Genomic DNA, 70,944 nt, shown 5'->3' on the forward strand with positions numbered 1-70,944 from the left:
CAAAAGGTATGAGTGAAACCAACTCCCACTGACCTCCCAGTGCAATTCGTTTTCTTCCGCACCCGCCATATCTGCCGCTCGTCGCCAACATCGACCTCCTGCTCCACGTGTAGCGCGGCATTGAAACACCGTCTTTCACTCGCTCTGTCTCAAATTCCTGTCTTATTGTATTCAGCTCAGCATTTTTCAGTTGGCCCGTCTTCCAAAGCCTTTACTCCACTCCTTTTTCTTTTTTTCGTTTTATCTCGACATGTTTTCTTCTCTGCTCGTCCGCGTCTAAACCAACTAGACCAGGATGAGTCAGAGAGGCCACGTGACCGGAGGGCAGGAAGGTCAAGGCTAAGGGATGTACAGGCACAGCTGACGATGTGTGCGTGTATCGCAGTGAGAGTGTGTGGCACTAAAATATCAGAGGAAAACGCTGAGTGTCGCCTCTTCTCCGGTTACTAGCCCAGTATAGGTTGCACTCATTGTTGGACTCAACCAGTTTGTAAATGCTAAACTTGAATACAAGTTGAAAACTCAACTCTGGTGGTTTGCAGCAGCCGCACAAACAAAAACACTTTGAAAACATGAATGCGCACGCACCTCTGATTGCAAAGGTGTGTTTACTGTATTGCTTATTGAACAGTACATTAAAAGCCTCTATATGTCTGTTCAAAGTTGCATATTATCCTGCGTGTCTCCCTCGGTCAGACTCACAGAGGTGAACCAATTACAGGCTGTACCCAGCTCCCTGCTGTGGCTGTGCTTTGGTCTTTAATGACAGGTCGCACGTTGCAGGTAGTCTCCAGGTAGAGAGGCCTGCAGACTGCTGCTGTGTGGCAAGTGCTACCATTATCATTCCACTCTCCATTACATATAGGAACTTGAAAAGGCAGCGATAGGTATGCGAGGATTTATGGTTCTTTTTTTGGTCAAATTTGTTTTGAAGAATTGGTTTCTGAGTGGAAGAGACTTTAAAGCTGCACTATAGGGTTTGGTTATAAAAAAGGAAAATGGATAAAGTCACGCTACGAAATGTGAAAGGTCTCCCTCATTATCAGACAACTCTGCCCCCCTTAGCTTTTTAGCCTCCTTTAGCTCATTGTTTTGTTCTGCTGCTCATGTTCCCAATGGGCAAACATTTTTTCGGGTTTAATAGTTCAATGGTTAGACTATTAGACTATTAATGGTTTAATAGTCTAGCTGGTGAAGAAAGTCAAACACTTAGGAAATAAGGAGCCAGAGAAGTCTCTGATGAGTTGGTTGAAACCAAAACAGAGCAGGAGTGCTTATACTGGAAGTACAGTTTTCAGGTGGCACTCATGTATCACTGAAAATAATTGTTCCATACATTTACTTGACTAAAATTTAGAATTCCTGGTTTTCTTGGAAGCTTAATCAATTATAACAAGAGTTAACACCCAATGAGAAGCGAAACCCATCTCTCCACCAGGTTTCTCCTCTGTGAAGAGTCATGGGTGGTCTGTTATGTTTCCTCTTTTAAACAGTGTTACCTCATTGCGAGAGAGGCTCTGAAGCTCCAAGTGTAAACCTTGCACGCCCTGCGTTGCCAGCAGCACAGACTGTCATGGTAACCACGCGGGACCTGAGAAGGAAAGGTGAGCGGTACGGTCAAAGTGCCATCTTACACATGAGGGCATGTAAACGTCTGTGACCAAAAAAACTGAGACGTGTTTACACTTAAGGCTGAAACACGTCTGCAAAGAAAGAAAGAAAGAAAGAAAGAAAGAAAGATTCCTTCTCTTGCGTCATCTGGCTCACTGAATGTTGCACCATTAAAAAATTCACCTCTTCCATTTTCTCTCTTCCCCCCCATTATTTTCTCTCTTCCAGTGAAAGCTGAAAATAATAATAGTTGAAGTCTTCGGGGCCGAAGTAGGTCAGTGGAGCCAACTGTCAGAAGAAGGAAGAGGGAGATGCGGAGCAGCCAGTTACAGTAGGTCCCCTCAGGTCACAGCTATTCCAACACATGGCGGCCACTGACGCACCAAACTGCAGTACCACGCTGTCTGTATGTTGTACCACTGTGGACAGAGACGACATCTGTGGTCAGACAGTGGAGCTGGATGCGTGGGCGGACCGTCAGTGTATTAATGCTCAAAATGCAAGACAATTGTGTCTATGTGTGTGTGTGTGTGTGTGTGTGTGTGTGTGTGTGTGTGTGTGTGAGGTTTAAAAGGGACGGGTCATTGCATGTGTTTATATCTGTGTTTCATAGTAGGGTAAATAGGTTAAGTCAGTTTTAGATCCTTCTCCCACCTCTAGCGATGACCTCTTTGGCTCTAACCCTGCCCATCCTATCCCACACGTCCACTGCGGCTCTGACAGCAGAAGTTCACTTCCGCTGAAAGACATTATCTCCCACAAAATTAGTAAGATGACTGACGAGCCAGTTTTGGTTTGACAAGAGAGGGGATGGGTGTGCTACTGTACTTGTGTCGCATTAAAGTTGAGCTCAAGTTGACAGACAGCAATAAACATCGGCTAAATTGTTGCCTGGCAAGACCAGCACATTGCTGAAATGAACCCGCCGTCTCGCTGCAGGGAGAGCTCTTTGTAGGTTTGATATAATCATAGCATGTATTTAAATTGCAGCCCATATATAACACTACTGAAAAAAAGGAGTCGTGTGCTGCGATAAAACACATTTTCACCTGGAAAATACCCTTGGATGAGACAGAACTGTGTTAAACTTCGATGTAGGTTGATGTTGAAGGATTTCTTCAGGAGAAGGAAAAATATTAAACCAAGAGAGAGGTTTGATTCAAACTCTCTGAGCTTTGTGTCTGAGCAAATGAGATTGGTGGCTAAAAACCCAATAAACAATACTTATGCCACTATCAAAACTATACTTTATTTCCAGAAAATTATCCTAAACTCAAGTTGACCTATTCAAACTTCGGAATGTCTCAGCCAGCAAAGGTTTCAGTTGTGTAAACCTGGCTAACTGCTAACAGCACTATCTAATCAGAACCAATCACCTATGTAGACAGAAAGTCACTGTGGCATCACACATACACACACACACACACACACACACACACACACGCACACACACACACACACACACTGTGAGAGGACTTCCAGTAGAGGGCAAGATATATCAAACCTAAATGCAAAAATACTTAACAATCATGGGCATTATTATTATTGGTACAAATGATCATATATGGTGTTTTGACCCGTTTCACAGCCATTACTATGGCAAATGCTTCAAAACTCAGTTTAAGATACCTTCTTGAGTAGGTCGGCTCAGATGGGGATACTGTTTCCTGGGGTTTACCGTACAAGACATGTACAGACTAGAGACTGAGAGAGAAATTGAGACTGAGAGGATTTGTGAAATCTGACCTGGCATCTAATCTTGCAGCCTTTTCCTTGAGCTCTCTGTGTATCATGCTAATGCCCTGTGTGTGTGTGTGTGTGTGTGTGTGTGTGTGTGTGTGTGTGTGTGTGTGTGGTGGGGGTGTGTCCCTGTTTCACCCTCTAGGCGAAGAGTTGAAAGCTTGTGCTGAAGAACTGAGACAGACATCAGCATGATAATGTAATGGGATCTCCTCAGAGCTCATCTTTGACTGTGTGATTACAACACACTCAAAATGAAATACAGATGTAAGTGTGTCTCCTGCGCACAAACCTCTGACTTCAATATACACCTGAATTAATCATTTCATTTTAATCATGAGCATTTTAGCATAAGACTTTTGTGTTAATTGGATTATGCACCATCCTGTCAGATGTTAGTGAAGTTCCCAATACAGTTGAAAAAGGTTAAAATAATATAGGTTATTGGTCACGAAGCAGATAATTACTGAAATGTATAAACAGCTCCATGTACTGTATGTATGAAATGCAAAACTGGATGGGTTATCCCAATTACCTTTAATAACTTTAACATGTATAATGTCACTCAAAGATTAAAACATTGTAAACAAAGACCAGGTGACTATAGCCTGGCAATGAGCCACAGGTTAACAAAACTAACTTTCAGATGCAAAAGCATGTAGCATGGTTTTAGCCCAGATACATTTTCTTGATGTCTCTGTTGACATTTCTGTTTTTCCTATGCAACCACTTGTTGCAAGAAAAGTTCCTGCACTTAAATGTAGCATTTGTCACATCTCACCTAACAAGCCTATTACGTGCTGTGTCAAGTCGTATGTCTTATGTTCTGGTTTATTTGCTCACTCTTTCAATTCCGGGGTGCTGTTAAGCCGAGGACATTACGGAAAAGCTGTTTGGCAAAGCCTGGAATGAAGCCTTAAAAAAGCATTGAGGTGATAACATTAATTCAAAGCTTGAGGCCCAGTTGAGTTGTGTAGTGTAGTGAAACCACAATTACACAAGCCCCCCCCGACCCACCCAAGTGACTGACACAGTCATTGCATCACAGTAAGTTTTCCACAACAAACAATAGCTGTTGAGCCCAGCAATTAGTGGTTTTGTCATGTAATTGGGAGTCAGGGGAGGAGTGGAAATGCATCCTATTGCACAAGCGACAGGAACAATATGAAACATTCCTGCACGAGAGCAGGAAAAGTTTTTGAAAAACACAACAGACTCCGTCAGATGTCCGAGATTCAGCGCAGTTTGACACACAAAACAGCAAAGCAGCGACATACAACACGTCTAAAGGACTCTCTTTGCCGACGTGTCAAAGGGAGAGTTCTTTTTTTAAAGGTTTCTTAGTCCATATATAATTCAACGTGCTGCGAGGAATTCTGATAGTGTTAATGACCGGGGCATTTCCAGGAGCACCCCGCTTGTGAGTCAAAGCAGCTCTTTATGCTTTCTGACGTGACCCAGTTAGACAAACACTGGTTTATTTAGACACCAAACACCGACCCTTCGTTCTGACCACGGCACCATCGATCTCATACTCAACTGTATTTTGACTGTCATTAAAGCCTTTTTCTCCTGCAGCCCTCCTCCGAGGCACACTGCTCTCTTGTACTTTGCTTTGTACACCGCTTGCTAAATCTCTGCCGGCCACATATGTAAACTAGCAGACACAAATCTGGCTCTTTGAATCAATCATGGGGGGAGGAAGGAGTTAAAGAAGACATTGTGTTTATTTTTGGTCTCTTTAGCCATTTCTTTCGATGAAATTAATGTGGTAAAGTGTGATAACAAGGGAAAAGAAAGCTGAGTTTTGTTTCTGTTAATGTGTTTAAAACCACTTAAGGGGCTTTGACCATGCAGTAGTTTCTGTGAACTCTGAATTAAAATCATTGAATGAGGTGAATTGTGGTGTCCGGGCGAAGTTTGTTTTGCAGGCACTCATGGGTAATCATCAGGTGTGAGCTGAGACCGAGAATAACACCCTCTCAGTGTTGGAAGAAGATCGTTATTGTAGTTATTATTCCTGGGGGTGGGGAGGGGGATTCTTTGACACAGCACTATAAATCATTTTACAAACATATGGGCAAGTACAGCACAGCAGCAAATAACAGTTGCAGGTAAAACAGAGATGAATCTCAGCGACTCACCTATAGTTCAGGGCCGCTGTAGCTGTGAGACGTGACACCGCAGGACAGCATGAGCCACAAACTCTATAGAATCTACTGTCATTGTGAATGTCGAGCTGTCGGCTAATGAGTGTGATCCCCTCTGAGGTCATGGCCACATGTCGGTTATGTTTGTAGTTTTGGTAATATAAAGAGTGCCGCTTGCTTCAGGGCCTTTGGCTTTTATCGGAGCACACAATATTTTGATATTATATTATTTAGTTTCATTTAAATTTTCCATTTTGAATATTTAGTGTTTGACAAGAAATACTCAAAAAATAGAGAAAACTAACAAACTAATAAAGTGATCACCATGATTTTCTGTATTTTCTGAAGTCATCTCGTGACACCTTGTGCGGTCGAGACCCCCAAAGTGTGAACTACTGCAAAATCACACATTCCAAATTGGAACTGAGTTCATTCAACTCTAGATTCAAATGTTGTGTGTAGAAAAGCTCAAAGATTTGCAGATCCACTAATAATGATGATTTAGAGAAAAAAATAGGCCAGTAGTGGTAAATTTGCATTCGGCACCAAATGAGAATGAAACACAAAACACACAGTTGAATTTAATTTGACTAATCCAAAGAGCTAATTAGAACAGGAAATATAAGAGAGTCATATTCTGCAACCTTCAGCTGTGTCTATGAATACACACACTGATGCCTGCTGGCCAGCCTCTGTCGGCATGAAACCGTGTACTGTGATTGGCTGGTTTGCAGCAGAGAATCATCTGGTTTGCGTACCTCCTGGTTGTGTTGTTTCCAACATCACATCTCAGTCAGAAGTGGGTCAGTGGAGGCATTAACATACATTACACACCAAGTGATGCAATATCTGGGAATATCCTCCCGCTCACTGTCCACTTGTCATCCGAGATGCTGCTGCAGAGCTCTGAAAGTCTGCGTGGAGCTCAGATCAACTGTCTCACAGTGTATTAATACAGTGTATTAATACAGTGTATTAATACCATGGTGTTGTAATGTGTACAGTGCAAGCAGATGAAGTGCAATTAAACACTTCCCTGAGCAGCACAGCAGCACTAATGCAGTCCTGGACGTGTGTGTGTGTGTGTGTGTGTGTGTGTGTGTGTTTGTGTGTGTGTGTGTGTGTGTGTGTGTGTGTGTGTGTGTGTGTGTGTGTGTGTGTGTGTGTGTGTGTGTGTGTGTGTGTGTGTGTGTGTGTGTGTGTGTGTGTGTGTGTGTGTGTGTGTGTGTGTGTGTGTGTGTGTGTGTGTGTGTGTGTGTGTGTGTGTGTGTGTGTGTGTGTGTGTGTGTGTGTGTGTGTGAGTGTGACATTACACATTATAAAATTATAAGAAAACCTGCCTTTTCAGAAAGGCAGGTTGCACATTCTTAAAGCACGTTCCCTCTAAATAATCCCAAGTCAGGTCCTGCTGACTGATGGTTCGACTGCTCATCATTCTTCCCAGGTCCAACTGACCGCAGGTTAGGATTAGAGCTGGTTTTGAAATAACAAACACTCACACAAAGTACACGTTGAAAGGTTTTCTTGTGGTGCATAATGCTTGGTAAAAAAAATTTGCCTGTTATACAAGAACGCCCACACAACAGAGGGCACAGCTCCTCTCGGCTTGCTAAAAAGGGTAAAAGTTGAGAAAAAGATACGCAAAACCGCAAAAGGGGAACTGGAGACAAAAATCATTTCAGGGATTCATCACACTGACTGATTATTAAAATCACTGCTTAAAACTACTGCATGATGACTTCCACTTGTGGCATACACTTCAGTCTTTCTCCACAGAGAGAGAGAAAAAATCAAATACTGGTGAATTTTCTGTAGCATCAGTGAGAATCAGAGCCGAACAACCGTACAGCAAACAACCTCACCTACACAGCTGAGCACAGGTCCCTCTGGGCCACACCTCAGCCATCCCTTTTACTCACTTCTTCACCCCGATCGCAACCACGACTCGCTAACCAACTCAGTCTGACCGCGGTGTAATCCTGGGGCAGCTGTGTCTGCAAACCCACGCCTGCTCTCACACTCCTCGAACCGACCCTTGGCGAGCCTACCTTCTCCGTAGAAGACATCCTCCGCTTCTTCACGCATCCTCTCATCCAGGTCATCCTCTGCAATGTTGGTCACTGCCATCACTATTCCTCTCCTTCTGCTTCTCTCCCCCTCGTGTCCCTCAGCGGACTAATCGGAGATTCAGAGAGCGACTGGGCTGTAAAATCGGATCAAAACCGGTTTGGCCTCTTTACTTCAGGCGACAGTCCGATCACCAGCAGGCTCCCTGCTCAAGTCGGAGAGGACTGGGAGTGAGCGCAGCTTCAGCTCCCTGCACCAGGAGGCGTGTGAGTGCCTGAAGAAGTGTGTGTGTGTGTGTGTGTGTGTGTGTGTGTGTGTGTGTGTGTGCGTGTGTGGGTGGGTGAGAGAGGACTCCCATCCACTTTCATTAAGTTTCAGCAGCAGCGCAGATTTCATAACATCCTGTGTAAAGTTGAAGTGAGAGTGTGCTGTTTGGAGAGCACTTGTATGAGTAAGCCTTCATGTGTGTACACTACAGTATGGGGAGGGTCAGTAGTGTGCGCGTGTATGTGTGTGTCTGCATGTGTGTGTGTATGTCCATGATGCACAGTATGGCTCTCTGCAATGAGTCAGCTCGAGTGCCTGGTGATTCAAAGCAATAATTAGATTTTGTGTTTTGGACATGAAAAAAAAGGGTGTGAAAAGTGTGTGTTTTTGTGTGTGTGTGTGTGTGTGTGTGTGTGTATGTTTGTGGCATGAGAGATGTGACGTCGGCTCTACTTGACATTCCTTCACAGCTCCCTAGGAATCATGGGACCACACTGATTGCTCCCTCTATTTTTTCCACTCGGCCCACATCGCGGAGGCCTCGACGCTGCTGATAACGCCTGGTGTCGCCCGCTGCGGCTCAAAGTCTCCATGGCGCTGCGAATAAACACACCTGCTCCAATTCAGACACTGGAGGACAACAAGTAATCAGGGCTTTTGCATTTGAGACTTTTGCTTTGGAATACATTTTAGTCACACAGCTAAGAATCTGTGTTTCGCAAAAAAACAAACAAAAAAAGCTGAAATTGTTTTTATTTAATCCTCTTTACTGTGCAGAAGACGGGATATTGAACTTTTCAAATGAGCTGCAAAAATGTTTAAAGTCTTTAAAAAAAGGATTCTTGGCTCTGTGAATGGAACGCAATCATAACTGCAAAAGTCTAATATGTCAAAATGACGATTTAATGAGAGGCTGTTACTGCAGTGCTAAATACCTTATACGATATGTAGGACCAGAAGGGCCTCAACCTTAGTATTTTTAGCACGATCACTAACTTGAGAACAAAACCAAAAACTCCTTTCATGTCTACTGACAAACTCTCGAGCCAGGCATGTGCATGGGGACTCTGCTTTTTGATTTTGAGCTTTTTCAGAGGTTTGCACCAACCCCAGGAGGCCCCTTACCAGTCTCTCTCAAGCATTTCATGTCCAGTCCCAAATGACTGGTAACAAGACGGTCTTGTCTCTCTTTGACCCTAAATATATTCTCACACAAAAAAAAGTCAAAAAAGCATCCAGACACACTTTTTTTCTTCCTCTTTTTTCCCTCCATCCCTCTTCACTGTACAGTTTCCCTGACTCACATCCCATTTAGACAAACCAATTCCCAACCAAAATAGAAACTAGGCCTGGAGTCACTTCATTATCACTTTTCTTCAGATTTCCTCTCCCCTGCCACCGACTCCCTTTAAGGCTGCAGCTCAAGGGAACCAACCTGAAGACAAGCTCATTTTCACCGAGGCTAGTCCAGACAAAAAGAGATGCGTCACATCTAACAGGATGTCGGCCGTGGGTCTGAATGTGTGCGAAGAACATTTACTCTTCAAATCTGTTAACGTACAGAGGAAACAAACTCCAGCTCTATCTCATAAGAGGTACGGCAGCTTTGGACACACACGACAGAATCTAGGAGAATCATGTAAACTTAAAAGATTGGTCTCAGTTGACTGGTAGGAAACTGTCAACTATTTGTAACGCAAAAACAACCAAAATCAGCTGTTTTCAGGCTTTTAAACTCTCACTTTGCTGCTTTTCTTGGTGTACACGACTGAAGACTGAATATTTTGAGACTTTTCGACAGTTGGTCAGACGAAACAAGCAATCTAAAAATGCCACCTTTTTCCCGACGTTTATCTAAGTAATGATTGGATTAATCAGGAAATTTCATCAACAGATTCGACCCATAGGAGCGACTCCTGAAATAGTGCCCAAACGGTGGCAGGCATACACACCTTAGTCGTCTTGGTTACAAGCAGCATTCAAAACCTTCATCGAAGGAAATATTAGGACTAAATACACAGCTAAGCTTATGGAAAGGTCATGGTTTAGTTATGTTTAGGCACAAAACCACTTGTTTAGATTTTGTATGAAAATGGCTTGACACAAGTTCTTCCTTTAGATTATAGGATTACGTTTAGTTATAGCATTTGTTGTCATGGTTACACTGACATGGTTGAGGTTGTTAGGGATAAAAGAAACAACATCAACTATTTGTTTCACACGCGAAACTTGACGGTCCTCCTCCTAATGCAGACTCATTAAACTATGTCACCTGACTTGGTCTTTTGTACCTGTCATAATTACAATGGCCACTAGAGGTCCCCTAAAAATAAAATGTAACTCAAATCGTATAGTTCTCTGCAAACAGAGCTATAATAAAAACACGGGGAGGATTCCTATTCAAGCTGTTATAATTAACACTTAGAAGACCATCTGGTAGTTCACACCTGACAGTCTTGACTCAGTGCCCCGATCCTAGAAACATGATGCTGTTTGGGAGAATCACTGGCCATGCAGGCAAGTAAACACACAGGGAACACTGAGACGGGCAAAGCAAAGCCTACGTATGCAGATATATCCCACTCCCATCTGTTCACTGCCATCATTATCACATGTTCTGGTGACTGGATCATGATATATGTGCACAAACACTCCTGAGATTAAACCCAGAGTTACATTATTCACAGCAAAAAAATTGTGGAAGTAGTTATGAAAAGTCTCAAATACAAGTATTCACAGACAACTTTTTCCCCCCCCCCAAAGCAGCTTGTGACCATGAGTTTTTGACTTTACAGGCAGAAGTGCCAAAAAAACGGGGTCACGTTCGGGCCACATTTGCCTTCCTGCATTTCAGTGACTGGGTACATTGTTGTCGACGGCAGAGAAGAACGAAAACCCCCTGCTTTGGGAAATGCAAACGCATGCCGCTGGGATGCTCACACACAATGCCCCGCACACACATTCACAGACACTTACACGTCCGTATAATAAGACTGAACAGTCACACACAATGCCACCAAAGCACAGCACATGCAAACAGACAAGTACACACACACATTTGTTACTTGTGCACTGCAAACAGTGGCACAATCAGACCGGCTCAGTACAATGGTGTTGTTTGAATGGGGTCAAACAATGGGGCTCTTTGGCATCTGAATCGAGCCAGATGATGAGAGTCCCAGGAGCTTGAATAGGCGGCTTCAGCCTCCTACATACTCGCTCTTCTGGCCCTGACAATATGCATCAGTGTGCCGCCCGCTGCTGCGGACCAAAATATCAGTCATTAGCATGGGGGCGGCGACTCATTAGCATGCAGGCTAATTCTACGGTGCTGGCTAATTTGCAAGTATGCAGCATCTTGCACAGATGCTCCGGCCGCCGTGACGTGCTAGAGAACTAGCGGAAGTAATTAGCATCAGACAATGCATCAGAAACATACATTTGGGAACATTATTCATTGCCTCCTTTTTTTTTTTGAGGATTGGCTGGAAGACCCAATATACACACTCCTAAGTACACAGATCACCTACTCAAGTTAACTTTGTGCAACTGAAGTTTCACAGCTTATTCAGTCCTTATCTGATTTAACATCAAAAGTTTTGTGTTTCTAATGACTTGGTTTAGAAAAGGATTTGGACAAATTTTTGCAATTTTCTCCATTCAAGAGCTGAAGAGACCCTTGAGGTCACTGAGTTCAAGTCCTTGTTTGTTCAGGGCATTTGAGGCTTTCAGCCACACGGAGGATGTTTAAACCCTTTAAATAAAAAAAATATACTTGCTGGATATATTATAGACTCATTCAAGCATTCTTCCAACTCTGCATTTTCAAACAACAACAAAATAGATAGGTTTCAGATGAAAATAAATTAAAATTAGATTTGTCATGTTGAAAATCATTAAAAAAAACTCCACTTTCAAGAGGTCAGATTTCTAAGATTTTCAAAGTTTGTTTTTAAGCCAGTGCAAATCTGAAGCTTGTAGAATAATAAGATGATGAATCATTCTGTAAAGTTTTTAAAGAACCCTAGAAACAATGAGAAAAGTAAGCCTGAATAAATGAGAATAAACACGACACACATAAGTTATTTTTGCTACACAAAAAGTCAATTCATGAATCATGTGGTAACTGAATGAAGTATGGGGAACTTAAGGAAGTGCAACAGCATAACGCCCCCATGCCCAAACAGCTTTCAAATAAAGAAGACAGATGAGAAAACTCAAAAATGTCATTGATGTCATTGTGGCAAGCCATGACACACAGATATGGGTATGGAGGGAAGACAGACACATGGACTGCAAATTTTTTGCGTGGCCTTCTCGAGGCCAACTCGCTTTTGCTAATTCTCACAGTCGAATGTGTGTGAGAGTCAGAGAGGACGAAGGCTGAAAGACGTGACGGGTTCCCACTCTGCTCTCAGCTCCATCCAGGCCAATGCCCCCTTTTTCCCCTCCCTCTGAGAAGGATGACAAAATGGGAGGATTGTGAAGGGGCGCCTGGTTACCCTGGTAACAATAATGAGGGCATTGCGTGGTAAATCCAATTTGCCATGGCACTCTCTGACTCATTTGAGGTGCACACATGTGTTTGTGTGTGTGTGCACGCGCGCGATGCGCCGTGGCTTAATAATGTACCGTACAGTAGCCTACCTCACACATACTACACGCCGTACACACACGCGCATGCACAGTCCAGTTGCTCCTTATTCAACACCCTTTTGGTTAACTGGGACCTGGATAAATGAGAATCTCCACAGACAAGCAGGACAACCCTCTTATATATCCAAGGTCCTGAGAATAGAAGGAGTGAAACTATAAGTTACTGCATGAAACACAATGCAAACAGTGCAAATGCTGCTTGAATTTCTCTCACGAATACCCAGAGTGAGAGGTATTTAACCAGAAAGTGAGTCTGTTACATGTCCCCAGTTTCTCTGTAGCCTCCACTGTCACTTCATTCAAACAAACCACGTGAACCGAGCTCCACCTGGACAAACATGCAGCGTGTGGTTGTTTGAATATGGCTTAGTGTGCAGGAGAAAGGATGGTATGGAAGCCAAAGTTTCGTTAAAAAACAGCCAAAAGCTTGAGAAACAAATTGGTGGATATACCTACTGCAAGCATATCGATATCTTTTCATCTTTATATGGCTGTAAGTCCTGACTCTGCGGTGCATTGTGTCAAAGGATAATCCGAGTGGACGTCTCCTCGTCAGTGTGAAGCCTGCAACTCCCTCTGTGCTGCTACCAGTGTGTATCTTCAGTGCTCTCTCCCTGTCACTCCCTGCCGCTATTGTATTTTTGTCTTTTTCTGTTCCACAATTGGATCCTTTTCTCTTGCTCGTTCACTCTTTGACTCGCTGTCTCTGTCCCATTGTGCACAGAGGGCATCGTCAGACAATGGCAGCAATACAGCTGCTGCACACCAGCTGTGCAGACTGGCACCGCGGAGACGGGCAGTGCCCGTGTTGTGCCCCGCGGCCGCCGGGTTCACCTGGAGGGAGGAGATCACAGGGAGCGGAAAGCACTCGACCGAACGAACCGTCGGACCACAACCTCATCTGTTCGTTTGTCTCTGTAACCAGTGTCAAATTTACAATGATGTGCTGAAGACAATACGGTGGATGAGCTCATAGAACAGCTTCCTTCGTGGATTTTCTTGCAAATGCTCTGCCCCCAACAGATATTGTCGAACACAAGAGCAAAAGCAAAATGAATGGATCAAACGCAGCTGATCAAATTTGAACCGAGAGATCTGACATTGTTATTACTGCAAACTGCATTCGAGCCACTCAAGAAGATGCCACAGTAAGGGGAGGCAGGGCGAACTGCAACGTGGAAAACTCCACATGGCACATCCACTGAATCACCCTCATGACTGAGCTGATTTCAGATTTCTCTTAAATACTACAAAAATCTTGTGCTATTTTTGACACAGGGCTGTCTTCCTCTAGGGGATATCCAGAAAACCAGATAAGGACGATTGCAGCAGGGTGGGGCAACCGGGTGGCGAGAGCTGTGGAAACCACAGTTTCCTCTCCCACGCCACCCAGAACATCTCTGTGTCCTCTTTTGCTTACATTACAGCCAACACCTGCCGGCTGCAGAAATGGAGAAGTCAACTTTCCCAACCAGAAAAAAACATGGGGAACTGATGCAATGTGCTCTGGAGGATGGACAGAACCTTTAGGGTCATGGCCTGCGCTGTTAAGTGTTTTATGCTGTAAAACTCGTGGTCAACAGATACGTGTAGTCAAACACTTGGATTCAATAGATTCAATCAGCTGTGAGAGGTGGGGTTTCATTTATAGATTTAAACAAATTTGCCGAGTGCACAGGAAGGGAGGGTGTCACAATTTCTGAGAAATAGGGTGGGGACCTGGAGGAAAGGTTGGGCAACAGTGTGTAAAATTACATTCAGAGCATATTGCAGCTGCACTACTCTGAGAAGTACAACAGACTGCACATGTGCCCCAGCAGCCTCGAGGGGCGTGGCAGTCAAAGACAGACATCGGAGGGTTTATTATTCAGTGTTGGAGGATGATGGTTGACAGAACTGGTCACTATGTTACACATGTAGCCTTTCTGCCCGGATAGTCAGAGGAACAGGGGAAGCAGGAGAAGGGCTGGAAACTGTAGTGACAGCTCATCATTGCGCATGAGAGCATCTTAAAAGAAAATTGTAACTACAAATCATGTGCACATAAGTGTGCTCATTCTGGCTTTGCATCAAAAGTGATGACATCTGCCGTGACTACACATCTGTCCTTCTCCCTGCAGGACAGGAATGTAGCATCCTCATATGACCTACATACTTCTACGTTTTTATCAAAAAGCAGTTTGCAACTATTTCAGATATTTCATGCAAATCCTTACATAGATCAATGAGATATCATGCTCAGATAAAAACAGAGGAATATATATGCGATATGCTGATGATGGCTGTCGGTAATGCTGGGTACCATTAAAATGTTTTAAAACATACAGTGCGATTAAACAGAAAAAATGACCTATCTCAATGCACCTCACACTGATTAATGTAAAGATTAATTTTTTTTCAATGACATGGGACAATTAACTTTAGCAGCAGATAATGAGATGTCTTGACTTCTAGGGTTAAGCCTAAACATTTCTGGATCCAGTATAAATAAACACCACGTTCGCGGTCTGTATGCTCTGCTGATGCATGAATAAAATAAGGACATTTTGATCAGAAATTGAAAACAAATGAATCTGACCAAGCATTCAATGCAAGTGTTCAGTAGTTTTCGAATTATTCAAGTTTAAAAACTATTAAGGTTTGACAACTTGGCCTATTGGTCACAACAAATATGATTGTCATAATAAATGATAAAAAAGGAATATACTTTAGCTGAGTGAGAGAGAAACAGAGACGCTCCCACAACACCGGAGAGTTGAATCGAGGCCTTCATTCGGGTTCATCAGCATTTGAATGTTTCTTCTCATCAGTGGAGCCAGCATGGGTTTAACCGAGGCCACACACACACACACACACACGCACGCACGCACGCACGCACGCACGCACGCACGCACGCACGCACGCACGCACGCACGCACGCACGCACGCACGCACGCACGCACGCACACACACACACTCATCTTAGTCTGGCATCCTTCTGTGGGGAATCGACACTCAATAAAGGCACATCCTGCCCTCCATGAAAACCCAGGAGTTCTACTGAGAAGCACAAAGGAGGAACTGGCAGTCCGGTCCAAACCCAGTGACATGGGAACCATGAGCTCATGAGCCAGTGTTGCTTTATACTCAGAGGATGCCAAAAATCGCCCAGCTTTGGCCTCGAGACCCTGAAACTGGCATAAAGTTTGACCAGTCAGCTTTATACTATTCAGCAACAAACTTTTTTCTTTTTGTGTCCGACTGAAAAGATTTGTTGTTGTCTCTATGCAGTGAGTGTGGCGAGTCTTTGACAGCAGCATCTCTGAAAACCCATCAGAATCTAGCACCTAGACTATAAATCCTGAGAAGAGAGCCTGGGCCTCCTTTGAGAGAGGCATGAGACAATGCCAAAGGCTGTCGAGAAAAAGAATCAGGACAATGGATCAAATACTTTCACAGAATATCTGATTTTGTGACGTGGACTTTTCCTTAAACAGATTCATCCTGCTGCAGTGAGACATTTAACCCCCCCCCCCCCCCCCCAGCATTGACTATGTTGTGTCTTCCAATCACAAAGTAGCTTCTAATATGTTTTTTCTTTCAAACGTTGTACACTGAGTCATCGTGAGCGAGGCTTTCAGAACACGACAGGCGGTGGACAAGGTCACCCTTTACTTTCATTGCCTCTGAATAACAACATTTCATCAATTCTTTTGGTTTCATCGTACAGAGAGGTCAGAGTTCAGCCTCCGTCTTGGTGTTGTGAGGAATTTATTCCGAGCAGTCTCAATATTGAGTTGACTTTAGTTTAAAAAAGTGTATCAATAAAAACAAAAAACAATAACAGACTTTGTGCATAAATCATTTTCTATCGTTAGAGTTTGAACTGGTGCTCTGTTAATTATGCCTTGTCGTTGCCCCCTCTTCTTCTGCAGTGGTTTAATGGGACCTGACGTGACCATTGGCTCCGACAAATCAATTATCTTGACGCGCTTAATCTGCTTATCCTTGATTAGTTGCAGCCGTAACAGACGAGGATGGAAAATCAGATTAATACATTTATTTTTTCAGATTTTCCGGAACGTTTGGTTAAAATTTGCACAACATTTGGATGGAAATAGTGTTTGATCCAAGTTGTGTTGCTGCTCTGACATCTCATTGGAAAGCATCAAGTAGGCTCATTTTATTATTCTAAAATTGCTATTATCATTATTTTTGTGCGTGTGTTTATGTAATAGAATGCTTAACTATGTGTATGTGGAACGGGTCACCTGTATTGACAAACCTACAAGAGAATTATCATCAAACTCATCAAACTAACTTTATTGTATTGCTTGGGGAGCATAAATCTCAGCGTTTGAGCAAAAGACCCAATGGTCATGCTGAGACAAATGTAATTTGGATGAACTGACTACCTATACTATTTTCATACATAGAGTATATCACAATTGTAACAGGAGTTAGCATTTAGGTGTATAAGTATTGTGATCAATTACTGAAAGTACTGTACTGGCATATCTATGGAAGATGTGCTGTCAAACACAAATGGGAGCTACAGCAGTAATAAATACAAACAACGCGTGCCCTCCTTCTCTGGGAAATGCAGGCAGAAATGTATTTTGTTCTCTCTCCCATTCTCTCTCTTTCCATTAGTTGTTCTCTGTGTTCATAAGCTGCCCACGCAGCAGCCTTGCTTGTTGAATTTACAGCGTGAAATTACAGAGAAAGGGTTGACATGATTCTTCCATCACACGTGCCCTGAAAGCTTGTGAATTGAATTGTTTTCTGGCGAAGAGGGAGGGGATGTAGAAACGTGTAGGTAAGCAGCAGAGAAAGAAGAAGAAGAAGAGAAAAATAAGCGTGTGACAGAAATTAAAAGAAAGAGGGGAAGGTAGTATGGGCGAACGATGTGGGGGAAATCATTTCCAGCTAAAGCTGACGAATGGAAAAAATGAGCCGAGGCAATATGTAATCTCCTCTGATGTAGTTTTACATCCCAACACTGCCTCCTGCATCAGTGGCAGCAGAGGCTACAGTAGTGAGGAGGCGCGTTGCTATGGAGTGGGAAGATTAGCAGAGCGAGAGCACCATTACAAATCTGACTGGAGCAATGAAGAGGGGAGAAGAGAGGAGAGGAGGTGGGGAGCAAGGAGGGAAGTGGATAATGAAGATCTGAAGGGAGGGAGGGGAGAAATAATAAGGGGAGTGGGAGAGAGGGGGGAGGTCACAGGGCGGAAAGACGATAAGTGAGGAAAGAGGCCCGAGTAGACACGAGAAAGAGAGAATGCAATAAAGCAAATGCGAGGAGGGCAGAGGTGAGGGACAGAGAGGCGCAGACAACAACAGAGTGAAGGAGAAGAGAAACGTGCATCGAGTGCAGCAGGTCACAGAAACCCAGCAACTCAATCTGATAAAAGTGCTTCATGTAATTACCCATTCTTAGAGAGAGAGAGAGAGAGTTTGTGCATCTAATCAGACGAAAGTGAGCGCTCCTCTTTTTCAGCCGCTGTATGTTTTAACGGAATCAGCTGGACAATGATCTGAGTAGCATCTTGCAATCCGTCAGAAACAGGAAAAATATATATTAATATCTTCAGAGGAGGACGAAACACCCCCATCATCTTAGCCACACTAGAACATTGTAAATTGCTGTTGTGATGTTGCTTCACTTCCCTCTGAGCTCAACGGAACATAGAGCACGTTTATACAGTGTAGTGTAGCAGAAAGGAAAAAACACAAAATGATATTATCAACCTATGGAGGCCCCCTGCTGGTCATTACTGGCAACACAAAGGTTTAGTCAGGATGAAAATATTATTATATTACTGTATGTGGGCATGGTGGCCAAGTGGTAAGGCGTTGGTCTCGAAAACCAAAGATCATGATCAATAAAACAGGCATGATGATATGAAGTTCTCTCATTTGAAATGATGCATTAATAGAGCCTAAGTCTCATTTCTAAGTGACTCATCTCTGAAAGATACTTGTATATGTGAATAACTTTCTAAATTCGGGTCGCTAAATTAGGGTCGCTGCCAACTTGATACATGCATGACATGCATACAAGTCATCAGATGATTCAGAATTTGAAACTTCAGAAATAAGTGAGTAAGAATACATGGTCTGGAACCATCAGCAGTTTAATCAAAAACATAATTTCTTGCAACTAATAGAGAGAATCCGCAAACAGACACACTCAACATTATTGATATAGACTGATACCTCACTAGATAATCTGCATCAGCAAATTCAATTTATCTGTACAAACATGACAACAGTCTTCATGAGGGCCAGTAAATATAAACCTCACACTGTCCACCGGGGCATAAAAGACAGAGGAAACCAGCAAGAGGGAACACTATTTTTTCCTGTTAGCTGGTCAAAGCGCCACTAAGGTTATTAAGAGTCCTGTTATCAGGAGGATTTTCAACTGCAGCTTTTTATCGACCTCCTGTTTGGCCCCAATTCGACTGTGGAAAAAGCTTACGGAAGCTTAGTTTGATGGTAACTGTGATACTGTTCACCAATCTGCTCTGCTTAGTGTTTGTGTCCAGAATTGATGCAAAAACATAGAATGCAGTCACTATGTCTTCGCTGACTTGGCAGTGCCTGCGTCCTCAAATTAATAAATACTCGACTAAGCAGTCGACTTGCTCCTGAAGAGATAATCGATAACCTTCAACTCAGTGCATCCTCCTTAAAGTGCAGATTTAAAAGTGTCGCTGCTGGATGGGAAACATGAAACGACTGCAGGAAAATCAACAAGATTAGTTGTGAGTATTTTCTCAGGACACTGTTGAAGGATTACGCCGAATTGAATTAATGGTCAGTTAGGTAGCATTTTCAGAGGCTTCGGTATACACTATACAGTACGTTAAAGCTACAGATCTAGTTAGTTAATTAATCTAGTCAATTTGACCTCATTCTGCCATCATGTCTAGACACCTGTGAAATTGATTTTGTTCCCCTACCTTCATGAAACAACATTGGTCAAAATACTTTCCAGAACCAATTGAATTCTTACGCAGGATGTTCTCTCAGAATCATCGGACTTTCAAGTAATTTCCTCGTCATAACCACTCCAACAACCGAGCACGGAGCTCTTCTTCTTTGTGCAGTAGACGCATTACGAGACATTTTATTGATTTCCAGGGGGGGAATGAAATTCTCCAGACAGGATTTGGGGCAGGGGATAGAAGTTGTAGTTGTTGAAACCTTTTGTCTCAAACAGCAGTTTTTCTGCAGCATGAAGCACATGAGGATTTTCTCAGCACAGTCTGTAGGAGTCACTAATGTGTCACTTGACAGAACAGCGATGACTTCACTGAGCCTCTCAGGTTCACCGCGTCACTTTAGACAATTAAAAGCTTGACTCGAAAAGGAATGGAGCGCAAAAATACGAGGATGGGGAAAAATAAATGAGCAACTAATACAAGTGCAATGCTCTGCAATTTAGTTCCACCTGATAAATATAAACTGCCGCACTTACGCTTGAACTCCCGGCGGTGGACATGGGGCCTCCAGGGTCGGTTTCGTATCCAGTTCAGGCGTCGATGCAGCTCCATGGTGCCGAGCAGGTGCCAGCGTGTCGCGGCCACTCACCCATCGAAGAGCAGCACTTCAGTTCCTCTGTCCATCCCCAGGCCAGAAGCTCCTGACGGGGCATCGGTGGTGCTGAGAACACTCCCTCACAGCCTGGACCTTTTAGAAGAGAACACTTCACTTCGACTGGGGCCTGTCCTCTGCTCTGTGGGAGAGAGCTGTTACTTTAGCTGTTGCGGTGCTCGACTACTCCCCCTCCCTCCACCGCTTGATCTTTTATGTATGAGTGAGTGGAACCCAACTCCCTCAGTTCTGGGTAGGGACAGAGTCAGACCTCTTCTCCCCAGGTAAGAGCGCCTATCGATGGGCAGCATCTGAAGCCACTGAGTGCTCGCCCTGGTGAAATGTGATGCCACTGCACTTAGCCTCCGAGGGGGGAGGCAAGGTGGGTGGACAGGAGGTGGGGCTCTGCCAGCCACCTGAGGGGTTGGAAGGTGAGACAGTAAGACTGTGTGCATGGAGTTGACACTCAAACGATTCAGTATTCTAATGGAAATTTGTTGCATTTTATTCCAACTCTTAATCTTACCATACCTGCTCTCACAGATGTACCTGCTGACAAACTGAATATCAATGTTTGTTGGCACGAATCTGAACATCAATTTTCTTTCAGCATCGTTTTAGGATTTCTACAAAAACAGAATGGGCTTTAAATGTAAAACATGCCAGGTATTATCAATAATGAAGAGGAATTCTCTGCTGCAACATTCTGGTCAGGAAACTATTAAGATTTACAGAACTGACTCATTGCATTTAAAAACGTCCATGAATCTCATTGAAAATATTTGCTACATTGATCTGCTGGTGCATCCACTTTCAGGGGGAATATTTTTGCATTTTAAGTGTTTATACAAAGAAACAATTAAAAGAGTTCTGACAAGCATTTGTCATCATAAAAACATATTGCAAAAGTTGCCTGTGGTCCAACAGGTTGAGCGACTTTTTTTTTTTTTTAAGCTATCTGCAGCCAAGTGAACAGTGACGGATCCTCAAGCTGCAGATTAGGAGACCATGACATCTAGTGTGCGTCAGCTGCACTATACAAACAGCTTGGAGACATTTGTGTTAAGTTCAGACAGATGATGGTGGATAAAGTCAAAGTCACTAGTGTTTACAATGCAAATTCTGTACTTGCCTTTATTTTCATAAAAACAAAACATACCCCTGACTCGGTGTGGGCAAACAAGACTTCCAGAACCACGAAGCTAATCACCATTCGGGCTCTCAGAATATAATAAATAAAAACAGTGAACAAAGCAAGCGCTTGTGATACAAATCTACAAATACACAAAACACATCTTAACCAGAAAACACAAAGTTGGTACCTAAAGAAACAACAAAATAGGTTATACTGCATCATTCACATCCTGTGTTTTCTGAGTATATAACAGTTCACAACATGACAATGTATGGAAACAGATTGACAATATTCTTTACTGCAGTGATATGGCACATAACACACACAACTGGCTAGTTTGGTTTAATTGTTAACCCCAGAGAAAACAACATTAAACAAACGTGTTCTTCTGTTGGCTGGTGTTTAAGAAGTGCTTGTGACGAGACACGAAATATAGTTCAAGCCGAGCCCTGATCATTTCCAGCAGACAGTAAACTGAGCTCAACGACAACATCTGGCTGGTGAAGCCACATTGACTGAAAGAAACAAATGAAAACCTGAAGAACCTTTGATACAAACCCTACAGCAGCATAAGAGTCAACGAGACTGTGCTCCACAGAGTTACATGACGATATCAAAAAAATAGACCAGGTCTTGGGCCGGACCACATTCACAGAAGGCACATACAGTCAACAAGGATTAAAGGACAACACCAACGTTCAGCTCGTCTCTACACACTTTGCTACAGACTCAGTGCGATGGTCCGACGATCTGCCTGGTTGACACCTTTGGTTGTCCACTGAACAAATGGAACTAATGGTGCACATTGGTGATTTAGACATTACATATCCTACCTGTGATAAAACTCTTAAGACGAGCGTGAGTAAGAAGAAGATAATAAAATCAGCAAAGGTGTGTACATAATAGAAGAGTCGATCCTGAGGTTTGTATCTACCAAAAAAACAACTAATCACAGCCCAGAGGAGTCTTTATCAGGTACATCTGCTAAATCTAGAAAGAGTCACAGCAGTACATATGAGCTTAAAACATAAGTGTTATCAGTAACACTTGAGATAAATTCCTTCTACCAGTGTGTGTTTGTATCAAATGAAAATAAGACAATGAGGTGACATGAACAAAAACACAAATTGTAGATTAGCTTTCAATTGCTGCTTGTCGATGGAAGTTAATATCAATTAAGACTAGGAAGCGCCAGAAATCAAATTTAGCCCTGACGATGCAAACAAAAGGATTTTGCTGAAAGAAGAAAATGTTTCACTTGATTACTTAAGAACAACAGGTGGGATGAATGTGGCCCCAGGTTTATGATAATGTTAAACTACACCTACATGACTAAACCACGAGTCAACAGGCACTTTACATGATTAATCAAACAGCAAGAAGTAACAGCACTTTGGGATCGAATCTCTTTCTTGGGTTATTCTTACAAAACCTCGGCACCGGTAGGTTAGGTCCTTCAGTTCCTCTAAACAAGTTGTACAACAAAAAAGAAAATGTGAAAAATCGTCACCATTCAGTATACCTTTTAAATTCACTTTCTGGCCATCATACCATCGTCTTACACCATAAACTCCTAACATTTGTGAGCACCACATGCTGGTAAATAACAGATCTGTTGACCCATCAAAACCAACTCATTGAGGACCGAACCTTTCAGTATTTGTGGTTTCCGTGACTGAGGGGTGACGAGCAAATGGAACTCTTACCTACATTCCTTTTTCTAAAATTTTCCCAATCAAGTATTTTTTGTTTGAGTAATTATGTGAAGTTCTGGCCCCGAAAAAAATTAGAGGCAAAAATGACCCACGGGCATTTGTAAGCATAGGCAAGGGGTCACAAGCTCCGTTAACGTGACACACATGATAGAACACATGTATGGCATGTACCTAAAATTTTTCACCACCTGTGTATTGTCCGTAACCAGCTCCTGTTAATGACTAAATCCCCTCAGTCGACTTAGACTGGGTTTTTAATTTCAACGTGTTTCAATGTCACCCATGAAGTGTGTGTGTGTGTGTGTGTGTGTGTGTGTGTGTGTGTTGGCATGTGAGGAGGGAATCGCAGAACCAACACTGAATCATATACCAACACATGAATGTCCAGTTGAGTGAGTGAATCTGTACAGTGCTATTTGTTGGAGTGTCATGACAAACGAAACTTGAATTCATTCCAAGTATACAGTCCTGCTCCGTTATTCCTACAGCTCATGTTTGAAAAAGGAGGAATTGAAGTGTGTGTGGAACTAATCTGCCCAGGTTTCTCCTTCAATCAAATCAGGCCTTACATCCACATCCTGATTGTCTGCAGCTTCTTCGTCTTCCATTCATTGGCATCGCATCGCTCTGTACAGTGCTTCAGAGTCCTTTGTCGCTCCGTCACTCGATCTTTTCCGGGTCGATGTTGTCCAGATCAATGTCGGACGACGGCGCACAACACATGCACAGTTTCTGGGTGGTGATAGAGAGCTTATCTGCAGTGACAGAGGAGGGGAAATGAATAAAGTCATCTTGGAAAAAAGGGACAAAATACAGTCAACTAATGTTTAAGCATAAGTTTAATAGAATTGCGAGGCAGGATTCCTCGACTAGAGGTTTCACACTAGCTGTTCAACTGCATTTCTTTGCACTACAGATCCCTTTACAGTATGTGGAGTTTACACAGGAGTAGGGTGAACTTTAAACCACTAATCTCAATCACTAAGAAACAATTTTACATACATCTACAGTAGCTGGTGTATATGCGACTTAAGAATCGTAAGCTACTTTAAAAAAAGGTTATCCATAATAACACCACACAGCCACATTCATTCAACACAGAAACCTATTGTGCTTACTTAAACAATAACTTTGTGCTGTACTGTGCTATGTATAGTATAGGCAGTCCGGCGTCCTTTTCTATCACCCAGGAATTTTAATTCAAGTTAGACCGATAGTTTTGACAGGCGGACATGCTGTCCTGTAATCTGTATCAATGTATATATATGTCAGCCTTTAAGTGACTACATAAAATCAAACTATCTTTGAGAAAAAAGTTTTTTATGTAGATTAATGTTGACAGAAGAGAAACGCCTTTCAAACACATACTCAACCTTTCATAACATCAAACAAAAATTAACTTCCTCCCTCAAGGGCCACTTGTAGAGAGGTTATGGGTCATGTTTATGTTACTTATACATGGCCTGGTTCCTAAAATACGGTCTGTACATTAAGTGATAGAATTAAAACCAATTGAAAATCAGACATGTTGGTACCATGGGTCTCTGTATAAATTGTTTAAGGTGCATGAATTCTAAAATATGAACCTGCATTTAAAAATGAAAAGGTTCCAACAAATTAAAATACTCTTCAAAAGTTGCGCCGTCAAAGATCATCAGAACTGATTTGTTTTCCGCTCAACAAACATGACCACTATGCTCACAAAACCATTTATCTTACCAAGTGCTTCTCCGACGAAGGCTGGTCTTGAGCTGGGTGGCAAGTAGATGCAGAAGTAGTAGACTGGTGCTCCGGACAGCGCCACTGCAATTCCCACCAGAGAATTGATGGTGTCGCTGTAGAGAGGCACCACCACCAGGAATACGCTGCACAAGCAGTAAACGATTGGGAAGAACAGAGACAGCTGCGGGAGCGGAGTCAGGAGGAAGAGGGTGATGATGAGGCCAAAATGAGAAAAAAGAAGGTCGAAAAGAAGGTTGTGGGGGGAAAAAAGTAGAAAGATTTAATTACATAAATGTATACAAATATTATTAGTGTAAAACAACCCTTCTGATGAATAATTCCATGATTCACTTTAATATAATGAGAAACAACCTCGAAACTAAAGATTGAATGAGGTCTGAGATTATTAATCATAAGGCACCTTTAGCCAATCAGGTATCTTGAATGACATCGTATGTGTATTATATTTTCCCTTGTGTCGAGATTTGTTTCTCTAACTTTTGCTGCCAGCCCCGCAGTAAAATTTCCAGAAAATGTCAGAGTGAGCCCATGGGAGAATGCAGCAGGAAAATTCAGAGTGAGTGAGCACGTTGATGCCTTTAAAAAAAAAAAGCACCGCTTTCTGCAGCAGAATATCCTAATGTATTGGCTCTTGAATGATATAACCCAACGCCACATTGTTCCGGACATTTTCTTGCTGTTGTGAGCATGTCTGAGTCTGACAATCTCCTGCTGCATTCGCCATATGTAAAAGGCAAACTATGGAAAATATCCGGACACAATTATGACAACATTGTCCAGAGTTCATGTCTGAAAACAGCGTATTGGATAACCAGAAGGTTCACAAATTATAAGGAAAAGCCTGAATGAATAATTGGAGAAACTAAATGCATGTAGAAGGTTCCACACGGCTGCAATGCATGGTAAAATTGAGAAGTAAACATCTAGTCACGCTCTGTGGCATGTGTATAAATGCTGAGCAGCTCCAGCGAATTCTGATTTTGTGTTGAGATATCAAAAGGAACATATCTCAATGACTTTAAAAGCAGGTTCATCTTTGGGGAAGGAATGAGAAATGTTTTTTGTTTTTTTTTAAAACAACTAAAGAGGAACTCTTCCTTAGGTGACTCAAGGTGTCAGTGCAGGACGCAAAGACCACAATTACATACAGAGATATATAAAGCCTTTCTTCTAGGAGAGAAGAAAAAAGAAACTGAAAAGAATTAAAGTGATGGGGATTTGTCATCCTACAAAGATGACAAACTTGTTGAAAACAAAAACGGTTCAATTCTTTGAATGTTAAATAATGATAAGACCTGGATGATGCTCAGCAAACTATGCTTTGTATTTTCAAGTTTTTCATGGACACAACAACAATGATGAATGTCAAAACAACCGTTCTTCAACTGTTATCACAGAAATGTTACTTAGAAAAACATCAAGCGTCATAAATGTTCACAGCGGTAACCTGTCTGGACCTTCATGTCTCAGCATGTTTCATACCACACTGATGTGGAGCAAAAGCCACGTCTGCCTGGGAGGCAGAGTCCCTGCTTAAAATGCACATCAGCGCTCACATGCTGCATCCATTTCGCTACCTTAACAGGTCGGTGCAGATCAGGAGCCTTGAAGCGAAGGTAGATGAGGCTCGCTATCGAGAGGCCGATAAACAGCCAGTAGTTGAAGCTGAAGTAGTTGATCAACTGGAAAACGTCAGGCACAGAGAGATACAACAGAGACATGGCACCCTGGAAAGAGAAGACCAGACGCATACAAAAAGATAAAATAAGCATGCATCCAAGACACCACAACAATCAAATACAGCTTCATTTTCAAAATCCATTTAAATATGTGACACTCACATTGAAAAGCAGGGCAGGAATTGGAGTGAAACGCTTAATGTGGATCATGCACAGGACATTGGGTAGGTGGCCTTCTCTGGAACCAACAAAAAACAACCTGCAGGAGAAAAACAAATCGTGCAAGGGTGAAAACAGATCAGCATGTTACCGACGTCTCAGACATTTTAACATTCAAAACAATACTGGCAGAAATAGGCTTTGAACAAATAATGAGTAAAATATATAGACTTGAGAAGAAGGAAAGCTGAAATAGGTCGGATTAGTTTACGGACCTGGAGGCAGCGATGATGGAGGAGTTGAGGCCTCCGTAGCAGGAAATGGCCACAGATAGAGGGATGAGCCAGCGAGCCCAGCCCAGGGCCTCATCTGCAAACGTCTGTGGAGACATTGGATTGTTGACCGCTCAGATTCATTTACTGGTGAGATCAATGGCCCCTTAGTGTTTAATCTGTTCAAAAATTACTGATAACACTATAGACTGGTGATACATGTTTAAATAGATAAGACAGGATAATAATTTCAAGTTAAGTCAAAATAAGAATTTATTTAGGAATGTATATCAAAAATGATGAGCAAAGAAATGTGACTCGTACCTACATCACTGATGCGAGGCCAACAGTAGCTAAATGATAGACCTATTGACCATAGAAATGTTAAACTATTAACAAAGTTGCGGATCTCAGTATTTAAACATCCCCATGTGTTCCCTGCTCGTGGTCTGGTGGTGACATTTATGACCATAAAGGTCAGTGTAGGTCTTTTTCAAAGTTCACTCACATTTCATTTTCTACAGATTTGAATTAAGGAAATATATTGAATTTATATAAATTTTATATAATCCCTGTTTCCTAAACAGGGATTAGATTGTTTCTTGTGATGGAAAATCTATTTAATTCTATGAGAAGAAAAAAAACAGTAATCACACTGCAAATAGCACCATTTGGAAACTATCTGTCTTTAAATTTGAGTGACGAGGTTTGACATCTTCACTCCACAAAATATGACAAATGTAGTCACGGGAACAAAATATTTGCTGTATCTCTCGGCTTTGATTCAATAGAGCACAGAGCTGACAGCTTGTTGACTGTCAGGACATAAAGGAACCATTAGATATTGAATACTCAAATAAAAAGATAATCAAATGCCATTGACAACAAGCCTGAGTGCAACTCTTCCTCAGCCAGTGCACTAATTACATCATCAACTTCCCCATGTTCCTGTGAGGGGCGCTAACCTCTTTAGCTAAATAAGGTTCCTGTCATCATTGCGACTCATCCTGTAACCAATAACCAAAGGGGAAGAGGCAGTAGTGAACCAGATACTAGTGCCAGAGGCATTCAGCCAGAATGAAAGAGTCAACAGCAGAAGACAAAAGGGAAAGATGAAAACCTGCTGCCGCTGTGAGACTGAGCAGATGTTGTCCTGTGATGTACTAATAGGTTTCATTCGCAGATATTAGTACAGCATGCACACAGTCAGACTGCTGAGTGGGTGACTGCTTATTTACAGCCTCCTTAGTACACAAGAAGACTGCACAAAGTTAATGATCTCCAGACACTCACCACGGCAACAGCTTCACTGCTGAGCACCTGGTCTGCATCCATGACGACGTAATAAGCTACGTTGGTCAAGATGTAGATCACCGTGACAATAGGCATGGAAATAGCGATGGACAAGGGGAGATTCCTACAACGGCAAATGAGAAAGAGGTTTACGTTCATGTAAAGCACTCTGATGTAGCTACCATGCAAAAATTGTAACTACTCCGTGAGATGAAGGGTTGATGACTTGAGAAATTCACCAGGAAGATTTCAGAGTTTTAAGATTTAGGCAATCACAGATTTGCCATAGGTAAGTAAGGGAAAGTCCATCAGGAATGAAAAACATTCCAGCTCACAGAAAATTCTCAGAAATATCAAACCTCCTTGGATTCTTGATTTCCTCTGTGATGAAGTTGAGCGTGTCCCAGCCCGAGTAGGAGTAGAGCGCCGAATAAAGGGCCAAGGCCACGTTGCCAGGGTCCAGCTTGGACCCTTTGAACGAGTCCTCGAAGTTCTGGTCGAAACCTACACCAACAAAGGGTTGGTACATTAGCACAAGAAGGAGTGCTGAGGTTTTTGCCTTCATCATCCCGATGGAATTCAGGTCTCCTAGCCATGCAAATTCCCAACAGTCTCTAAAAGTTAACTGACCTTCAGGTAGTTCATGCATGTCCTTGCTAAATGCCACTAATTGACAAATTCGTTGTCAGTTAACAAAATCCAACCAAACACAAATTTTAATTCATCAATGTATGAAAATAATTGAAATACAGATAGTTAATGTATTATATACTGTATATATCGTCAGTGTTTGAAGCTAGCCTAATTTAATATCTATTTTTAACCTATTGGCCAATAATAAAAAACGTGAGTTATCCATACAAGCTGCAAAAGAAAAGCTGCAGTTATGCCTCAGCCCAGTAATTATATTTGTAATGTCAGAGGAGCGGTAATAAAGTGCCATACCTTGTGCCAGCTTAATCAAGCCAGTGATGATAATGACGATAAGAGCCAGGACCTTGGCCACGGTGGAGACGACCTGAAGAATAGCTCCCCATTTCACCTTCATACTGTTCACACAGGTCAACAGACCTGACAGGGACAGAGGGGGAGAAACCAGCAGTTAATCCAAGTAAAAAGAGTTTACATTCCCATTCTGAAGAAAAGATTGTGACGAAAAAAATTTGCTGATTGTGACAAATAATTATATATATGTATACATATATATAATAGAAATATGAATAAAAAACAGTGCCAAGCATTCGACACAAATCAACACATTTACGTGATCGTGTTTCTCTATTACATCGATGCAACAACAGCTTAAGTGGAGCATGTTCAGCCTGTTTAGAACAGGTAAAGACTTACATATGATGGCAGCAGCAATGAGACGGACAGCGTTGTAGGGGGCTGGACAGGTTGGGTAGAAAGGCTGGACAAGGTAGTTGGAGAAGGTCAAGGCTATCACTGCCTGACAGGCCGGTTCTACTATCAACAATGAGGTCCACAGTCTACAGAGATATTGACACACATTTATCATTGTAAGGCCTAAATATAGCATTCAGTAAGTTCAACCTGATGCACTTCTGCCTTTTTGGTCGAATGGCTCTTTTCTATTTTTAATACTAAATATGGTTGATATGATTACACCCAGTGCATGCTCTGATGTTAGTAGACTGCCTGCAACATTATAACTTGACACTTCAAGCCTTTATCCTTGCAGGCCCAAAGGTAATGGTATAACAAGATCAGGTCCAAACTAAGCTTCATATTTGGCAGACTCAAAAGAAAGAACCTTATGTGCAAGTGCTGAGTTTCTTTTGCATGTTATTTTAAAAGACAGGAAGAGTAAAACAACTACATACCGAATAAAAGCTAAGAAGCCTCCAAAGGCTTCCAGGATGTAGGCGTAAGAAGCTCCAGATTTGTGGATGGTGGTTCCCAGCTCAGCATAGCATAACGCTCCAAAAACAGAAAATATCCCTCCAATGGCCCACACCACCAGGGACATGCCAAAGGAGCCTGTGTATAGAAGAACCCCCTGCAGGATAACAAACGTAGACTCTAACTATGAATACTTACAGTAAAAACAATCTGCATATATAACATACTGTATAAACAAGAAAGTATCAAATGACAAAAAGAAAAAACAGCAAAGTGCATTAGGCTTTAAAGGGCATGTCGGTATTTTCTCTTGTCCTCTAAGGTGCTTCGGGGTGTAGGTGAAAGCCTTTGGAGCTGTAACTTAAACTGTAGTGTGGATCAAACAATGGAACCAATCACCCAACCCAAGTGTGAATACTTAAAGGGACCACAACTGCAAAGTAACCCTTAACATTACTCAAGCAATACTTAATAATGTCAGAAAAATAGCATTTCACAAACGCAACCAAAAGAGCTAGGAACGATTTCCATTGTGTTGATCTGGAGATAAATTTAAGTCAGGACAAATAAATTATTTTGTTTAACAAAGCAGAGTGTCCTACCTTAGGTGAGATAAAGATGCCGGAGCCAATCATATTTCCCACGATGAGACAGACCCCATGGAGGAGGGAAATCTCCTGCTTCAGCTGCACACCGCTGCCCTTAGAGGCCGAGCTTGTATCTGCAACCATCCTGATTGATGGCTTCAGCCTCAGAGGAGGTAAAAGGACAGTGACAGTGGAGTGGGCAATAAGACCAACCGTTTCCTTGCAGAATCAGAAACTGAGAAGAGGCGATGACCAAGGTGTGGACCAAGCAAAAGAGAAAGGTTGGTGTGGGTGTGGGTGTGTGTGTGTGCGCGCGTGGGCGTCACTGGAGGGCTTAGACTCTGCCGGTCTCAAATAGCCATTGTTGAATCCAAGAAGTAATTCTCTGCTTGGATAATCTGTAAGAAAAACAAGGACACGCAGTCTCACAGAAGTGCTTTATACATCTCAGTAGTTCAGGTATGAGTATGTAATCCTGTTTCAGATTGTCAATGGTACCCGCATGTCACCTAACAAGTACAATCTAATCATGTTGAAAACACAGACGCCAAAGATCCTTCCTCATTTACTGTGATGGCTCGGTTCAGGGGGAGTGGCACTGGCAGGGCAGTACTGTCTTTGGTGGAAAGAGCTGTACAATTAAGGAAGTTGTTTGAATAAACAAACAAAAATATAACTAGAAATCAAGGTTATATGCCTGTGCCAACCAGTCAGGTTGCATGAAATATGATAACAATCTCCACTTCTGCGCATACAGTTATGAGATATGGTGTTAGATATTGGCCAGAGACTTGTTTTTTTACATACCATTATGATGTGACAATGAAGTTGACCATTGACTTTTGGATATAAACTGTCAAGTGTAAATGTAACATCATTTTATCCTATTATACATTGTACACAGTGTGAAATTTTGTCATAATTAGCTTGGATTTTTGAGTCAAAGCAAAAACAACTTATGTAACTTGACACTGAACTTGGCATCAGTTTCTCCTCGAGTCCAAGTGAAATTTAGTATCAAATTTGAAGAAATTCCCTCAAGGAGTTGTTGAGATATCACATTCATTAGAATGGGAAAAACAGAGAGATGAATCGCGGCTGCTTTGCTGCCTCTAGGGCTGGACAGCTTGCCGCCATCATCATCAGTGTTCCCCACAGCTTTTGATTCCATCAATGGCGGCTGCGGTCCGTGGGGAAATTATTTCCCTGTGAACATGAACGCAGTACCCCGTCATGTGCACCTGATGCAAAACGAGTGCAGGTGAGAACTGTACACTTGTCGTGGCAATGAGCTGAACGAATACGATATTGACTGATCTTATGCTGAATTCTGCAGAGGACAATTAAAACTTAATGGATGTTTTGATAGTCCACGGATTGAGATAACGGGGCAAAAAGAGCAGTGCACAGCTCCACAATGAAGCTACAGCTGAAAACAGAGATCTTTTATGCTATTGTGAGAAATGTCAAACATCTCTGGATGATTATGAAACTGTTGGGGGAAACTAGACTATAAGGCAAGCCGCCAGATTCTGGGTGATTAATGGGAAACACTGTTACAGTGTTACTCAACAGAAGTTGGTCAACGCCACAGGACGACTACAGGTTACGACTTTGAACAAAGAAAATCCACCTGATGGTGTGGACTTGAATTTCCTGACTCTTTTTTTCCCCACCAGTAATGCTTAATGAGTTTACGTCTGATATGAGGATGTGTTTGACTCCAGAGGTCACCATTGGTTTAAAAACTAAGCTTCTCACAAACAGTGGGGCAGTTTATCAAATAAATACATATATAAATATTATAGCTTACTTTTTTTTGATAACGGCATGAGGTTTGACAGTGTTGATGGTTTGACTGCTGCAGCTCAGAATAGCATGGAGAAATCTAAAAAACACTTCTCATGCGTCTTATTAGAAAAAGTATCACACACACACACTGTCAGAGGTTTCTATGATTATGAATACATTTGAATATTATACATTTTAGTCTAAATCACCTCATCAGACACAGTAGCTACTACTCTCTGCTTTGGCAGCAGAAACACATTTATAATAGTTTGTTCATCATTAGACAAAAATGTCTAAATCTTACATTTTGTTTGAATACTTACCACATTGACAGTGTCTGTAATGTCTTGGTTAAAATGCAATGCTTCCAATTCGTTAGTTAACAGAGGACTAGTTCAGGAGTGAGGGTTGTGGACACTGTAAACACTACCTGCTTTGAAAACAAATACTTCTTTTCTTTCCGTTCATATACCACCCCGCATCTTCCTTTGGCCACGAGGATCTTTTATGGGGATTGTAATCACCTGACTTTTACTTAACCATTACAAAGACCCCGTCCCTCTCAGCGCGGAGCACACGACAGAGCGACCCGAGTGCACAGAGGCCACGCGCTCCTCTGTGCATCTCCTCCGGGGACACAGCCGCCGGGAACATGCGGCGCATCTGGTGCGCACACCTCGGCCCAACATGGCTGCGGCCGGACAAGAGACGCACTCCGACGTTGAAACGCTGCGGCTCGCGATGCCGACGAAGAAAACGCCGGTTCCTCCCGCGCGTCAGACACGACCTGCAGCCCGAGTGTCGATCGGCGGACACGTTGTGGGTCACAACCCCCCCCCCCCGACGTCGGCTGACCCCCCCACTCCCCCACTCAACACCAGTCGACATCGCCGCGTCAATGTCGGAACTGTGTGACTTTTCAGAAAACACCCTAACCCAGCCGCTCCTGTAGCCGACTCACAAAATCAACGCCTACCGGCGGTCGGTAGCTTCACCCGCTCCAGACTAATGCAGACTGTTAGAAGAGAAGGGAAAATAAAGCGAGGGGCATTAATGAAACCGTGTTTCGCCACGTTAACATTCAGTCCCTAACCAACACTGGCATTGATCCACGCGGAGTGGAACGTGTCGTTTAGCTCCGGGGGGGCTGCTAGCTAGCGCGGACGGATGCAGCGTGCAGATGCCGCCGCCGCTGATGTTCATGCTAACTTCAGTGACACGTGACTTTAACATGCGGGCGACGCGGAGTGCGCGCGGCATCTCTCTGCCGTTAAGCGGCGCGCGCGCGCGACACAAATAAGAGACACAATAGTCGCACACGCGATACCTCTGTTGCGTCTTCTCCTTGCTTCTCCTTCCCTCTCCCCCCGTGGAGGAAGCAGCGCGAGGTCCTCGTGTGCGAGCGACCCCAAGTCGGAAAAAGGGCTACCGCCAACTCCGCAGGCAGCAGTCCGCGTCTGGAGCTAGCTCCTCCTCCTCCTCCTCCTCCTCCTCAGCGGACACATGCACACCGACGAGGTCAATCCCACCAGCGCGTGCGTGGGGGAACACGAATATTGAATATTGAATGCTGATACCTCGATGGGCCGTCACGGTGCGTGCGTGTCCGCCGATCACTCGAGCAGAAGCGAGTCGACGATGCTGTGCGGCCCGCGGCGCGTAGGTACCCAGCGGCAGATGGATCTAGCCGCTGCGCGGTGATGCGGTCGCCCAGGTGTGCTGGTGTGAGTCATCGTGTAAGTCGCCGGTTGGCAACGAGTCGTAGCACTCCGCGCTTAATGACAGATCCATCCTTGCATTAAATTAGATCCTTGAGTTACAACATGTCAAGTTTGACCCTGATACAGGCTAAACCGACCAATTAACTACTTGTTCTTTCCTAAAGCACTCTGCGATTCGCTTTTGTAAAGTACCATTCGTTTGAAATAAAGTTGTTTTTTTCCCCCCTTTTGGAACTATCAACTTCAGTCGACATTACTGTGCTATGGTAAATCACTCGTCCTCCACAAAACCTCACACATGTGTAATGTGTTAGATAAACTGTAGCAACGTAACTGCTTTGTTATCTATTCAAACAGAAGATTTTTTTTTTCGTTGATAAGGAGCAGTGGTTATTTGTGGTGATACACCATGCGTATATTCAGTTGTCATGGTAACTAAAAAATAGTACAAATAATAGGATGCAAACTGCGAAAGTTGGTGACAATGAATTCTTACTGAACGTCTGTCCATATCGAGCTTGGTCCCTGAAGAAATTGAGACTGGGCGCCACCTAGTGGTTTTTGCTCCACATAACTATCTGCTCTGCATGCTGATGTTTGACCGTCAGTATTTTCGGTATAGTGCAGAGGTAAGGGGGCTGTTATGATTTGACTGTTTTGAAAGGATAATATTAGGAGGCTTTGGGCTAAAGGCGTCTTCAGACTGACTATAAGGAGACTGGGGGGGACTGTACTGCTTTCAGCCTGATCCATCATCAAACATAATTTAAGATCAGGCACAATCAGACCTAAATGTTATGATTTTTATTTTTCTCAAGTGGGTCTACCTACCCCTAAATCCAAATGTAATCCTTTCAAGAACCATTCTTCCTTTCAGCAACACTAGAGATACGGTTTGTGTTGTGACAGCCAGGCCATCAGCAGAGAAACAAAGAGGGAAACACCCTGTTTGCTCTCAAGCATGCAGGGCCTGAACTCTCTAACACGAGGGGGACATTGGCTTTGTCAGGGCTTTGATTAGGAGCGGCGCGTCAAGGGAGTGTGGTACCCAGTAAGATCTAAGAGGCACATAAACGCTCATTACTGAGTCAGTGTCAAGCCAATCAGATTGTATGTTGAGACTTCCTGTCAGTAATTTCAAAATAAAGACTTTTTTTAAATAACGATGGTGCATTTGGGTGTGTTGTGGGGGAATTGTTGGATGTCATTATAATGCCAAAGCACAAGACAACAAAAACATTTTGTCAGCATGTTCAGAACAACAGGTTGTTTTGTGTAAAATCTGATAATCAGACAATTAAAATTCAATACTTTCAGTATTGTTTTACTCACTGTCTTCCTTGCAATATCTGATGTGCAATCCTGTTACACATCCTACTCACACTGCTTATATATATTATTTTACAATGTATCTATTTTCTTGTTTATTTTGCATGGCACATTCCTTCGATGTACGACTATAGGATTATCTTATTGTGTCTTATCAAGGAGTTTAAATGACAGAAAGAAGAAAAAAAGAAGAAAATCAACCCAGATTCACCGAATTAAAAGTGTACTCTTTGTGGTTAAATGTGGTGAAAACAAACAGTCACTGTGAACATTTATCAAGAGATCTATGTTTTACTGAACATTATCCTTGTGCGTCGTATTAGGGCTGCAACCAACTATTATTTCTCTCCGAACTCCCATACACTTGTCTTGTTCACTTGAAGGTAAAAATAGCCTGATAAAGTTATTGTAATTTAATTCTTTGCTCATTTTCAGTCGGCCTATGTGGTCTTTTTCTCCAAAGCACCCGAGAAAGTTCGGGCACAGGTTTATGCCTTTTATTTTGAAGGTTATATGCGGACACTTCCGGTGGCGTTCAACATATTTTCCGCTGACTTGATGCAGCTCATTCCAGACCACCAGGCGCACCAGCATCCCCCTGTCTCTGCTGACTCAGTGCCTTACCAGCAGTCCCTCCACCTCGAGATACAGCAATCAGCAACCGACGCACTCTCCTCTGGTCAACCCTCCCCGGCAACACCGTACAGAAATGGCAAAGACCGCGATCGGTGAGTTTTTTTGTGCTTGATATATAAATATTATTTCTCTGACATATAGCGGCTTCGCAGGTTTGAGGATGCAGAGAGACTGTGGCGACACCCATGGCACAAAAGGATGCTGAGGGCTGCTGAGAGGGAGCGGCCGAACTCATCTGCAAGTCACTTCTGAAAAAATAAGTTTTAATTAAAAAGGCAGCATTTTTTACATCCTTATATTTTGGCTTTAGGTTGGTTTTTTTTTTTTATAAAAAAGAGGAGTTTATCTTGATCCTAAACATGGCACAGACGATGATCAGTGTGAGCTGGTTCAGGATTCAGTTTAGTCATGATCAGTGACGCATATTGATAAATCCACTTTAAAAGCAGGCGAATAAAAGAGGACGAATCCGTATCGAGACGAAGAGAAGAAAAGGTGATGTGTGTGTTTTTCCCTCCTTGCGCAGCAGCATTTAGTCGATGTCTGCCTGCCGCACCTGCCCCTCGCCGCCTGACTCAGAGCCGTGCAGCATAATGCAGCGACCCCACCCAACATCGCCGGTGCCTTCAACGCCAGCCAGCTTTTTCCAGGGTGTGCAATATGTCACCGCGACAAGTCTCCTTATCGAAACTGGGCCATCCTACATGAAGCTGTTCTGCGAAGCCCGTCGAACTATATATTTTTTGTGGGTGACCGCCAAAAGGCGAGAATCAGAAGAGAGGGAGAGAGAGAGAGGGAGAGAGTGATAGAACGAGGGAGGGAGAGGACAGAGCATCCTTATCGGGGTTTTTTTTTGGGGGGGGGGGGGGGGGGGGGTTGCAGTCAGGGGAAGAATTCAGCCCATGGCTGGCGATGAAATGTCGTCTCAGGAATATCAGACTCCAATCCTGTCTGGAAGGTTAAATGTGGACGAGTATATTGTTCAATGACTGCATTATTATCAGGCCACAAATTGGGGGATTTAGTATCATGTTAGATATGTGGCGAAATGAATCGAGATTGACAGGTGGAAGACCTTGGTATTTGTGTCAACCTATTCATTTCCATATCAAGGCATTGCGTGTTTTGCTTTTGCCTCGCTTCTTTGGAAAACATCCCTTTATGAATCGTCTCAGGCCTGATGTGATCTGCAGGCTATATGATCAAATAAGACTAGAACCATAATCTGGTATTTAGGAACTTGGTGTTGGTTTTAAGTTGTGTGTTTAAAGGCTGAAAAAAACTACAATGTGTGTGTAGCCAGTCTGGGGGCTGTATAGTCTGTTGGTTTTCTAGTTGACTGGGCACCTGATGGATGGAGGGGCATGCAGACAGACAGCGGCACGGGTCCTGCATGGTGTCTGCGCTGAGGGACACCGGCAACTAAACCCTGGCTGTTATAGTCATCCCCCTCTCCTCCGCCTCCCCCTCCTTCTCCTACCCCCTCCTCCTTCTCCCTCCCCCTCCTCCTCTTTCCTCCATGATTTGAGCCGGGGATTGGCAGAATGGGATGGGCAGGGAGTGAAACACTCGCGCAGAGACCAGTCTTCATGGCAGTCAGCACTCAGCAGGTCATCGAGTTCATTCAGACTCTTTGTGTTAATGCACAGAAACGAATACCTATATATGTATAATATTTTCTAATCACATGGGGTTTTCAATTCTACTTTTTCATATAATTCTGAGAAGAAGGCGCAAAATACCTGAAGCTCCATGGGTAAATTAACATTGACTACAGTTTTCTAAGAACTGTACGGCAGAATAAATACTTTTATATGGGTGGATTTGTGGAGTTTCTTTCATTCCTATGGAGGAGAAATGGGGATAATAATAAATAGACCTCAACGCTACAAAAAGGATCAATCATTTCACAAACAATCTAGTGCTCGGGACCACTCCCGTGTGCATTAAGGCCTCTATAGCACTTCTCCTGATCCTTATCATGCAGTCTTGTCATATCCAATTAGGTGTGGTCATTCAGCTAATGCCCTGAAATCAATTCCTTTGTGCACAGAAACAGAGACGCCACGGACAACAACGCCATCAATTCTCGGCGACCGGTCGTGTTCAGCTCCACCTGTATTTCTCATCCTATACCATCTCTATCGCCATTGTCGTCATGGGCCACGTGCCTGAAACTCAAAAAGCCTCATAATTCATTCGGATTTATCCCAGAGTCGCATCGATCAATGCAGCAGCACACCTCCCAGTTACTGGTACGGATGACTGTTGCTCTTTAAAGAAGTGACATCAGGCCAGTGGAGATGTTTGCTCATGGTCTGCTCATCACTGCTGGTAATTAACATCTGGAAATATGGGAAATTGTGGGCATTTCACACTTTCCTATTTGTCCTAGAAAATGTGTCCTATTTCCTCTTATGTTATATTTTGTGACACAGTATCATTCTGCAGTTCGAATCCACCGATCAACAGATGATTGATCATTCGATAGGTATTGCTATTTTGATATTACTTGATCATTCAAATAATTTTCCAAGCAAATATTGCTTGTTACAGCTTCTCAATGTGAGGACTTGCTACATTTCTTGGTCTTATGTAATAGTAAATGGAACATATTTGGATTTTAGACATTTTAAAACATCACACTGAGCTTTAGGAAACTGTGATGAGAATTTTTATTAAATATTTTTAGACCAGAATATTGATCATTTAATAGAAAATTATCTTTATTTGCATCCCTGAGCTCCTTGGGCGGATCCTTTCTTGCAAAACCCTCAAGCCCACCAGGACTTGATCATCTGGGTGCTATAACGTTTCCTTTAATAGGCAATTTTACCTCCATAATTTTCTAATTATATTGTTGCCATGTGGCCCTGCAGTAAAGGGCCTGCAAGCGCCTAACACAGCCAATGCCAAGCCCAAGCTGCGGTGAAGCTACAGATCCAGGAAACACTGTGATACACAGGGTCATATTTTTTGCGGCTTAGCCTTTCATATGTTTGCACAGAATTCTTATAATAGTGGCATTTTTAAGACAAGATGAAGGTGGGATGGGGGGGGGGGGGGGGGGGGTTGTAGCTGAGAGAAATGAGGCAAGAAAAGGACCAAACAAGAGGTGTGGTGGTTTGTGCTAATGCAGATCTGGTGCTCCCACGAGATGCACAGTGAGTGGGAGAAAAATATAGAAACAGAATAAGGACCAGGGAACGAGACTGAGAGGGAGAATACATCAGCAACAGATGAAATGGAGGCTTGGGGATGCAGAAGGTGCTGGGGGAGAGGGATGCTCGAGGCGGAGGAGGTACAGTATATACTAATGATCTGTGCTCGGGTTGATGGATTGAAAGAGGAAGTGCAGTTTGCTGGATGCGGCTGGGCCAGAAGGAGCAGATCTCTGACAGCGAGGTTGCAGATCTGACTGGTTGAAACCAGCCTGCTGGAGAGGAGTGGAAGCATTAAAGTGGTGTCATCTCTGTCTGACAGTATTCGGTCTCATCTCCTGGTCTCATATTAGAAAAAAAATGCTCCAGACCCAGCTTGCCTCAAACTGTACAGCTCCTGCTGAGGATGCGATCCAGGATCATTTATCATTTTTATGAGTCAGATCCACGGGGAATGAGCTTATTACTACAGCGGTTACAGAGGAAAACTATATTTTCTCCCTGGAGTAATACAATTGTAAATTCATATTTTTGCCCAGTGCGGAATCTGATTATTTTAGATGATGGAAATAAAAGCAATATCTCAGAGGTCCTGCGTTAGAACCAGTTTAAATTCGCAGTGAGTGCTTATCTTCCAAGATAACAAAGAAATTAATGATTTACTTGGATGCAGACATGGTACTCACTTCAAATTAAACCAAACACACTAGCAGAGGTTTAGAGATTGAATTTTTCAATTAATTGTCATTTTTTTAAAACCAAAAATTCCAAACATTTGATGTTTCCAGCTCCTTGGATGTGAGGATTTACTGCTTTTATCTGTTTTATATCACTGTAAATGGAATATATTTGGATTTTGGCAATATAAGAGATTTAACGACACTTCCCTTGACATCAAAATAAAATTTGTTTTGTGGAGCCAAAACGATCAATAATATAATCAGCAGATGTTGAATAACATCTGATTCATACTGAGGCAGAAGCATCTCACTGGTGGGACAGTTTATTTTAAGGCTATACGTTATGGAAATAATCACCAGTTACAGTCCTAAACTGGGAATCTGAACCAGTTTGAAAACACTACTGAGTGTATGAAAGGCTGCGACCGGAGCTCGGAAACCACCAAACAAGAATCTCTGCCGATCCGCTCCAGAGGCACTTAACCCAAATTACCTGCTCCGCTGAATTGTTTCAGCCTTGAGCTGTCATGTGAGGTTGTGCGTGGGAGGAAATGGCTGCTGGGGTTTTGACATGTACATGGCACTTAATGAGCGTGCGACAACCCCTCCGTGAGTTCTGTTCTCCCCCTCTTGTCAGCAGAAATTGGTGCGGTCCACTAATTACAAATTAAAGTGCCATCCACCTGAGGTGTCTGCCTCCATTAGGCTGGAAGCCGCTTCCTGGGGGCAGTTGATGGCGGCCGCAAGTCCCACTGGGAGCCGCCCCCCAGCCCGGGTTCCTCTTCCTCTGTGATTTCTGTTTATATCAGAAAGGTGTAAGCATGATTATCAGCCCCACCCAAGCCGCCACTCGTTCCCTCCCTCTTCCTCCGACTTCCTCCAGCCGCTCCCTCCTTGTTGGCTGTCATCTGCAAAATACTTCTTTATTTTTCTGTTTCTCTACCAGACTCCAACCTTTGCCTTCGTCCCTTCTCAAATCCTCTCTCTTTTTTCATCTAGTCTTTTTCTCAGTGGTTTTTAAAATTATTTTTCCTCAACTCATCATGCTCTCCCCCTCTCCCACCTCCTCCTCTGGGTATAGGGGTTAACAAGGCCATCAGGGAGTAGTGAGAGCCACATCTGAGAGTTGATCACATTACCGTGGCGTCTGCCAGTCTGCAGGGCAGAACGTGAGACACCGAGAGGAGGAGAGAAGAAGTAGAACAGAGTGAGCAGGGGGAATAAGAAAAAGGATTTGGATTAATGATACTCTACTCTGAACCCCACCGTGGAGAGGCTCCTTCACAGTATATCTCTTTTTTTTGTTGTTGCCTTGCTACTGTAAGCCTGCAAATCGTGAACCAATGAGGCACATTTCAGCCCTGCAGGCTTGTGCTCTGGGTGATGGATGATGCCGTACTGTTATAGTTGGTATGGAAATCTGCACCATGATGCAGTGTACCCTGACAGGAACAGACCAGCCATGTGCCAAAGCAGAATATTTTCACAAACTGCAGTGTGTTGCAGATATTTTTTGCCGTGCTCCCTGCAGGGACCTGAGGCTCACGTTACAAAGTAGGTGACAAAAGCACACGAATAAAAAAGAAATAAAAATCAAGGTTAGCCAAGGGTGGTTGCCGTATTCTTTTCTGAGGTTTTATATCTGCTCTTTGGAGCAATTTGTTCCTCCCTATTGAGCAGGCGTCAGGCTGCCAAATGCAGCCGGTGAGATTTGATGCCAGCTTTTCTCCAGTGTTACTAACTTTTTGGACCATGAACGGACCTCAGACGGACAGTCATGTCGCTGTGTTATGCTGATTAGCTAAACTGTCAGCCACTCGCCTCTTTCCACAAGCCACAGACAAGGACGATAAGGAAAAGCCCAAATATTATTCCAACATCTAATCTAAATCCTGATGACTTTGCTTTTTAAATTACCTGAAAAGCACGAACAAATCCCTGGTGGGTTCCCTTTCCGGTCTCAACCAGAGAATGGCTGGAAGGCAGTGGGGCGTTGGTCTGGCGACGTTCATAAATAATAGACTAAAATAAAATGCATAGCTAATGATGTGTAGAGAATCCTGTGGGGAAGGCGGCATCTTGGCTGGTTGGGAAATTAGGCCAAGAAAGGACACATCAATCCTGCTGCCCTCGTGGTGCGGTGAAAACAAAGAGCGCAAAATCTGTACTAACCCAGGGCACATCGGCTCCGCCAGACATCCTTTGATGAGGTCTTTCTTTTTGGAGGATGTGATGAATAATTATTCCTCCAAAAGTCTTGATCAAGGACCTCCTGTGGAGGTAGAAGTGGGTTAACGGATGTTTCCTCTTTTTTTTGTTTGTATGTTAGTGGGTTAATGATGTTTCATCTGTTTGTATGTTAGTGGGTTAATGATGCCTCATCTTTGCGCGTGCACCGAATGTTAGGAGTGCACTGGTGTACAAGTGAGCAACAAACTGAGACAAAGCCATGTTTCGTTTTACAGCTTACAAAGAGAAGATGAAGGAGATTTCAGTTCTCTCACTCATCTGCTCCTGTCTGTACCCCGAGACCCGCAAAAATATCCTGGGCGACTTCGAAGGTACGTGCTCATCTGACCACTGATTCTTTTTCAACCTTCTTTATGAGACATGGTGTGAATGGAAAGTCACTCTGAGCTAATCTCTGGTTTCTTTATTTGTTTCCCATTAATGGTCACGCGTGCAGACTTGGACATCAAGCCCATTAACAAGCGAGCCTCAGGCCAGGCCTTTGAGGTCATTCTGAAGCCGTCCTCCCCGGTGTCCGATACCGCCCACTGCATCACCAGCCCCCCAAAGAGGGACATTTCCCTGGAGGACATCCAGAAGAAACTGGAGGCAGCTGAGGATCGGAGGAGAGTAAGGATGTTTCCAATCATTATCACTGCACCCAGCTGCCACGTGTCACTTGATAAAAAAAAAAAGCAGCAATGAAGCCGCAAAAGCAAAACCATTTCTGACCAACAACAAAAGGAGAGAAAATTCAACCACACCAAGTTTACACAACATCACTGGTAGGTCTGACTTTCCTTGACGTTTAATTTGATGTACGGTTGTTTGGTCAGTTGTGCGTCACATTGACGAATGCGGCTGCAAAGCTGCCATGGAAAATCTAATCCGACACTGGCTAATTCCTACAGCTCATTGATTCAAACGTCAATACAGCCAGTCCACCATCTGACAAACCCAGAAACCCACCCAACAGATCAATCACCAAATCAATAACACAGTTTGACAGATTGTTTTGGAAGCAGATGCTCAATACTGTAGGTCAAACATACAGTGCATTATTCCAGTTACAGTACATACGATGAGACGATGAAGGTGGCAAGCAAAGAAAGTGTTAATGTGTTGAACTCATGCTTGAATTTTAAGAAAATGATTGGATGAATGGTATTTAACAATTCTCTGCTATGCTATCGACGCCTTTCTCCCTGACTCATTCTTGCTGCTGCCTCTCCTCCTCCTCCTCCTCCTCCCTACAGTCCCAGGAGGCGCAGGTTCTCCGCGCCCTGGCTGAGAAACGCGAGCACGAGCGCCTTGTGCTGCTGAAGGCCGAGGAGGAGAATAGCAACTTCAGCCGCATGGCCGAGGAGAAGCTCCAGCTGAAGATGGAGCAGATCGAGGAGAACCGGATGGCTTACCTGGCCGCCATTATGGATCGCCTGCAGGAGAAGGTGAGCAGCATGATGTGACATGTGCTGAGGTTATTAATCCAAACTCCCCCAGACAATTTTTCATCAAAAGCAAAAAAATAAAGTCTTTATTTATTTATCCAAAATATTTAATTATGATTACATAACTGCCACTATTTAGTCATGTCATAGAACTAATATAAGAATATATAATATAAATATCATATATATAGAGACAGCTAATATTATCTTCTGAAATCTAATTTAAAATCTTACTGCTACACCATTATCAGCCAGCATTCTGATCAAATGTTAGGTCAGATATGTTGACTACTCTATATTTCATTACCTCTTTCTTGGGTCACTTTAAAGTCATAAATTAATAAAATAGGGGGATAAGAAAGAAGGAGGCGAGGTCTACCTTAACCTCTGCCAGCATTGGGAGGATTTGACAAAGACATCATTTTGGTCCTGTGCCTAAAGGGTGGGAGAGAGAAATGGGAAATGTGTCGCCGCAAAGGTCAAAGAGACAGAAATGGTGCAGTGAGCAAAATATCAGCAAAATAAAAGCATGACATCCTCAAATGTGTGTGTGTGTGTGTGTGTGTGTGTTTTTTCCCCAGGAGAAGCATGCTCAGGAGGTGCGCAGGAACAAGGAATTGAGAGAAGAGTTGACAGCATGAGAAGCCCCAACAGGTTCCACGTCCCACCTCAAAACACCCCATCACCACCCCTGACCCCCGAGGAATGACCCCCACCCTACCCCACCCAACCCCACCCTACCCAACCAGCTAATCCCACATTTCCCCACTTCTCCAAACTCCCCCCTGCCATACTCCCTCATACTACTCTGAAACTACCACGGCCTAAGGCACCACCCCGGGACAGTGGGAGGTCCAAACGGTGTTGGGGGTGGAAAAAAACAAGAATTCAAAAATAATTTACAAAAAAGAAAAAGATAATTAATGTCTCCCACCCACTCTGCCCAAAAAAAGAATGTTTTTGCTCCATTTCAAATGACAAGAAAAGAAAAAAAATATCAAATTGATAAGTGACAGTGGGTATTGGTTTTTGTAAATACTTCTTTTTTTGTTATATACAGTATGAGACAAGCAGCAAAAGTATTGATTGCAGTGTGCCATTTTTATATATAAGTTTCCTCTCCTTGCATATATATGGATGTAATAATTTGTTCATTTCCATGTTTTTTTTGTTTGTTCATTTCAGCCTGAGAATCATTTTCTTTAGGTTTCTCTTGTGTGGTGACAGGCTTAGATGTTTGTTGTGAGTTTGACTGCTAGCTGATGTGTGTCGCTGTGACGGGTTGCGTCCTCACACGTCCAGCATCCTGGCTCCCGTTCCCTTGTCCCTTCAGGTGGGCACCCACTCATTTGGCCCTTCAGATTTGGAATCAAAAATTGGATCTGGGTTCGGTCTGAGTGATTTTCCATCCAGTGTATGTCGGTGTCCCAATTTCGCGAGTCAGCAAACGGAGAGGGGACAGTTTGCTTTTCTGTGAGGACTGCAAGCCGTCGCCGCACATCCACTCCTGTGAGTTAGATGGTGACTGTACCACAGGAGAACACTATAGCATTTAATGAGCCCATCCGCATCCTCCTTCCCTCCGTCTGCAGCCTCTTCATCCCTCCGCATATATACATGCTGTAGAAGCACTCACTCACACGCTCTCCACATGGGCAGGCATTTATCCAATCTGCAGCACATAGCTCGGGAGGAGCTCGCCAAACGCCAAACTGTCCATCTGGCACCGGAAATCTCAAATAAGTTACCTCACCAAATGGCGGGCCTCTTATATTTCTCACAAACAAGCCTTCTGTCACATTTCAATCACATGTTACTGTGATATACAACACAAGAACGCTGAGAACTAAAAAGAAAAAAGAAAAAAAGAGCTTCACCTGAGATCAGACTTGTTACTGTGAATCTTACATTGGAGAAAATGAGCTACACCTCTCTCCATGTCATAGAGGCTTAGAGTAATGCTCGACGTCATCAGCACCTACTGGAATCATTGCACTTCACCCCAAGTCACTGTAAATGCCACCGAAAGGTCGGCACGAGAAAGATGTTGAAGCCATAACAGGTATCACTGCAACAATGATTCATGAACACAGTATTTCCATCTAGAAAGGTGTATATGAAAGTGTGTGTTAAAGGTATCAGAGTAGTTTGTAACCAGGGGTGTTGAAGCCTGAGGTTGAACCCTGTCGGTCACATACGCACGATAGGCCCATAGGTGTGTGTGAGTGTGTGTGTGTGTGTGTGTGTGTGTGTGTGTGTGTGTGAGTGAGTGTGTGTGTATTTCAGGAAGGGCAGGTAGACAACTGAACATTTCATCCGGTGAAATATAAACAGACACCGTCACACTGTACACCACAGACAGTGACAATCCTACCTGCCTCCCTCTCTCTTTCTCTTTCTCTCTCTCTACTATCTCTCTCTCTCTCTCTCTCTCTCTCTCTCTCTCCTCTGTCCATTTGTGTGTTTCCCCCTCTCCACATATATCTTTGTGAGCAAGCAGTGGTTAATAAAGATTTGGGGTTCAGTGAATGAAACCGGCTCAGAGTGACTTCTTTCACATACTGCAGCGTTCAGGTATCGCCACCTGATTTCCTTGAGAAACTTGACGTGAAACATTAAAAATATATCAGATTACACTGAAAAAAGAAAATGGTTTACCAACCCTAATTTAAAAAATCGCTTTGATTGGTAAGACACAAGTGAAGACATTTGATAACTTATTTGATAATTCATTTGTGTGTTACCAAATGAGGTATTTTTGTACGTTGTTTTTTAAGCTTTTTTTTTTTCAATTCATTTGGACTGTAAAAATTAGAAAAAGATCAGAAAACAATGAATAACTCCCATCGTAAAGCCCCAGGATTCAAGTGTTTGTCTTTAGAAGTTTTTTTCAATGAATTAACTTTTTAAGGCAGACATTCAGTTTATAAACTGAACCACATAAAATGACAAGTAATCAATATTATTAATAAGGGCTGTCATCTATTCAGCTTTATTTTAAAAGACCAATTTACAGTGACTTGAAACTGAGAGAAGCTGTGAAAATGTTTTTAAGACTCTTTAACCAGCAAACGCTTGGCATTTTGTAATAAATGACTTACCCAATCAATGAAATACAATTGATTTGAATAATCAATTGGAAAATCAATTGATCAATCCTTTCAGCATCAAATATAATATATAAATCCAATTTACCCAATTACTGTACTTGAATTAAATTCTGAGGCACCTAATCCTGGCAGAGAATTTTCACATAATTTCAAATGTCTCAAAAGGATGGAAATAAAATAAAATAATATAAATACTACATTTATGTACCAGCCTTAGATAGTTGTTACTAGCTCTGAATTAATTTTGTCTTCATCTTCATAAACTAATACATTAAAATATTCTTTACAAGTCAATTCATCAATAATAATAATCCGGTAATATCATTTGTATATGGTGTTGAATGGGTGTGTCCGTATATGTATTTTCAATGTTGTTGAAGTACCACTTGTGACCAGTTGGTGGCGACAAAAGACAAGTTGTCTCCACTAAAAGTGTCACGGATCTTGTGGATTTGGCTGCAGTGATGCTTACATCACTACCTGGCCCTGCACCATCCTCAGTCAGAGGGAGGGGTGTTGTTCTGGTTAGTGAGTAAAAATTTTCAGCAGAAGAAGGAACGCTGTGTAGGAGCCAAGAACAGAAGGTGCAGCTGGTGCGAGCTGAAGCGATGGCAGAAAGACAAATCTTTTCTCTGTTCACTCTTCCTTTTCCGTCCCTTTTTTCCTTTTATTCCCCTGTTCCTTTCCTTTCTTCACCCATCCATCTCTTCCTCTACGCTCAATCCCTCCTTCCTCTCCCTCTTCATCCTCTTCAAACCTTCCCTCCCTTTTCTCTTTCCTCCTCCTCTAGTTCCCACGGAGCACATGGGGCCAGCCAGGCTGCTATTGTCCAGGATATCCCCTCCTTGTTAATGGTTTCCTGTGCACACACTGAGGGCTACTGAGAGAAACAAGCCGCCTCATCTGATACCAGGCATCGCCACGTACTGCGAGTGCACACAGACACACACATACACACACACACACATACACACACACACACACACACACACACACACACGCACACAAAACATCTGCAGGACACATACATTGTATGCATCCAAAAATACATTCAAACCCAAACACACATATATAAACACACCAATAAAGCCACAGGTGATGTTTCAGAATTCTTTTATTACAGGGAAGTCGTCATTGCACTAACAACAACTTTGAAAAACAGCTGAAAATCTTATTTGTCAGTGCTCGCTTGTGTTTTGTACAACCATAAAATATACAATCTCACAGTGAGGTTTATCAGGACACATATCTGGGGGGCAATGACAGACTATAATTTCTAAATGCCTTTAAGACAATAGTGACAAAAAAAAAGTGTAAGGCCTTTTTCACGCTCCCTCTTGGTAAATACTGATTGACGATGCGGCTATGTTGAGCAAGTACAAGAGACGAGGTGATAAAGAAATCACCCTAACATCATTTACATGAGAAAAACAACAACAGGACAAGCTGGTTAAAACTGGTAAAACATATGTGAAGCTGTGATTGTTAAGGATAGAATTTACTGTAGAGAGGAACCACAACGTGAGGAAGTATAGCGTTAAAACAATAGAGCCCCATCGGAGCATCAGAGGTCGTGGGTAAATCATGCCCAAGTTTATTTCAACCAAGCTGGTAGCTGACTTCTGTTCCCAGTGTTTAGTCAAACAAACACCTGGTTTCGGTTATTCCGCCCCATAAAATACAGTACAAAAGGGGGTCGACCATCAAACTACCTCAAACTCTCCTTTCACACCACCCTCTCCGCGTAACCAGGGCATCGACACTGGGTGTTTTCCGCTCAGTGGGTAAAACAAAGGGGGGGGGGGGGGGGTGGATAGTTTCACCCAGGAACTTTGACGGACGGCAACTGCTTGACCATCTGGAAAAGCCGTTCCTGATTGGCTGACGGCAGTGGGTGTAACTTCTAAATTGGGTGGGCAGCAGCACAGATCAGTCAACACGATAAATCACTCGTGTTGCTCTTTAGCCGTGGTCTCCCTTCCCTCTGCGTTTTCTTCTATACAAAACACAATGCATTAGCAAGAAAGTAAAAATCCTACAGCTATGTATATATCCTCTGTGGGATGACACCATAGAAAAAATAGTACTTTCTTAACAGAGAAAATAAAAAAGTCTTGTCCTTGAAAGGTCCAGCTCAAATGGGTAGTGAGTAGAGTCTATACGTAGAGATGTTCACTTCAGTCAGAAAGCTCCTATCTCCATACCCCAGGGTCTGTAGGGCTTTCCAACGCTGGACGTTGGGGCTGGGGGGCTGATGGCAGTGGTGTGGGAGATGAGGGGGAAGGCGCTGAAGGGGAAGGGGAACGCCGAGAGGGAGGAGAGGGAGGAGAGGAGGGGAGGGGAGAGCTTTGAAGCTGATGAGGGGACCAAGGCCGGGTGCAGGACGGTGGTGGGAGTGGCGGTGGTTGGGGGGACCCTGATCGGGCCTTGATCCGAGTGCGGGGTGGCGCTGCTGCTGCTGCGCCTGCCCGAAGCGTGAGTCTCTGCGACCGACGAGGACGACGAGGGCGAAGAGGCGGATGAGGCGGATGAATTGGATGACGACGACAGAGGGGTCTGTGGGCTGCTGGTGGCGCTGCGCGGTAGAGGTGCCAAAGGTGCCCCCTGTTGGTGCTGGAGGAGGAGGGGGTGGGCCAGGTGGGCAGGAGGGGATCCGAACGCAGAGCCCCACGCCAGGTGACTCAGGCCAGAGTGGGCCTCTCTCTGGCTGGCGTAGTTGTTCAGGTGGGAGACCAGACGGATCCGCAGGGGGTCTGTGCTGTCCAGGCCCTCGATGATACTCAGGTAGCGGGCCGTCTCAGCCAGGCACTCCCTGAAACCCAGACCGCGGTAGTCCATCGCCAGAGCGTGGGCGTCGAAGTAGCCTGAGGGGAAGAGCGGGGACACAGAAGATCAGTTAAAAAGGTCAGCTGACCTGCACACGACATAACAAGTCGGTCCAGACTCGACGGAGCTCCCTCGACATGTCGGCGGCGCCTCTAAGACTGTGACTGAGCTAATGATGTGTCAGAAATAATTTGTATGATGAAAATGTATCATCCGTCATATCTTTTAACCATTCATTTATATATGTATTTCTTGATTGTTTTTTTTTAACAGGAACCAAATGAACTTAAGGGCTAGTTTTTTGAACACTTAAGCATTTGAATATGAATATGCAACAAGTGAAAGGTGTTTTTTTCTTTTCTTCTGTAAGCACTAAATGAATCCCGGACATTTACCTTTGCCTCCGGCTGCATGGAGCATCTTCAGATGGTCAACGGTCATCTGCAGGATCTCGGCTTTCTCCAGTTTGGCTGAGCCCTTCAATGAGGAGGAGACAAATAACGAGCCAGTTACATATAGATGAACCGAAACAGCATCAATGAGGGGTAACAAGTCCTTAGAGTTGTCTGTTGATTCGTACCTGTTTCTCAAAGGCGCTGGGCACCAGCCGGCGGAGCTCACTGAGACTGTTGTTGATCCTGTCGCGGCGCCGTTTCTCAATTATCTGAGGTGAGAGACAGAACACACGTTCGTTTATAGCCCTGTTGTTTGCATCATATATGTGCTACAAGGCAAAAAACAAAAAAACAAAACCCGGAGACATCGGAGTTGTATATGAATAGAATCCTTCACTTACTCCTCGACGCCTCTTCCTCGCCTGCACCTGAGTTGATGTGGTGGGAGATATGGAGCCGAGGGGGGAGCTCATGTTCCTTCAAATACGGAAGAAAGAGGTGAGACACTTCAGTTGAGTGGCAGCTTGAACATTTTTCAAAAATGAAAAAGACGTGTGAGGAATAAGAGACAACCCGTCCCGGGGGGGCCAGGTAACTTACCCATTCTCATCCGCGCTCTCCTTCTCCACCTCGATGGTCTCGTCCAGCTCGCTGTCCGAGGAGCTGAAGTCGTGGTTCCTCTTCATGTCTGAATCGTCGTCGATAGTCCTTCACAGTGCTGCGCGGGTGCTGCTGTGTCTAGTACCAGACGTGCGTCTGTCCACGTTTGCCCCGAGCGCCTGCGTTTGTAGCGCTCGTCTTTCCCACGGTGTCATTTCAACGCTGCTGGCGGCCGACGGGGGGCGGGGACCGGGGGGGCTGCGGCAGCCAATCACACCGCGGCACGGGGCTTGACTGACAGCGCAGTTGGCCCGCGTGCAACACGTCCTTGAGCCAAGTCTGGGAGAGCAGGAAAAGAAGCAGAGACGCCTCACTCTGAGGGTATTTCTGGAAGCTGTGAAGGAAGCCCACATTTTTTGGAGGGGTTTTGACCCTCATGTATCTCTTATTGAGAGTACACACATTATGGAACATAAATTCAAATATTTAAGAAATATATTAGATCCTGTAATAAAACATCTTACAAATTCTCAAACTTACCAGATATCTTCCTGGTTAGAAAAAAAAAAAAGGCTTCCTCCACAATCTCATCACAGGACGTACTGGGCAGCTGTGCTGTGTGTTTTCAGTCAGGTCACATGATCTTCATCAATATATGGAGTTGTCGATATTAATAAATATTAAATATTCTAATTTCTGGGTTTTTTAGTTGGTTTTTCTCAGATTTTCAGCAGCACGACCACCTCTCTCATCTTTTTGAGATTCTGATTTAGGGAAGATTAAAGGAAGATTCCTGACCTCGGAAATGCCAGCGACAGGTGGGAGAGATCTGCAGAAGAAGATTAAGTAACACGAACAAAAAATGCAGGGACCTCGCGGTGAGATCGTTTTGACAACTACTGTTTTTGACTTTGGAAAAGTAGTTGGCAAAACTTTTTTGGTGCTGACTTTTTGCCCTAAATTTGAAGGTTTTTTTTGTGACACTTAAAATCCGAGTGACTGGTCTTCCTTTGCATAGAGGATCTTTGGAGAAACTTTTGACAGCGGTCCAATGAACTTTCGGTCCGTAATTGTCACCCCCCCCCCCCCCCCCCCCCCCCCCCCCCCCCCCCCCCCCCCCCCCCCCCCCCCCCCCCCTCCTCCCCTCCTCCCCTCACCAGCACCGGTACCCCCCGCCCCTGGCCCCCCTCCCCCTCCTCCTCCTCCGTGCATGTCCCGGTGGTGATGAGGAGTGGCTGGCCGGCTGTCAGCACGCGCTGGCCGTGGGAAAGTTCCCCAACCGACGCTGATAACCAATCAGAGGCCGACGGCCGTCTCCGGCGCTGGAATGAATGGAGCAATTGGTCGGGGCGACGGGCGGTCTGCGAGCGAGCGTGTGAACCTGTAATCCAATACTAACTCAGCCCGGGAGGAGAGACGGGGAGCGCTGCCGCAACCAGAGGAAGCCAACAAGTCTAATCTTACCCCACAGAGAGACCTCATGCACGGCGGAGGCGCTGTGCGCACTTCAAGGACTCGACAAAGGGCCGTAATGCAGCGTTTCCACACCGGCAACCACCAGACCGCGGTGGTGGCTCCCATAATGGTCACACTCCCCAAATAATTTGACATAGCTGCCGGTGTGTGTTTGTGCACACACTGGGGCTCTCGTGTTACTGCATGACAGTTGAGGGTCTCTCCTGCAGGGGCCGAGCGGTGACATATTTAAATGACAGAATATCATTAAGCGAGACGAGCTGTTACATAACTCCCAACATGCAGACCGATGTGTTATTGCAGCAGTTAATAGACTACAGTGGTGGAAGAACAGTTCAGTACTGTACATTAGTGCACTTTTTAAGTTCTTCTCCTTTTAGGTAACTTTTTGCATCTCTGCCGGCAGGTGTACTTTTTACCCCGCTGTGTTTGTTTCAGAGCTATAGAAGGTACTTTTGTGATTGTGAGCATTGATAAATGATATGAATCACTGAAAAGTAGCCTATACTTGAAGCAGCGAAAATAAGATTTACCGTGACCAACTTGCTGTCTACAGTAACCATATGCATCAGTAGTACTTGACCCAATAATGTAGTGAAATAACATTGTGCATAACCAGTAGTTTATTTTGTAGGACTTTTAAGACAAGATCGTCTTAACTGTACACCACTTAATAATGGTAATACACTGAAATAGTCCCTGGTATTAAGAGTTTTATTTTCCATTTATGTAAGAATTCCTGCAGGGAAATAATTTTACATACTTCATTCATCAATTTAAAACATTATATACACATAATGTACGGTAGCCCAGAGGGGTCAAAAGGATAATTACTTTTCACAAAACACCAACCAAACAACTAGAATTCAATTCAAACTGATCTTTCATCGATGTGCAAGATTAGTTGTCATATGAATAAATATGAAACCACTTTATTAGTTATTGTTTGCAATCTACATTGAAACCATGCTGACATTTTGTCCAACCTTACAAAACTGTCTGAAAGGGAAATTTTTTTTTTCAAAATGTCACTGAAGGTCATTTTCTTTAAATAAATAATGCATCCTGTGAAACTCGAAGCAGCAGAACTGAAAGGCAATGAATGAGGCAAGGAAATGTGCACTTTGTACATGAACATAATGAGGAAACATAAAACCAAGATTCATCAGACGTGAAAACAATGTTGCAATATGAATTAAATACACTGCCATCTTTGTCTCACACTAAGGGTTTAAGAGAAAGCCCGAAATTTGTTGATCAGTCAGTACTAACAAAAACACACACGCACGTTCACACACACATGCAGTGTGGCGATCCTTATCAGTGGGAGCCGAAAGCAACCAAAGGCATAATAGTCATCACAGGGAGAGGAGGGTCCATAGGAATGAGAGGAAGCACTTAGGGCTGTTTTCATCTTATTGTTGTCGCACAAGGCTAAAGTGCGTAAAGCAGGACGGACACACAGATGCTCTCACACATTCATCGACATCATTATTTGTGATCCGTGTGTGTGTGTGTAGTGGAATAGTAGGAGTGTGGGAGCTGCGCACATGCACACACACAGACACGCGCGCACACGTCTGCAAGTTCATGCAACCTAAAACCTTTGTCACAATAAACACAGGTGTGCATCCACATTGGTTTCTGGCTCAGTGTGTCAGTGTGTGTGTGTGTGTGTGTGTGTGTGTGTGTGTGTGACTATGGGGGGGGGGGGGGGGGGGGGGGGGGGGTGAGCTCTCTTGTTGTATTTCAAGTTCACCCAGAGTTCCCACGCTGTTATTTTCTGCCCCGGCTGTCTTTGTTCTACCGGTCTCATCACATGTTGTGATTAGTAGGGACTTTCAGGGGCCGCCCTTTGAAGGTAAGCGCCCGCAGCACGACATTATCAAATCCCCCCCCCTCCCACTGCAAATCAGGCCACCACACCGATTTTGCACAAACCGATCAGGGTTGCAGTGACAGTTCACCTCCATCGCCCTCTCTGCTCTCGTATTCTTTTCTCTTGTTCTCTAATGTCCCGTGCTCTCATATTTTCCTCCGTCTTGTTTTATTGGATTCCATCCTCATCCTCTCTTTCCTTACTGCTCAATCAGTATTTCACTGTAACATTGAACTCAAAGGTGATGTTGTCCCTCCAAAGCCCGTCTTTAGCGGCCCAATCCTATCAAACGCTGTATATTGATGCACATCGCTTTGAACATTTGGCCAGAAAATTTGAAGGTTCCATATCGACTGCCCGCTCGCACTGTACACTAAAATCTCAGTTTAATAGTGAGCCACAACTGTGTTTTTACAGCAGTAACATGTCATCAGTGTCGACACAAATTGACTCGCCAAACGTAAATGGTTGGAGTTAAGTTTGCACGTTCATGCTTTGAAGTTGTTTAAAGGGATATTTCAACAATAAATTCACCTGGGTGTTGTGCACAGTCCACATTTTTTTGCATTAAGAGTACATATTTACACAACGGTCCACATGTCATCGGGTGTTTAGCTGTATTAGTTTGTTTGGATTTGATTTCCTGCAAGGAGTTTATGTGGATCTACATGACTGCGGCGAGTGTAAATCAAGCCGAGCTGCAGTGCTGACAGACTGACATTGATGAATGTTGTTGATATCACGTTCAGGAACTCTTAGTTAGTCCTTAAACCAAACAGAGTCACGCCAAACTATTAACTGCTATAACATTCCTGATGTTGTCGACTGGTTTCCTAGAGAGATTCGTTTATCAATACACGTTTTGTTCAGGTTCCATGTCATTTGTGTATTTTGAAATTATGATAATAGATGAGATATCACTTGTTAGAGTATCAGTATCTTTTGGTCACTTTAACCAGATCCTGACTGAACCTTACTGGGCTTTCAGTTTGTTCAGAAAACTTTATTCCTTTGTCTTCAAATTAACCAAATTTTTTTGTTTCATACTTACATTCAAAACAAAAAAATAGTTGTCAGTCAGTTGTATTGACAATACAAAGCATGCGATACAAATAATCAACTGACACTTCCCTGATAATAATCATTATTTTTGGCTATCCTTTAAGTTAGGCTTCTTCAATTTTGGCAATAAAATAAGTATAAAATGTCGAAAATTTAATACTAATTTCCAAAAGATTGGAGAAAAGTTAACTAGACATAGAATTCAGAAAAACAGCAATGACCTTTTATTCCTTATGTATGTAAACTCATCTACCAGATGCCTTACTGTCAAACAGGTTTTTTTTAAAAGATGTCTTTGAGAATTTTTGAAAGACATGAAAAAATGTTCTGCTTTGAACATAAACTGTTCCTGTTGTGGGTTTTATACAATTCCAGAATCAGTGAATTTGTAAATACTGTTCATTCCAACAGTCAAATCAATGCTACATAAAATCAATAAGGAAGCGATTAAGGGTGTCGGCATCATCGTTTTCCAAACATCTCTGTTTTTGCCCGTCCAGACTACAATGCAGCCCCAGAGTTTACAAAACTAAGACGGGGCGAGCAGCATTTCCAAACAGCTGCATCAAAACCCTACAGTAATGTGGACAGCAGGCGTGAACGCAGCAACAGTCATGTGTATGAATACATTATATTGGATGAATATAATTTACCTTGTAGTGCCACTGTGAAGGTTCCCTGTTTAAATCAGACCGTGATCTTTTCCTGTGAGTGCTTGAACACAACCAGAAAAATGTGCCAGTAAACAATTCATTAATATGTTCAGTATCTATATATTTTGCGACATCACAAACACACAGATTAACAACACATCCTTGTTTTCGTTCACATAATCCGGCATAATCAAGTCACCACATCAAAGTCAAAATGCACGCTGTGTCGTGATTGGCTTCCGGTTGTGACGTCACAAAATCATGCTTGTGCATACGTGCACGTCTTGTACGCAGATTTGAGGAGGGCACAGAGCAACCTTCTCTCAGATGAATGTGAAAACACCTCTCTATTGCCAAACTCTGCACAAACAGCATCATCATCATCATCACCACCACCATCCTCCTCCTCCCGCACTGTGAGGTTGAGTAACGGCCGAGCAATACACATTTTTGCGTGGAGACATGTTTCTCTCCAACGTGCTTATCTTTGGCCTTTTTCTGCGAAACCGAGCGGTGCAGCTTGTGAAGGTGTGAGTCATGTTGAGACGCAGCCGCGGGCCGCGGCGTCTGCAGGTCAGCCCCAGACAGATGTTCGTCCGCTCAAAACAATACGGCGGGTTCGCTCTCTGGCGAAACCCTGCGGAGGGCGAAGCCTTGTTATTGTTTATAAATAGAGCTGTGCGGAGCCCTGAGGAAGGCTAACTTTGTTTCCCCTGACAGGGAGAGGAAGCCGCGGCTAAATGTGCACCAGACTTGTGTGACACCCCACCATTGTGCCTTAGAAAGAGAGAGAGGGAGAGAGACATTGTTTGTGAATGTGTGTCTTTGGGTGGGAGGGCTGTTTGTGAGGCAGGGGTGAGGGCCCTGTGTGTGTGTGTGTGTGTGTGAGATACCCTAGTATTGTCCTTCACGAGGGTGGGGGGGGGTTGGACGATGTTTCTTTGTTTGCCCTTGTCTATCGCTGTCAGTTAACGGGGTCCCGTCCTCCGCCCCTCTTGACTTGTATTCTTCTCCCCCCTTTCTGCACAGGTTGTACATAGAAGGCGTTTCTCAATGTGTGTGTGTGTGTGTGTGCGTGTGGGTGCGCGTGTGTGTGTTGAGGAAGCAAAGGATGTGTCAAAGTTGACCCATTGACACTCGCCTCTGTCTTGTCTCCTCATGGGAAGTGTTCGAGGGCCTCCCCCCATCCATCCATATGGATGGATGAATAGATAGATAGATAGATAGATAGATTAATAGATAGATGGATAGATAGATGGACAGATAAATAGATAGATGGATAGATAGATGGATAGATAGATGGAAAAATAGATAGATAGATAGATAGATAGATAGACAAATTGATAGAAAGAGACACATGTTGAGCCTCCAGACAGCAGAATTGATGGACATATGTTGCACAGATTATGTCTGTGATTTTTCTTTTCTTCTTTTGTACAGGAAACTCAGATGACCTGAACACACTCTCCTTCGTCTGCAAGTCTCTGATCTTCTAAATGGTCCTTTAATCCTCAGTCTGGTAAATTCGATACGTATATTTCAACAGGTGCATGGATGAGAGGCAGAACGTTTGTTCTTGACTCCCCACTTGTCACATTCGAAGTCCAGGCAAAATCACTGAAGTACCTGCTGGTGACTGTTCACAGGACGCCGCAATCAACGCTGTCTGACTTTAATCTGGGGGTGAAGTGGGAATCGAAGCAGGTTTCTTGTGGGGGGGGGGGTTCGGGTGTGACTCATGCGCCCGGAGTCAGTGAAACTCCTGGTGGGTGGCCACTGTGAGGAGAGAGTGTGAGAGAAAGTCGCAGAGAACAAAGGCGGGTTATTTAACTTTCATCTCAGCTTGAGGCAATTATTTGGCGCGGGTTTGACCCAGTCACACTTTCAAAGTGACCCAGTGGCCTTGGCAAAACGGTGCATTTTGTCCTGTTTTGACATTTCATATGATGAAGAGCACAAAGGAGCAGAGTGGCAGCTGAGATTAGAGGAAGTAAAAAACCTGCCGGCATGTGACAGAAGTCACGGGTAGCGCAAGGAGTTCACGGTTTGTGCCTCAAGACTGACTCGGACTCCTTTGATTTGTCTGCGGCGTGATCTCTGGGCATGACGCGAAGGTATGTCGAAATGTGAAAACAGCGTTGGTCTCAAGAACTTGTCCAATGTGCACGCACACACACACACACACACACACACACACACTCCTAATGCACACACAGTTCTAATCACTCATCTTTACTCACTAATTCGATAACAAGCATAAACAGTTGAAACATGTTTTAACGTTTGACATTTGGCCTCGAGAAAAAAAAAGAAAGCGAGAGAGAGAGAGAGAACAAAATGAGCCTTCCGTCAGTATCTCTGCGGTCTTGGGAGAGAGGAACCCCCCCCCCCCCACTGCAGTGAGGGGTTGCTGGTCCTCTGACCCCAGTAATGACGGCGGGTCAGGAGTCAGGTTGTGTGAAGGAACCGTCTACGTCTGCAGAGCGCGTGAGGAGTGCCTGGGAACCAGAGCTCACTGTGTGATCCTGTGAAATTGATCTCCGCGGAGGGGACCAGTGGTGTGTATTTATGTGTGCGGCGGTTGTCTGTGTGTAGGAGTGGAGCGACCGCGACAGGAGACGAACCAGCGGAAATGGCAGATCCCAGTGGTTGGCCTGTCGTGCCGTGACCAGGGTGCCCTGTCTGCCTGTCTGTCTGCTGCAGGAATGATGGTTGGGGGGGGGGGGGTTCAGCTGAGACGACTCCCCTGTCTCCTGAGAAAGAAAAAAGAGAAAGAAGATAAGCATATGTAACCCCCCAGATTAACATTTCTCATACTCTAAATAACTAGATGCAGCACAAATTTAGCTTTTGTACTCACATTTCACTGGGGAATATTGTACTTTTTTCTCTTAAAGAGCAAGAATGGTCAACAGACAACTTAACAGCTCAAGCGGTTATACGGTCAGAGCAATATTCATAATCTGCCTCAGAGGTTCACATATTTTTATCTAGCTTTTCCGAAAAAACACAAATGCAGAAGTGTGAGGGAATTGACTGAACAATCTGCACATCTGCTGTAGCCTATAGGTTGGCATGCTTGACTAGTCCACAAAAAACCTGCACTACAAACAGTTACTGTACGGTACTTTACTGTAAAGGTCCCATTTCCCGAGTTATGAAGATGTCTGTCTAAGCTCAGCGTGTTCGTGTGCTTTGAAGTCGGAATGAGGGATTTCATGAACAATTCGCAATTTGCATCTGCTCGTGGAAGTAAGAGTGAATTTATAGAAAGATAATGTCTGAGATACTGTTTTGCATAGCTTCATTCGTTTATACATTTTTCTAACTGTTTCAAACATTTTGAACGTAGGACTTTTACTTGTAGAATTTCCACCATGTTGTTTCTAATTCAAATGCTGTTTTCAAGGTTAAGAATGATTTTTCAAGGCTCAACTTTTGAACAGCTAACATCGATGAAAGGTCCCATGATCTGATTAAACTCAACAACAAGTGCGGCAACTTCATCTGCTGCAGAAAATCATGTGATGATGGGATCGACAGCTACGAGTATGCATACACTGTAGGCAGTGATGTGTATTGTTGTGTTTGTGCTGTAAATTTTTGAATATAAACAGGAACAATAGACACATGGGACGGGGTTGTTTTTGTGGAGTGTGTGTGTGTGTGTGTGTGTGTGTCACAGTATCTGTGAGACAGACCCCTCCAGTGAAGGCCTGGCTTCTCTTTCATCTCCAGCATCTGCTATTCTTCTTAGAGCTCTCTCTCTCTCTGTCTCTCTGTCTCTCTCCGTCTCTCTCTCTCTGGTAGAAACCTCCACTGTCTGTCTGCGGTGCCTATTTAGAAGCGACCACTTCAGTCATATCTGCAGGCTCGTTATGGCAGCTACAAAAACCAATCCCTCCTTGTGCTTATTCAATCACAGAGGGATCTCGGGAGCTTTTTATTTTTTTCGTCTGTCTGTTCCCGCTCTCAGAGGCTTTGTGCAGACATTTCGAGAACAATCAGATGAATTAGAGTAGTTGGGACTTGTGATGTCTGATCCCTCCGCTGTGCATGGGGCCTGCGTGGAAATGCGGCACACCCCGTTCAGAAATTCCTTGAGGTCTGCTAAAATAAGAAAAAAGACAGACAATTAATAAAGTATTCATTCAGAATGGACTATAGCTTTTGAAGTAATGCCATGAATGTCTCAAAGAATGTATATGTACTGTAATGAGACATAAAGGGTGATGACGGTAAGGAATGATTTTATACAGGACATCAGGGGAACATATGCACATTATGAACTCTATGATACAAAAGACTGCACGTACAATACAGCCGTATGCAAAGGGGCCCAACAAAACAGAATATATCTGAATCCATATTGCGATAGTGATTTCATTTTTATCATCCAGACATTATATGCAATATGAAATTTTAACTGTTCTAAATAGAGAAGATAAATTGTTGAACCAAAACATTATTTTTTTCATAATGATAGTTGATAAATTATAGGTGAAGACTAGAAACATTTTAGTTTTTCACAACATAGAAATAAAAATCCTTGTGATAATGTTTTGATGGTTCTTTTTAGCATCATATTAAATCATGTTATATGTGAAATATTATAGCATCATCACTTCTAGATCATATCTATGTGTCATTTTTTAATGTATGTTTTAATTAATTTATATCTTGATTTTCTTTCGTTATCGGCAGGACAGGATGAGAGCGCTGCACTTTCCCTGATTCATATGTTGAACCTTGAACATAACACTGCGTTCCCACTGCAAATTACACCCATACATTAGAATAAGTTTCTTTGTGAAATTAACGCGACTCAAAAGGAAAAAAATCTAAAAACCTACGTGTGTTTACACAACACCATGTGATGAATGCAAACTTTAAAACGTTACAAAAAGTCACACGCTCACCGGGCTGAGAGCGCGCGTGACTGTCGACGTGTTGCCGTTACATCACTCAGAGGCCAGATTGAAAACATTAATTAGACAGATTTCCGCGGCTTGTTTGCGTTTGGACTTGTGAGTGACGTGTGTATGCCTCTGTGAGCATGCATGCATGCGTGTATTTGTACGAGCGCACACATGCATGCTGCCCTCCTATATGTGCTATGTGTGTGGTGGGCAGTGATTTGAGTTTGGGTTCGCTCAATAAGCTGTGTGTGTGTGTGTGTGTGCGCGTGTGTGTGTGTGTGTGGTTAGTGCAGCACTGATTGCTGTTTATTTGGTCTGTGGGTTGACACAGAGCCTATAACAGTCAGGAGTCCCACTGACAGACCTGTTTTCATTGGGTCCCCGTGGCCGTACCAACACTAACACCGGGGTCGCGCTCTTCCCTCTGTCCCCCGCACCCCGAGGCTCCCACACCGAGCTTCCTGTCTGTACTTAGAAATAATTGTGGCGCAGAAATGCTGGGGGAAATTCGGTTCAAACAACAACAAAATGAAACCACCTCGCAGTGTGCGACATTAGTGTGCAGCTGAATCTGAAAATAAATAATTCAACAAGCTGTAACCTTTACTATATACAAACTGCTATATGTGAACTATCTACCTATTCTCTAACTATTCTTACCATCTTTGTGGTTTCTAGATTTTCTTAAATCTCAGATTAATCTCAATGATATGTGTATTTCAAAAAACTATTTCCTTTAGATATTTAAAAAAAAAAGATCCAGGGGAATGTTGAACATGTTTCCCCTTAAAATCATCTAATTTATAGTTTTGATAACTACTCCTCACTCCTAGTCCACACTGACTTCACTGCTGTAATCTGGAATTATTTGCAATATGTTTGAGAGGCTAAAAGTTTAAAGAATGATGCTCGTTAACCTTTATCAACCTTTATTTTTTTAACGGCAAAACTCACTGAGACCAGACCCTCTTTTGTAAGAGTGCGTAGTATATAAACCTCCAAATAAGTGGCTGAGATTTGATTTGTGAACAACCCGTGTGACCGTTTGACCCCACGTGTTGGCCGACATGTGTTGCATTCATGACACATGTGAGTGATGGAAGGAATCCATTTAGTGTTTCTTCACTGTCTGAACTGGACAAATCAATTCCTTGATTATTCTCGCTGAACCTTCTGTATGCTCTGAAACATCTTTTCTCATGACATGTCACGGCTCAGCCCCTGCGCACACAGAGATGTAAGATAAACACACACAGACACACAGACACACACACACACACACACACACACGCTGACATGCTCAAGATGGTACATGGTACATGAACACTTAGTCAACCATGTAATGTGCCCCTGTCTCAGCCAACACACACAGCACTGGTAAAGAGGTCACCACTGTCGCTCTGCCGTCTGGTGGTGGTTGGACACCCCCCCCCACACACACGCACACCCCCCCACATGCACGCACACACACACACACACACACACACACACACACACACACACACACACATACACACACACACACACACACACACACAGAGTCACATCATAAAAATGATATAATATACTGTATATAACTTCATATAATAACTTGTACTGTGTGTAACACTGGACTACACTTTCTTACTCTTAACCAACCATAACTGCTCTCACACACACACACACACACACGCACACGCACACATATTTTTCTCCCTCTGTCCAGCTGACATCTCCCTTTACTAAGAAGAAGAAAGTGATGAGAGTTTTGGGGGAAGAAGTGGTCAGGGTGGGGTGGGATGCCGAGATTGGACGGCTGTGAGTGTGTGTGTCTGTGTGTGTGTGTGTGTGTGTGTGTGTGTGGGTCCCTGCTGTAACGGCTGCTCCCGGCCGTCCACACAGCTGTCTGCTAGACACACTCGCACACACAAGCGCACACACACTGAGCGGCTGTGAGAGATCCCCCCCACGACTGCTTCCCAGGCCAGTGACTGAGAGAGAGGAGAGGAGGGGAAGCGGCTGGAATGGATTACACACACACACGCACACACACACACACACCCACACACACACACACACACACACACACACACATTAACTCAGTGCTCCACCTGCTTCCGTATGAGCATATGAAGTAAAGTTTGATTGTCAACTTTATCAGTAAAGTTTGTCCTCTTCAATTGACACAGTTTGATTGTATTAAAGAGTGAAAAAGTGCTCAACAAGATGAAATGTGCTTATTAAAAGAAAGTCAATTAAACCCCAAAAACGTTTGTGAAACAGAGGGGAATAAAACAAAGTTACACCCCAAATAAAACCCAATATATAAGGATGTTGTCTGGCTGATTCCCGGTCGCCCTCAGTCACCAGTCGTGACGTGGGAATAACCAGCAGAGCTCCATTCACAGATCGAAATGAACTCCCAGGCACATAATAATCCCCCAGCATGCAGGGAAACTGCTGTGTACACTACCGGCGATATAGTAGCTCCGACTTGAACCTGGAAGTGGGTCTGTAAACTGTGATGGATGTTTAGTTTGGGTAATAATTCAACTGTTTGCCTTTGTTTTCTCTTCATAAATAAATCTGGCCAACCTCGGCGATGACCTCATTTCGAGGCCGCTTGTGTTTCGAGGTTTTCTCTCTGATCTCGGCCCTTCACTTGGTGACTACACGTCACTTGGTGACTACACGTGTTGTTGTTACTAGGAATGGTCGGCAAGAGAGAATGAGAGTTTAAGAATAGCGAAAAATAGATCTCCTTCAAATGACTTTAGCATTGGTGATTTGTTGAAATGACAAATCGTAGCAAAAAGTGGAAGCAGCGTGATTGTTTTATATGCTTAAAGACTTGGGAGGTTGAGGAGGATGTTTGGATGCACAAACCTTCACTTAGAGATTAGAGACCCGCAGTTGCCGTCTTTTTCTTAACCATGTTTTTCTGACCAGGACCATTCCTAAAGAAAGTAGTTTTAGTGACCCTTAGTAGTACTAAAGCCAGACACTCACAATTATTTTAAGCCAACTATTTAAGATTTATGTATTTAAATTGTAAATAAAATTTCCATCCATTTCGATTACACAGATTTAACCCCAAAACACTAATAAACTTTAATCAGTCAAACATGAATGAAGCAATCCTGATATATTCATATAATTCTTTTGATAAACCCAACGTGTTTTTAATATATAATACATTGATTTACATATTTATAATGCATAAATCCCATTGGTTTCAAGAACCCTAACCCCTTGTTTGAAGTCGCATTCACTTTATTCATTTGTTTGCACTTTATATGTATTGTTTAAAATAAGGCCTCATATCTGTGCGAGTGCAGGGAACGCAGGTCTGACATTTTTTCATCTGGATCATTTTCTCGAGGACGGTGACAAACAGCGCGTCTGTCGCTTGTGTGAGGAATTTCTGGAAAATGTTTCCCAAATGAAATGCCTCCAAACTTCAGCAACACTTCGATAAATGTCAGTGAGCAGGCTCTGTGCCTCTCCGTCACCAGGAAGTTGTTCATGGTGCACAGGAAACTGGGCCGCAGTCTCAACAGGAAGCAATGAGCTGCCACTCTGGCCTCACGGCTACCAGGTAAACTTTTGCCTTTGTCACTTTATCGCATCTTCAATTCAGCAAATGTTAAAAAGAATCTAAATTGTTGAATGTCAAAATAATGTTGTAGAGTCGTTCACAAGTGTGTGTTGTCCTTACAGATTTGGACACATCCTTCCCAAGAGTGTACGTTTTGCTTCTGGAAATGTTTTGATTCGCAGGGCCTCGCGGTATTCTGGACATGCCATATGAAAACACATTGCGTATGTTTGCATCGGGCACTTTTGCGCCGTGTTTGTTGACCCTGCGGATGGAAATAGACAAGAGGCCGGAGTTTCACAGGCACAGGAAAGGCTTTGTTGGCAAGCCCGAGCGGCCAGCGCCGTCACTGCGAGCGCGAGGATCCTGGAAATCCGCCCTCGATATACTGAGGCCTTGACGGGGATCAGGTTCGGTGAAGAGGTATTCAGTAGGTTTTAATGAAAGACTACTGTCAGAAACAAAGGAAGGAAAAGAAAAAGAAAAGACAGACCGACAGAAGGAATCAAAGTCACTTGACAGAATGAGGCTCTGTGAAAATCAAAGTTGTGACATCCGCTCAGTGACTCCAGACCTCAGATTTAATGTCGGCCGTTCACCGCACATATTTGCTTTGTAGCTTTTCAGTGATTCTCATTAAATATCTGGGAGCATGTTTAGGCGACAGCGGGTTCCTCTCTCCGTGTATGTTTGCATGTGTGCGGCGTGTGTGTGCGCGAGTGAGAGCACTGTTGTGGTTTATGGATGCATACTTCGCATGAGCCACGGCATTATGAGCTGGGCAGAAGTTGAGAGGCTGGTGGTGTGTTTGTTGTGTGTGTGTGTGTGAGGGTGTGGGAGCGAGACAGAGAGGGGAGACAAAGACACTGAGGGGGGGAAGGGGGGGGGGTGAGGAAGCAAGAAATACACTGAGCAAAGTTAAAGGGGAAAAAAAAAAATGAGAGGGGCACAACAACTGCATGTGTGTGTGATTAGAAGAAAAATAAATGTGTTGTCGGGGGGAGTGGGGATAAAAGTGAGAAAGAGGGCGTGTGTGTGTGTGTGTGTGTGTGTGTGTGTGTGTGCGTGTGTGTGTGTGTGTGTGATATGGTGGCAACCTGATCCAGTGCGAACATGGGCCGCACACTGTCATAAATACAACAACAGGAAATCATGAGCGCAAACACTGTCCCAAACTGTGTCCACACACACAAGTCCAACAAATATACACACACATATACTGTCCGTGCACAGATGTACTGCACAGGGCCGTGATATGACCTGTCTCTTATACGTAATAATTTGCAACTTGCAATTTTCGTAGGGAATGTAATGCTCCCTAAATAGCATTCTTCGTGCACATTAGTGTTTTTTCATTTGCTGTATATGATGATTTGTCTGATTAAGGGTTCAGTCTTCACACTAACGAAGAGTTCATTAACCCAATCAACTACACATTTACATAACTGGCATAAGTTTGTCTGTATTAGCAAATGTGAGGATTTTTCTTCTTCTAGTTTTGAGCCATCCTCAATATTAAGGACAGACGGCGAACACGCGACAGCCTCCAAGGTGTGATGTTATCACTGCGCTTCAACAGCCGCTGGTATATTTTGACAGTCAGTTGCACGAAATGCGTTAAACATGTTCAACATGCGGAGCCTAAAAGACAAAAGACCCAATCAGGACCCTGTGAGCCTGCATGCGCAGAACCTTTTTCACAAGACTGAACGAGAAAAACTTCTGAATAGCAGAAACTGATACGTCCCTGCTCACACACTGATGCGGCCAACACACATGTTCCCACATCACACATGATACAGAACCAAACAATCTACTGACATTTGGCCAAAAATAACCATTTGAACCACTGAGAGAAATTATGTGTGATTTGTAAAAATGTTGTTATTTCAACAAAGTGGAAGCTTAAAATAGTTCTCACACTGATTTGCGGTAATTGCAGTGTGTGTGTGTGTGTGTGTGTGTGTGTGTGTGTGTGTGTGTGTGTGTGTGTGTGTGTTTTCTTGGGTGTGGGATCTGCAGCAGCAGCTGGTAGATTATACCGGGTTGATGTGTCCCTCATGTTCTTCGGAAGCTGTCGTCATGCTTCCTGTGTTTTGGCCAGTAGTGCATGATGTCACTTCCTGTGCTGGATAGTGTGTGTGTGTGTGTGTGTGTGTGTGTGTGTGTGTGTGTGTGTAAGGGTGTGGACCATGCTGGGACCCAGCTGCAGTGGGCTCCCTAAAGTCTGTAACTACAACAAAGTCCCACAGAACAAAGGGCAGACATCGTCGCAGGAGTGTGATGCAGGTAGATGAAGCGGGACATACGTGAGTCATAGTGTGTCCAGCCGCGGAGACAAGTGCAATCACTCATGCTGACAGATGTGGCTTCCTGCCTTAAAATATATTTAGCTTATGACAGGAGAAGGTGGGAAGGCGGAGGATGGAAGTTAATGGATTCCATTAGTAATCAGGCTCTTTTCCCCCTTTGACACCAGCTAGCAGCTACTTCACATCCTAAATTAAAGTCTTGTTCTGAGTTATTCAGGTTTCCAGGCTATACTGATAGTTTTTTTGGATAATTATTTTTCCTGAAGTCTGTAGTGTCTCTTGCCATGCTTGAATCAACTTTGACATCTTAGCATATATATATATCATTTTTCCATATTCATATTATTATCACAAGGAGGTTCAGTTCTGTACAGTACTTTATTGTCGCGCTAGGGTAAATTTGGCTCGCAGCAGAGCACAGGTAACAACAAAACCATGACAGTGAGCGAATACATTACAACAATAACACACAGTAAGACCAATATGTTAAAAATTAGATTTATATCAATGATGAATGTGGATTGATTACCTCTCGTGTAGATGAAGTGTTGCACAAGTGGCAGCTGGTGAAGGTCATCAGACCTGAAAAGGTAAAGAGTACGACCGTTACAAACAAGAGGAGAGACCTGAGTAAATCACAGAGAGCGGATAAATAAATAATAAACTCAGAGAAATAAAGCTGACATGGCAAAGGGCTGATTTACAGTAGGAACTCATTAGGACAAAAAACCCTGAATTTTTTTATCATTATTAGACAGAAGCATTTCCTTCAGGTATGAGGTGTGTGTGTGTGTGTGTGTGTGTGTGTGTGTGTGTGTGTGTGTGTGTGTGTGTGTGTGTGTGTGTGTGTGTGTGCTGGTGTTGTATTCGTTAGTTTATATACACAAATAGATTCATTTAAAAAAAAATACCTCCGCAAGCTGCTCTGTTTCAGTAGAAAGAGAGATTAAGATCTTTAGAAAAACACTCAAATACCACAATTTAAAAATCTCTCAGCTGTCGAACAAGGATTTCAATTGAGATTTGATAGTAGTGAACATAATGACACCATTCGGATTTCTCTCTCTCATCCACGTCACAGCTACACACTGACTGACTATTGAGCTAAATATCAAGAGGCAGATTCTCAATCACACCGTCAGTCAGTGAATGAAAAGAAAGTCAAGATGTGACCAAATATGTATCACAGTCATTTCAAACAAACCTCTGTTGTGAAACACGATGACATTTTGTGGAAAATGGTTTGAAATCTGGCCTATGTGATTCGTTGAGCCTGTGAAGTTGCGTTATTCACAAATATGTCATTATTTCTTCATCTCTATAGTCAACTGTCCATCCATCCATCCATCCATTCACAAATCCATCATCTCAATCCATCCATTCACAAAATCCATTCCCTCAGTCCATCCCTCCATCAGTTCTCCCATCTGTCCATCCCTCCGTCTCCCTGTTCACTCCTCTCATTCATCATCCCTCCATTTTCTGTTCGTTCTTGTTAGCGTGACCCCGTTTCAGAGTGTATGGTTGGCAGCCGCGCTGCCGGTACACGTGGTTCATAGACTGGGGAGGTCTGGCAACACACACTGTCTTTCCTCTCACACCATTTATTATCCGGACCGGGAGACTCCCAGGACCCAGAGGTTTGGGCTCACATGAACGATGATATACACACATGTGCACGCACGCGCACACACACACACACACACACACACACACACACACACACACACACACACACACACACACAGGAATATAAGCAACACTCGTCCTCTCAGTGTGAGAACCTCAGTGAGGTCTCTTCACCAGAGTCACACAGATGTTCCTCTTGGCACCTCAGCCGAGCAGGTTGTGGTGGGGCTGCTCTGGGGGCCTTTCTGGAGCCCGGGGGGCCACAGAGGGCCAAACAGGGCCCCAGAGCCTGGATGAGAGCTTCCTTTGTGGGACACAAAGCATTGTCTGTGGTGGGAAAGGCCACGGGGATGGGAACACCGCCCAGAGCTGGACACTGAGTAGCGATTCTAGCTCTGTGTGTGTGTGTGTGTGTGTGTGTGTGTGTGTGTGTGTGTGTGTGTGTGTGTGTGTGCGGTGTGTGTGTGTGTGTGTGTGTCTGTATGTGTTACAAGTAGAGTTGGTCTGAGTGTGGGAGGGAGAAAGTGTGTCCTCACATATGACACAGAGAGACGGGTGATGTGGTGGTGGTGTGTGTGTGCACGCGCGAGTGTGTGTGTGTGTGTGTGTGTGTGTGTGTGTGTGTGTGAGATAGTCCAGACTGTTCCATGTGTGATTAAGAGATGTGCAGTGAAGTTGTGTGAAAATCTGTCTGAGAGTGTGAGAGAGCAGCTGGAAGGACAACATCAGACCGGCTCACTGTTTTCCTCCTCGGAGTGAGAGCTCAGACTTAGAGCCTGGTCGCCCAAGAAAGAGCAGCAGCACAGCTCATGAGCGCACCTTTGTGAAACATGTGAACCTCTCGTACACAAGTAAGACATGGCAGCAGGTCAAAAAAGTTCCCATGAGGAATATGGATGCAATGACTCTTCATGTCTTCAAACGAAAACAAACATCGACTTCAAAATGAGCTGGGGATAAAGCGGTTGCCATAGAGACAGACCGTCTAACAGCCAGCCCCACCCATCTTTTCTTTGGAATATGATAAGATAGGCTGCTGATGAGGTACCAGGAAGAATGGCAGCTATTTTAAGACTTTGGGAACTGTCGCCTCGCGAAGCTAGAAGAAGCTGGCATGAGCCAGAGGAGTGAGCTTGCATGTGTGCATGAGCGTGAGTAACGGGTCGGAGTGGGGGTTTCTGGGACGGTGGGAATGGACGAGGAATGTCAGAAAGCCAAAGAAGGGGAAAGAATGAAAACAAAAAAGCAAAGAAGTGGTTTATGCCCACAGAACAAAGATGGAGAGAGGTTTTTTTTTATATAATTGGCCTTTTCCTTCGGGTCCCAGACTTACTGGCTGAGAGGAGGAGACAGGGGGACAGAGGAGTGCATGTAGTCTCCCTCCAACACGCGCAACCACAAACACACACACACACACACACACAAAACCACAAAGACAGTCCAAACTCCAGGAAGATCTTAGGAGAGCTTGAGACTGAGGTGATGTGGGAACCTCGACAAACCATCACCACTTAATTTCTGTTGCCACAGCTCCTTTACTGGCCTAGCACACACACACACACACACACACACACACACACACACACACACACACACGCACACGCTGTTACAAAGAACTTGTGAAAACACACTTACCAGGCTCTATACTTCAGCACATGTGGACATCAGAGCAGGCCCTGACGTTCTCTGTGGGTTGCTGTGTTTTACATAAGACGAGCGTGACCCTAATGCACCATGGAGAGTGTGTGTGTGTGTCTGTGTGTGTGTGTGTGTGTTTGCATATTTGTGTCTTCTTTTCAAACCACCCTGGAAAGCCCCGCTCCTAAAAAGTCATGTGGGTCCACAAACCCTGCAGAGCTGCTGTCTCATAGTTTATTCAGCTATTTCTGGGAGCCTAGGTTATTCCACCGTTTAAGAGAGCTGGGAAGCTGCGAGTGTTCCTGAAACAGAGCTTTACTTTCTCACTGGGAGGTTCAGGAAAACTGAATGTTGGGGGGGGGGGGGTTTTGGTATTGTTTTTTGCATTGTTGCTGGAGAAACGTAGCATACAAACAAGATCTAAAGAGAGAAAAGGCATCAATTTCTTCCGTTACTCCCAAGATACGCAGACATCTGAGTGCTTCTATCTGTAAATGATCAAACAAACTTGTGTATTCATTTCAAAAGTATTGAAAAATTTGATTTCCAGAAGCCATGCCCCCGGGTGAGCAGGGAATCACAGGGCAATTCGAAACTCCATGTACAGGACTATTGCCACATGAAAAGAAAAAAAAAGAAAAATATAAAAATAGTCCCACAAGTCTGTGCATCATACTTTCAACAATTTGAAATAAAGTGTTGCATGAAGTTTAAACAAAACAAAATACCAACTCATGTCTGATTTGAGCAGACGATTTAGGGGGCAGATTTATGCCCGGAGGGTGCGGATAATGGCTCAGTGGCACATTGGAGTCGGACTCAAAATAAACTACAGTGCCCGTGTTCATCACAACAAGAAAAACGTTTGACTCGAGCCCTCTCGAGCACAGAGGAAAATAGCTCTGGAACTTTCACCCGGCAGACATTATGTCATGCCATTGTTGGAAAAAGCACAGGTGTTCCTGATACAACGTGAACAATGTCTCTGTCTCCTGTGAGACGTGTCCACGTGACAGTGAGCCAGTGTGAACGACTGCAGGACCCCGAAAATGAAGCAGCTAAATGGAATCCACACCATGGTTCATATTATCATTTACATCTGTTTTTCATACTGTGACTTGTCGAAATGTCTACTGTGGAAAAAAAGCCTCAAAGCTTTTTTGACAGTTCATTTGGTCTTTTTTGTGGGATTTGACAACTATATGGGGGAAGAAAAAGAAAAATTCAAACGTTAACAAGTACCCTTAAAGCATGCATTGTTGCGCGTGTTGTTACAAGTTTTAAAACTAAAACAGTCCCCATCCAGACAAACTTTCCGCTCTGCATGAGACAGGAAGTTGATCATCTACTCT

At 43.6% G+C, this 70,944-nt stretch overlaps 4 protein-coding genes and 2 long non-coding RNA genes across 11 annotated transcripts in view; 2 read left to right on the forward strand and 4 right to left on the reverse strand.

The window, feature by feature from the left end:
• The window catches only part of LOC118292434, a 6,383-nt gene extending 2,748 nt beyond the window's left edge, over positions 1-3,635 (forward strand). The window contains exons 2-4 of the long non-coding RNA XR_004786904.2: positions 1,494-1,604; positions 1,840-1,942; positions 3,497-3,635. This is a non-coding gene — a long non-coding RNA (uncharacterized LOC118292434). The remainder of the gene's footprint in view (positions 1-1,493; positions 1,605-1,839; positions 1,943-3,496) is intronic.
• ripor2 (RHO family interacting cell polarization regulator 2) overlaps positions 1-13,023 on the reverse strand; it is a 54,740-nt gene extending 41,717 nt beyond the window's left edge. The window contains exon 1 of one of the 2 annotated variants that reach the window (XM_035621367.2): positions 12,948-13,023. In XM_035621367.2, coding sequence (XP_035477260.1) covers positions 12,948-13,008 — 61 coding nt within the window. In that variant the 5' untranslated portion in view covers positions 13,009-13,023. Of the gene's footprint in view, positions 1-7,549; positions 7,848-12,947 lie in introns of those variants that run through there. The other variant, XM_035621366.2, reaches the window with a different exon arrangement.
• An 8,159-nt stretch (positions 13,024-21,182) lies between these two features.
• si:dkeyp-120h9.1 (Y+L amino acid transporter 2-like) lies at positions 21,183-34,128 on the reverse strand. Of its 5 annotated transcripts, none has more exons than XM_035620679.2 (12): positions 33,890-34,128; positions 30,537-30,919; positions 29,916-30,091; positions 29,419-29,561; positions 29,017-29,142; positions 28,431-28,575; positions 28,072-28,195; positions 26,782-26,885; positions 26,510-26,606; positions 26,246-26,395; positions 24,645-24,828; positions 21,183-23,680 (listed from the first exon to the last, which is right to left on the reverse strand). In XM_035620679.2, exons 2-12 carry the CDS (start codon positions 30,663-30,665, stop codon positions 23,586-23,588), a joined length of 1,473 nt encoding a protein of 490 aa, XP_035476572.1. In that variant the 5' UTR covers positions 30,666-30,919; positions 33,890-34,128; the 3' UTR covers positions 21,183-23,585. The 5 variants fall into 5 exon arrangements, with proteins under 5 accessions (XP_035476572.1, XP_035476569.1, XP_035476573.1 ...); XM_035620676.2 differs by lacking the exon at positions 33,890-34,128 and adding an exon at positions 33,640-33,863; XM_035620680.2 differs by lacking the exon at positions 33,890-34,128 and adding an exon at positions 32,743-33,153.
• Positions 34,129-35,926: 1,798 nt separating this feature from the next.
• stmn2b (stathmin 2b) lies at positions 35,927-46,050 on the forward strand. The gene is made up of 5 exons (XM_035620681.2): positions 35,927-36,090; positions 42,305-42,400; positions 42,526-42,698; positions 43,325-43,516; positions 44,098-46,050. The coding sequence occupies exons 1-5, from the start codon at positions 36,072-36,074 to the stop codon at positions 44,155-44,157; spliced, it is 540 nt and encodes a 179-aa protein (XP_035476574.1). The 5' UTR covers positions 35,927-36,071; the 3' UTR covers positions 44,158-46,050.
• A 1,672-nt stretch (positions 46,051-47,722) lies between these two features.
• On the reverse strand, positions 47,723-55,672 carry hey1 (hes-related family bHLH transcription factor with YRPW motif 1). Its single transcript, XM_035620998.2, has 6 exons — positions 55,518-55,672; positions 50,448-50,786; positions 50,249-50,324; positions 50,033-50,116; positions 49,848-49,929; positions 47,723-49,490 (listed from the first exon to the last, which is right to left on the reverse strand). Exons 2-6 carry the CDS (start codon positions 50,531-50,533, stop codon positions 48,808-48,810), a joined length of 1,011 nt encoding a protein of 336 aa, XP_035476891.1. The 5' UTR covers positions 50,534-50,786; positions 55,518-55,672; the 3' UTR covers positions 47,723-48,807.
• Positions 55,673-66,689: 11,017 nt separating this feature from the next.
• The window catches only part of LOC124849781, a 7,777-nt gene continuing 3,522 nt past the window's right edge, over positions 66,690-70,944 (reverse strand). The window contains exon 3 of the long non-coding RNA XR_007030340.1: positions 66,690-66,907. This is a non-coding gene — a long non-coding RNA (uncharacterized LOC124849781). The remainder of the gene's footprint in view (positions 66,908-70,944) is intronic.

This window comes from Scophthalmus maximus, chromosome 22 (genome assembly GCF_022379125.1).
Source record: "Scophthalmus maximus strain ysfricsl-2021 chromosome 22, ASM2237912v1, whole genome shotgun sequence".
Classification (NCBI taxonomy): domain Eukaryota; kingdom Metazoa; phylum Chordata; class Actinopteri; order Pleuronectiformes; family Scophthalmidae; genus Scophthalmus; species Scophthalmus maximus.

Excerpts from the sequence above, each read along its gene's own strand:
- si:dkeyp-120h9.1 (XM_035620679.2), bottom strand. The coding sequence starts at position 30,665 with ATGGTTGCAGATACAAGCTCGGCCTCTAAGGGCAGCGGTGTGCAGCTG. Across the intron at positions 29,143-29,418 it reads CATTGCTGCTGCCATCATAT|GTCTGTTGACCTGTGTGAAC; the intron begins GTAAGTCTTTAC and ends TGTCCCTGTCAG. Across the intron at positions 28,576-29,016 it reads CTTGATTAAGCTGGCACAAG|GTTTCGACCAGAACTTCGAG; the intron begins GTATGGCACTTT and ends TTGTTGGTGTAG.
- stmn2b (XM_035620681.2), top strand. Across the intron at positions 42,699-43,324 it reads CAGCTGAGGATCGGAGGAGA|TCCCAGGAGGCGCAGGTTCT; the intron begins GTAAGGATGTTT and ends TCCTCCCTACAG. Across the intron at positions 43,517-44,097 it reads TGGATCGCCTGCAGGAGAAG|GAGAAGCATGCTCAGGAGGT; the intron begins GTGAGCAGCATG and ends TTTTTTCCCCAG.
- hey1 (XM_035620998.2), bottom strand. The coding sequence starts at position 50,533 with ATGAAGAGGAACCACGACTTCAGCTCCTCGGACAGCGAGCTGGACGAG. Across the intron at positions 50,117-50,248 it reads CGAGGAAGAGGCGTCGAGGA|ATAATTGAGAAACGGCGCCG; the intron begins GTAAGTGAAGGA and ends CTCTCACCTCAG. Across the intron at positions 49,491-49,847 it reads CCATGCAGCCGGAGGCAAAG|GCTACTTCGACGCCCACGCT; the intron begins GTAAATGTCCGG and ends TCTTCCCCTCAG.